The 67,412-nt window shown below is 46.1% G+C and overlaps 1 protein-coding gene and 1 pseudogene across 2 annotated transcripts; both read left to right on the forward strand.

Annotated features, from left to right (window-relative positions):
- Positions 1 to 4,184: 4,184 nt before the first annotated feature.
- On the forward strand, positions 4,185 to 4,963 carry LOC131478759 (large ribosomal subunit protein uL1-like; annotated as a pseudogene). Its single transcript, XR_009244611.1, has one exon. The product of XR_009244611.1 is annotated as a large ribosomal subunit protein uL1-like (transcript).
- Positions 4,964 to 5,126: 163 nt separating this feature from the next.
- Positions 5,127 to 40,814, forward strand: LOC131478760 (vesicle-associated membrane protein 7-like). The gene is made up of 5 exons (XM_058659322.1): positions 5,127 to 6,162; positions 8,623 to 8,713; positions 19,390 to 19,457; positions 35,404 to 35,496; positions 40,562 to 40,814. Exons 1-5 carry the CDS (start codon positions 6,124 to 6,126, stop codon positions 40,628 to 40,630), a joined length of 360 nt encoding a protein of 119 aa, XP_058515305.1. The 5' UTR covers positions 5,127 to 6,123; the 3' UTR covers positions 40,631 to 40,814.
- Positions 40,815 to 67,412: the final 26,598 nt, after the last annotated feature.

The following is a 67,412-nucleotide window of genomic DNA, read 5'->3' on the forward strand; positions in this document are numbered from 1 at the left end:
TAATGCCCACCATAGTCATAGCCCCAACTGTAACACCAGATTTAAACACAACACTATTTACACAACATCCAATCATGAACCTAGCCCTATTCCTAAAACAAACCTTCCGTAAGGCCAACTCTGTGTATAACTTTAAGCCAAGCTTTATGCTTTACCTAACAATACCCCTAGACTGAATGATGACCCTACTAAGAGCATCCCTAGCCCAAACACAAATCAAACTTCTAACGCTAACCCTAATTCTTGCAATAATCATAGCCATAGCCATATGTGTAGCGATATCCATAACCATAAGTATCACCATAGTTTTTCCTCTAGCCCTAATTCTTGCTGGAAACCAGCTGCAGCCAATTTCAGAGCTCAGGGAGGTTGCATGATTGGCAGGTAAAAAGATAAGGAGAGACACAGGCCACTACAGTGTGATGCTCATAATAGACAACTCAGAATAGTTGCCTTTTTTATTTTATAAGAAGCATCACACTTTTACACAACATCCAATTGTTTTATATCTACTCTATGATTGAAACAATAATTAACAAAATGATTATAGAAAATTATCACTTTGCGACTGTTGCCTGTTACCAGGACTCAATTTATATTAGGTACACCAAAGCAAATATAAGGAGAATGTGTTCTGGAGTAAGCAGAACTCCTCTGCTCTAGACAAGCTTATATCAAGTCCGGCGCCCATATGGGATCCCGGGACTTTCAAGGCGAGGACTTTAGCTGTTAGGCCACGCCGCCGGGCCCCAGTACTTCCTTTTTGTATTTCTATGTAGCATCTAATATGTGCCATATTATGGCACTTACCACACTGTGTTATAACTGCAGTCCTGATTCTTTGTCCCCTGGCCATAGGCCATGTGATAACAAGGGATCATACTGTTTTGTCTTTTGTGGCCTGCACACACCAAATGACTTCTGAGTCTGCTTAAAGAGAAACAAATTTTATGAAGAGAATGATTATTTCCATTTTGGATATTATGCTTAAGTTATGGTGTGTCTAGTTGGATGTATAGAGTAAACAGTGCAATATTTACGTTTGGAACTCAGGAGATACTAAATTTGGAAATCATCAGCCTATTGTGATGACTGAAACAGACATCAAAAACAAAATGTGAGTGTACATGCTACCCTCCAGGGAGAGCATGAGCAAAGCAGGGGAGGTGAGGATGCTAGAAGGCATAGAGGGAACACAACTACAGTCCAAACTAGATGTATTAGTCTGGTTGAACTACTATAATAATACCATAAACTGAGTAGATTAAACAGCATATACAATGTCTCACAGTTCTGGAAAGTGAGCGAGGTGCCAATTTATCTCCTGGAGAAGCCCTTTTTCCTTTCAATTGGCCACCTTCTTGATGTGTACTCACATGGTGGCGAAAGAATGATCTTTGTTTTTGATCATGAGGTCTGTATCCTAGTCAGCCGACTCTCATTTACCTTATAGAAGCCCTGTGTTCAAATATCGTCATCCTGGAGGTAAGGACTTCAACATAGGGAGTTTTAGAAGGGCACAGTTCTGTCCAGAGTACCAGGCAAACCTGATATCAAGAATTCTGGTACATAGAGAACACATTTTATTTTTCTTAAGGTTTACTTATTTTTATTAGAAAGGCAGATTTACAGAGAGAAGGAGAGACACAAAGACAAGGATCTTTCTTCTGCTGGTCCACTTCCCAAATCGTCACAACAGCTGGAACTTAGCCAATTCAAAGCCAGAGTCTTCTTCTGGATCTCCCAAGTGGGTGGTGGGTGCAGGGGTCAAAGGACCTGAGACATTCTCTGCTGCTTTCCCAGGCCACATGTGGAGAGCTAGATCAGAAGTGAAGCAGCTGAGACACAATCGAGTGCCCGTATGGGATGTCAGCACTTTAAGGTGGAGAATTAGTCTGTTGAGCCACAGCACCAGCCACAAGAAAGTATTTTCTAGAATAAGGAAGTGAACTTCACTGAGGACCACTGTATATGCCAGTAAATATGGTCATAGATGTGATTGGTATGGACATTTTCAGATTAGAGGAGAAAAGCATTTTGCCTGAGTTTCTATACTTCTGTATAGTTCTTATCAGGCTGTTTTGTGAGCATTAATAATATAATTCAGTATGTATTCATGTCTACTACCTTCTTGCCCAAGGTTGAAATCTGGGAGGCAAAATTTGGTTATCCTTCTGTCTTGTCCCATGTAGCCAGTCACCAAGTTCTGTAAATGTTTCCTCCTATCCCACTTCACTGTGCATTTTTATTCATTGCCCATACTATTTTCATATTCCTCCTCATTTCTTATGTAGTCTCCTGTTAGGTCCTCCTTTGAGTTGCTTCTTTACATTATAACAAAGCATCTTTTTTAAAGTACAAATTTAATCACTTTCTTCCCAGGCTAAAACCTTTTAATGCTTGTTCGTTGCTCTTATATGTTGTGCATAGACCTGCTTTTTGTTACTTGTCCAGCCTCATCTGCTCAGGTAGTTTGGTTTTTTTTTTTCTTCCTTACATTCTGTCCAGTTGTACTTTTCTATATCTAATATGTTGCCTTTTTGTCTTACACTTGCTGCTTCATACTGTAAAATACTGTGCTAACTTTGAATTTTCATCTCTTCATATTCTTCAGGTCTGAAATCAAGACAATACATCCCTTATTTCAGGAAGTCTTTCCTTTTACCCTTTGGCATGTCTCTGTTATGTCTTCCTCTTTGTCCCCAGAGTACCATGTACTCCTTTTAATTTCCTCATCATCCTGTTTGCCAGACTACAATATAATTCCCTCCACTATGATCTCCATGGAGGCAGGGACTTGATAGTTTTTATTTCAAATATTCTCAGCATCCAACACAATAACTGGCTCAGTGTAGATGTGGAAACAAATGTTAATGTTGAGATTTTGGCAGAAAATGTATTGGCTTTGAGGTTTTATGAAAAAGCAAGGAAGGCTACATGGATCCATTGGGAGTTAATCTTAGATATGTATTGTTCCTAAGATGCCATCTTTTATTCAGGCCTTAAGAGCCCAGTTAATGCTTTTGTAGCTATCATTATAATAGTTATCATCATAATATCATATACAGACCATTGTACTGTGTAGTCAGAGTAGAAATTTTCTTTGAATTTCTTATTTACTCCTCTTAGTTTGACTTGAGAGAAACATGTATGGAGGGAGGGGATGGGGAAAGGAAGAATAGGCTTACTTCTGAATAAGCTGGTGACATTGACAATACTAAACTTACATATAGATAGAAGGTAGAGATGAAATGGATGCTGTTTATAACTACAATAAGCCTTGTATCTTTTATTCTGCAGTTACTTGTTTCATTATATCTGCCAAGACAGGATTGTGTATCTTTGTATCACTGATGATGTAAGTAACTTGGAGACATTGCTTTTTATGTACACTGGTAATACAGTTTTTAATCATCTGTACCTTCGGTAAGTAAGGATGATGGAAACCTTCTTTTAGCAACTTTTTGCATTTGTCATATAGTTTAACACATGACAGGAAAACATGACACCTGATTGGTTTGGGTAGAGTAGTAACTTGTAGCCATTTCTGTATTTATCCTTGTGTAGTGAGAACTGATGTTCATAATTCTGATTCTTTGGTGTCACAGTCTCCCAAAAATCATTTAACTTGAACTAATGGATGACTTCATTCCTCCAAGAAATACATTATGAATTTTAGATGTATATAAGCTTTGGATAGACAAAATCATAGTACATTACAACCAGTTATGTAAACCTATACTTTATATCAGGTAAGTAAGTTTTGTTTTGTTTCTTAATGTTTGTAGGCTGTAGACCCAAATGTTAACCTAATGATGTCATCAACATCCTGTCCTCTGCTGTGCTCAGTGTTGGTTTCATCTGGACAGGCTTCTCTTACGTGGTTGCATGAAGCTTCATTCCTGTTTATTCATGCACAAAGAAGAGTGGCTGCCTTTTTGAGACTCTTACTGTATGAATGAATAAACTTTTACCAAAACACGTCTTCTCCCCACTCATTTTGAAAGTGATTAGCAGGCTAATGGCCCATAAATAATGTTATAAATATCCAAATGGCCTTTGACAGAAAAAAGGTTCCCAACTCCTGCTCTGTTTTTTCTAAATTGCTCCCTGACAAGAGGCATGGAATTGCATGAGGTCATAGATGAAGGTTTTTAGTTTATTGTGTCATAAACCTCTTTGTCACCCATGAATTCGGTATGTTTAAAATACAGTATAAAGTAGCTCTTCTGGTTGCCGCGGTGCGAGCGGCAATGAGCAGCAAAGTTTCTCGAGACACCCTGTAGGAGGAGGCGGTGCGGGAGGTCCTACACGGGAACCAGTGTGAGCGCCACAAGTTCCTGGAGATGGTGGAGCTGCAGATCAGCCTCAACAACTACGACCCCCAGAAGGACAAGCGTTTCTCGGGCACCGTCAGGCTCAAGTCCACCCTGCGCCCCAAGTTCTCAGTATGCGTCCTGGGCGACCAGGAGCACTGCGATGAGGCCAAGGCTGTGGACGTGCCCCACATGGACATCGAGGTGCTCAAGAAGCTCCACAAAAACAAGAAACTCGTCAAGAAGCTGGGCAAGAAGCACAACGCCTTTCTGGCCTCGGAGTCCCTGAGCAAACAGATCTCTCGGATGCCCAGGCCTCAACAAGGTGGGCAGGTTCCCCTCTTTGTGACACACAGTGAGAACATGGTGGCCAAAGCCGACGAGGTCAAGTCCACCATCAAGTTCCAGGTGAAGAAGGTGCTGTGTCTGACTGTGGCTGTTGTCCACGTGAAGATGACCGACCAAGAGGAGCTTGTGGACAACGTCCACCTGGCTGTCAACTTCCTGGTATCGCTGCTCAAGAAGAACTGGCAGAATGTGCAGGCCTTGTACATAAAGAGCACCATGGGCAAGCCTCAGCGCCTGTATTAGGCTGTCCAATAAACCTGTGTGTGTCTGAAAAAAAATAAAATAAAGTATAAAGTAAAGTGCACATGAATCTCAGCATAAGCAGTAACAAAATATATGTATAATATTTAAAAGTTTTAATTGATCTATTAAAAGTGTAGGCTTCCTTTTGAATTAATATCTAGTCATGGATCTAGTTACTAATAATTCTGAGCGTAAATTATATTTCAAGGTATATATAACTGATGGCATAGAAAAAATATATTAGTTACAGCATTACAGATATTATTTAATACTACTCTGGTTACCTGTATTTACAGTTGAGATTTAAAGTAAAGATTGGTAAAAAGCAATGTAATTTATTTTCTATTTGAGTGCAAGTATCTCTTGACTTTCTACCATCGATCCCATTTAAGAACCTTTGTGTTAGACCAAGCATCCTGAATGTGGACAGAAATGATGGTCACTTGAATTGATCATCACAATGATTTTTATCTTTGATTTCAGAATGCTTTCTGAAATTAGAAAAGGAGATCCAACTAGGTTACAAAGTGACTGATATGAAAGAACTTGGACTAGATGAAAGTTGTGAAACCTGAGATGGAGAATTGAACCTCATGTTTCTTGAGCTGTAATTGGAAACACGGGCACTTACACACATAAACATACATACATAGTTTTTGACTATCTACGACTAGACAAGAATATGTCACTTGATCTTTTCAAATGTGCCTCTGTGATTGATGTTATCAAACTATCAAAGTTTATGCCAGCATGATTTTTGTGTGAAAGACTATTATTTATTGGTCGTTTTTGTGTCTGGAACTTTTCATAGATCTATGAAAAAGTATGGAAGAAGTAAGACCCAATTCTTGATCTCAGGAAGCTGATAACGTACTATTCTTTGGCAGTAGCCAGACATATCTGGATTTAACAGTCACCTCTTTAATTTGCTACTCGCTTGATCTTTGATAAGTTATTTACCTTTTCAGGCTCTTTGTTTCTTTCTCTGTAAAATGGAAACATTGCTGGTTTTTTCTGATAAAGTCAGTGCTCAGTAAACATTAGCAGTTTTTATTATTATTGTTAGCCACCCATATCATATTTTTTAAACATGAGCTCAACCTTGATCTCTTTCTAGGATTTTGAACGTTCCAGAGCCTTTAATTTTCTGAATGAGGTAAAGAAGAGATTTCAAACTACTTATGGTTCAAGAGCCCAGACAGCGCTTCCATATGCCATGAATAGCGAGTTCTCAAGTGTCTTGGCTGCACAACTGGTAAGATTTTTCTTGGGATGAAGTGTGGTGAATCATACCTCCTTCTCTGTTGCCTTAGATCACCACACATATAGAAAGCCCTGGCCTACAATATGCTTTTTGGCTTGTTTTATTGTAAGTCAACATGACAAAACAGCCCTGATAAAAAAAGGATGGGGTGTTTGGGTATTTTAGAGTAGATAACTAATAATCAGTAGTTTAATAGTGGCCAAAGTGTCTCAGGACAGGGAACAATATTGGAGCTCATCTAATTAAACTACTCTTCTAAGGATTAAGTCCACTCCACATTCCAAATGACATTTTAACCCAACTCTACCTTTCTGTGAGGCAAATTCCATTTTTGAACAACTGAGACTAAATCATTTGAAAGTCTGTTCATCTGTGTGACTCTCTAATTGTTAACCTAATGAAATTTCACCTAACTTTTCACTGAAAAAGTTAACAGAAAGGGAGTATAGTTTTAAAAAATTTGGGATACCAATATAGGCATCTTTTAATTCTGTGTTCCACTAACTTTTAGAAGTCTTCTTCTATATCCCTTTAAAATAGCAGATTAGTCAAGACCAAAATCATTTATATTACTCTAAAATTTTTCTCACCTTCTTTGCCAGTTTCCTCTCCAATACTCTGCCCCAGGATACCAGTGTTCTTGTTTTCTGTCACTTTCAATTAATTTGATATTCTAAAATTGCCTGCAAATGAAATTATACGGTATATACTTTGCTGTATCTTGCTTGTTTTTCTCAGTGTAAAGCTTTTGGTGCTCATCTGTGCTGTGTAAATCAATAGTCTTGTTTCCTCTTTGCTTAGTAATACTGTATTTCTGTACCACAATTTGTTTATCCATTTCCCTGTTGCTAGCTATGTAGGTTACTTCCAGCATTCAGAAATCATGAATAAAGCTGCTATGAACATCCACATGCAAGTCTGTGTGGATATGTTTTTATTTCTCTTTGGTAAATACTTGGGAGTGGATTTGCTGAGTTGTATGATTCGTGATATGTAATTTTTTAAAAATCACTTTTTCCAAAGTGATTTATCATTTTATGGTCTTAGCACCACTTGTTTTTTTAATTTTAGCCTTTCTAGGGAATCTTGCACTTTTCTGAGAGTTATACTTCTAAATATATATGTATATATGTGTGCATTCCTCTGAGATGAAGTTCCTTCAAATTAGTTCCGTTTAAACTTTATGCAAACATTTCACTTCGTAATCCTTACTGGAAAATGTCATGTAATGTGAAAATGTACAAAATTTCACCAGTGAAAAAGTATGCCAATATCTAATTAAAAGTATTCGCAGTTACTTGGCAGCAAAATATTCAAATTTATTTGTTGTTAGTTCCAGAACTGTGTGTGACCCTGGACAAATTTCATCTGTAAATAGAAACAGTAATAGCACCTTTATCACAAAACTTTCAAGTAGATTAAATAATATCAGCTATTTTAAACATGTATCACACTGAAGTGACTGCAATATTGTGTAATAAGTGACTGCAATATTGTGTAATAAGCAACTGGAATAGTAGGACTCCGTAGTTGTTAGCTATGTATAATAATTTCAAAATAGGTATTACCATCAATGTCTTGGGTCCTAGATTCTGTAAGAAACCCATGAAAATAGCTGTCCATATTTTCCCTTATGTGTAGTCAATTTTTTTAAGATTCATTTATTTTTATTGGAAAGTCAGATATACAGAGAGGAGGAGAGACAGAGAGGAAGATATTCCATCCACTGGTTCACTCCCCAAGTGGCCGCAACAGCCAGAGCTGTGTCAATCTGAAGCCAGGAGCCAGCAGCCAGGAGCCTCTTTCAGGTCTCCCGTATGAGTGCAGGTTACCAAGGCCCTGAGCCATCCTTGACTGCTTTCCTGGACCCCAGGCAGGGAGCTGGATGGAAAGCGGGGCCGCAAGGATTACAACTGGTGCCCATATAGGATCCTGGCACGTGCAAAACGAGGACTTTAACCAGTAGGCTACCGCACAAGACTTATTTATTTATTTGAAAGAGTTTCAAAACGGAAAAAAAAAGAGGTGGTGGAGTGGGGGGAAGGAGAGGGAGAGAGAGAATATCTCATCTGCTGGTTAGATTCCCAAATGGCCTCAATAGCAAGGACTGGACCAGGCCAAAGCCAGGAGCCAGGAGCCATCCGAGTTCCTCACTTAGGTACAAGGACCCAAAGACCTGGGCCATGTTCCACTGCTTTCCCAGGTACATTAACAGAGAGCTGGTTTGGAAACGGAGAGGCTGGGACATGAACTAGCACCCACATGGAGTGCTAGCATCACAGACAGTGACTTAACCCACCATACTAGAATTCCAGCCCCTACAGCATTATATTTTATCAGTAGAGATATAATTTTGTAGTGTTTTCAGAGTAAATTTTCATTCCTCTTGTTCTTATTTTCATATTATAAATAATATGTAGGTGCTGTAAGTTTAAATTTATTTTCTTATAGAAGCACCACTCTGAAAATAAGGGTCTAGACAAAGTGATGGAGACTCAAGCCCAAGTGGATGAGCTGAAAGGAATCATGGTCAGAAACATAGGTAAGTTTCAGTGGCATAGTTTCAAGCATGTGGGCGAAAAATGGTATAAGACTACTCTCTTGGGTTCAAATTATTCTAGGGAATAGAGTCTGAAACAACACTTACTTAGTACTGGAAGTTAGTTATTATGAGAGAGATGATTACCTACCTATAATTCCATATGAATGGTTGCTTAATATTTGTGATTGTTCTTCACTCTGAATTTGTTTACTTTTAGCAAGACAATGTCCTGGGACCTTAGGATAGTTTGGCAATTTAGGGTAATTTGTTCAGTTTTCACTAGAAATACCCAGACAGCTAATGTTTCTGTAGATTATTAAAATGTAACTGGCCTCTTTAGAATGTCTGGTTTTTGAATGAGAGACTCAGAAAGATCTTGAGGATTCTTTCACAATAAAATAAAATAAAAGGGCAGGTATGGATTTTTCTTAGATGTTCTATATCAGGCTGAGAAAATTCCCTTGTATTTTCTGATTACTAAATATATTGACCATGAAAAGATATTTTATTTTGCTATGTTTTGAAATGATCATCTGATTTTTGTCCTTTATCAATGTGAAGTAATTTTTGGAAAGTAAACCATTCTTGGTTTTGAAATAAATCCCACCACATCATGGTGTGTAATCCTTTTTGTTTTCTGTTTAGTTTTTATTTTTCATGATATGATTTCTTAAGCCCCAGAGATTTCTCCTTCTACACTCCCCATTCTGCCTCCCCCCATACTATTTTCTCCTATATTATTACAATAGTATTCCCCTTCAACACTAGTCAAAAGTCCGTCATTCTTCTGTTTAAGTGTGTCATGTCATTGTAAGCATACACAATGGTAGAAGGTCCAGCATCCTATTGTCAAGATGTATTTAACAGTTTCATTGGGAGTCCATCTTTTTTTCAGTAGAGATGCATACGTCAGTGTATCTTCACTTCATAGTGTACTTGCCTACATTATACAGTTCCTCTAGATGAATATATGTATATACATGTTTGCATATGTATCGATGTATTTTGCATGAGGGTTGGCTTAGATCAGAGAGAATGTATGATATTTGTCTTTTTGGAATTGGCTTATTTCACTGATCATAATGGTCTCTAGTTGGGACCATTTGGTTGCAAAGTAGAACTTCATTCTTTTTAATGGCTGAGTAGTGTTCCATGGAGTACACATATCACATTTTCTTTATCCATTTTTCTTTCAACAGGTATCTGATTTGTTTCCATGTCTTCATTATTGTAGATGGTGCTGCTGTAAATACAGGATTACAAGTCACTTTCTCAAATGCAGATTTTATTTCCTTTGGATGTATTCCCAAAAGTGGCATAGCTGGGTCATATGGCATATCAATTTTCAGTTGTCTTAGCACTCTCCATGCTTACTTCCATAGTGACGGTACTAGCCTACACTTCTACCAGCAGTGAAGTACAGTATGTTTCTCCCCACGTCCACAGCAGCAGGTGTTGTGTTTAGAGTTCTGTCACTGGAGTTAGGTGGAACCTCACTGTGGTTTTCATTTGTTCTTTCCCTGACACTTAGGGAGCTTGAACATTTTTTCATTAGTCTATTAGCCATTTGAATTTGTTCTTTTGAAAAAAAATGTATGTTCATTTCCTTCACCCATTTCTTCACAGAGTTGTTTGTTTTGCTGTCCTTGAGTTTCTGAAGCTCTTTGTAAATCCTGGATATTGGTCCCCTATCGGTTGTGTAGTTTGCAAATATTTTCTCCCATTCTGTTGGTTGCTTCTTCAGTTTGTTAATCATTTCTTTTGCTGTACAGGAGCTTTTTAGTTTGATGTAGTTACATTTGTTTATTTTGGCTTTGACTGCCTGTACTTTTAGCGTCTTGTGTAAGAATACTTTCCCCATTCCTATTTCTTAGAGAATATTTCCTATGTTTTGCTTTAGTAGCGTGATGGTTTCTGAGTGCAGATTTTGGTCCTTGAACCATTTAGAGCTGATTTCACTTGCTTTAGAGTTTGGGTGAGTTCTGTTGTTTCTTTACTGAGCTTCTGGTTTTTTTTGTTTTTTTTTTATGTCTGTCCATTGATGTTAATGGGGCATTAAGGTCACCCACTATGATTGTATTGGAGTTTATTTCTCCCTTTAAATCCGTTAATGTTTGTTTCATGTAGCTACATGCCTTGGCATTTGGCACATATACATTTATTATGGTGATCTCTTCTTGTTGAATAGATCCTTTGGTCATGATATGGAGTCCTTCTTCATGTCTTTTAATGTTTTTTTGCATCAAAGTCTATATCATCTGATATAAGAATGGCCACACCACCTTGTTTTTCCTTACCATTTGCTTGGAATATCTTTTCCCATTATTTCACTTGCAGTTTTGTCTGATCTTTGTTCGTGAAATATCTCTCCTGTAAGCAGCAGATAAATGGGTTTTATTTTTTGATCCAGTCCTCTAATCTACGGCGTTTGATGAGTTTAAGCCATTTCCATTCAGTGTTAATGTGGATAGGTGGTAGTTTGATCCTGTAATTTTAGCAATGGGATTATTCTTTGATTGAGTCTTCTGTTAGCCTTTTAGTGGGATGTTCTCCACATTTGCCTTTGGTTTTGATAGTTGCTATTCCTTTTCTATTTCATGAGAACATCTTTGAGTATTATTTGTAGGGCAGGTTTAGAGAAGGTGAATTCCTGGAGTTTTTCTTTATTGTGGAAGAATTTTATTTCATTTTCAAAGACTAAAGAGAGCTTTGCAGGATACATTATTCTAGGCTAAAAATTTTTCCCTTTTAGAGTCTGGAATATGTCACTCCATTCTCTTCTGGCCTGTAGTGTTTCCTCTGAGAGGTCAGCCATGAATTTGATTGGCGTTCCTCTATAGGTTACTTGTATTTTTCTCACGTGCACATTTAAGGACTTTTTTTTCCCTTATGTTCAGCTGAAGAGAGCTTGATTATCATGTGTCGTGGTGAAGTTTGCTTTTGGTTAACTCTGTTGGGAGTTCTGTGACCCTTGTGTATAATTGTTTTCCAATGTTTTCTCCTGGTTAGAAAAGTTTTCATTTATTATTTCTTTCTTTTTTTTTTTTTTAGATTTATTTATTTTTATTGCAAAGTCAGATATACAGAGAGGAGGAGAGATAGAGAGGAAGATCTTCCATCCAATGACTCACTCCCCAAGTGACTGCAATGGCCAGAGCTGACCCGATCAAAAGCCAGGAACTTCTTCCAGGTCTCCCATGCGGGTGCAGGGTCCCAAAGCATTGGGCCGTCCTCGACTGCTTTCCCAGGCCATAAGCAGGGAGCTGAATGGGAAGTGGAGCTGCCGGGATTAGAACCAGCGCCCATATGGGATCCTGGCGTGTTTAAGATGAGAACTTTAGCCACTAGGCCACCACACCATGCCCTCATGTATTATTTCATTGAATAAACCTTTAATCCCAGTTTCTTTTTCTTCACCTTCCAGAACTCCCATAATTCTTATGTTGTGTCTTTTTTTTTTAAAGATTTATTTTATTTTTATTACAAAGTCAGATATACTGAGAGGAGGAGAGATAGAGAGGAAGTGGAGCTGCCGGGATTAGAACCAGCGGCCATATGGCATCAAGGCGAGGACCTTAGCCACTAGGCCACGCTGCCGAGCCCATGTTGTGTCTTTTAATCGTATCTTTTAATTCTTGGATACAAATTTTTAGCTTGGCCTAACTCTGCTTCCAGCTTTTTGTTTGTTTACCCCTGGTAACAGGGGATTTCTTCCAATTCTGAGATTCTTTCTTCTTCTTCCTTCATTCTATTTTTGAGACTCTCCACTATGCTTTTAGTTTGCTTCACTGTATTCTTAACTTCTGAAATGTCAGCTTTCATTCGATTCATTTCCTGTGTGACATATTCCTTAAATTCTTTGAACTCCTGTATTATGTGCTTCTCATTGTTGGTCAGAAGCTTTAGAATGAGTTTTCTGAATTCTGCATCCCCCATTTTCTCAATGACCTCAGACCTCAGTTAACTCTGAGGGTGGTAGAAGCTTTTGCTCCTTTACCAGGGAGTCTTTGATAATATCCATTGTGCCTCTGTCTCTGCTTTTAACTTTTTACATTGCTATCCTGTCTGACAGATTCTTCTCCTAAGATATATTAATTACAGGTCTACAAGTCAATTTTTATGTTCATTCAATGTCCTGGATTGGGAAAATGCCAACTGTCCCAGATAACTGGTTTGTTGGCATCACTGATCTTGTCTAGACATACAAGATGGCACCTAGAGGGGCACTGCCGGAGAGCCAGGGCTGTTGGCCTTCGGATCTGGGAACACAGATCCTACAGGACACAAAGCTGGCGCTGTCCTCCCCATGGGATCAGCCCAGCATGACTAGCCGGAAATGCGCCCACTCTGGCCTTCAATCCCTGTGCCATGAGCTCCAACCCGTAACAGTCTGCCTGGCAGAGTCTGCTGTTCCCTTTCCGTTTGTTGCTGAGCCGAAATATTTGGCAAGATTGACTGGTCCTAGCCTACCTTCGTCTTCTGAGCTCCCTGTGCAAATCCACACTCCCACCTGGCTGCTGCAGTTGCCAGTTTGTGGCCACCGCTAGATCCCTGGTTGTTGATGGAGTCTGAGTCGCTGTTCACCAGTGGCTGGTGGGTTTTCTGTTCCCTGTAAACCACTCTGCTGTCGCCACTTCTTCCCTGTGTTCAGGGGGTCTCCAGGTACCTCCCCCCCGTTGACTGCCTGACACCCTATCTTTTGCTGTAATCTGCTCCCTGTGCTGTACCCTGTCTAATGATTGATTATCCGTCCTCCTGAACTGTCTGTACCCTATGCTACCATCTTGATTCTATGCCATTTGTTTATTTTGGCTTTGGCTGCTTGTGCTTTTCGTGACTTTTCTAAGAAGTTTTTACCAATGCCTAAATCTTTTAGAGTGCTTACTGTGTCTTCCTCTAATGGTTTGATGGTTTCTGGGTACGAATTTAGGTTCTTGATCCATTTAGAGTTGATTTTTATATAAGATGAAAGGTGAGAGTCTTGATTCTTATCTCTTCAGGCTGCTATCCAATTGTGCTGATGGTATTTGTTAAAGAGACCAGGCTTTTCCCTTGGATTGTTGTCAGTTTTCTTGTCAAAGATTAGTTGGCTATACATGTGTGGTCTCCCTTCTGGTGTTTCTGTTCTGTTCCACTGATCTTCTGTTTTTGTATTGGTATTAGACTGTTTTGACAACCAATGCCTAGTGCATGTTGAGGTCTGGAAATGTGATTCCTCTAGCTTCTTTTTTATTCTTCGGGATAGCTTTGGCTGTCCGTGGTCTCTTGTGTTTCTAGAGGAATTTTCCTATCATCTTTTCTATTTCTAAGAAGAATGTTGTTGAGATTTTCATTGGGATTATATTTGAATCTGTATATTACTTCAGTAATATAAGCATTTTGATGATGTTGATCCTGCTGATCCAGGAACATGGTAATTGCTCTGTTTAAATGTATTATTCTAATTTTTAATGGTTTGTAATTTTCATCATAGAGGTCTTTCACCTCTTTGATTAGGTTTATTGCAAGGTATTTAAGATTTGTCTCTGTTATTTTAAAGGCTACTTACGAGTTCTTTCGCAGCTATGGAGTTATTTGTGAATACTAGGGCCATCTATTTATGTTCGTTAATTTTGTATTTGCTACCCTACCAAACTCTTTTATGAGTTCCAATAGCCCCTGCTCAAGTCTCTTGGTTCTCCACATATAGTATATAGTCTGCATGTAGGGATAATTTTATTTCCTCATTTCTGAATTGAATCCCTTTAATTTCTTTTTCTTGACTAATAGTTCTATCTGGGACTTCCAATACTATATCGAATAGCAGTGATGAAAGGGGCATCCTTGTCTAGTTCCAGATCAGTGGAAAAGCTTCCAGTCTTTCCCCATTTAGTATGATGTTGGCATTGAGTTTTTTTTTGTATATTGCTTTGATTGTGTTGCAGGATGTTCTTTTTATGCTTATCTTGCTTAAATGGTGTTAGATTTTATCAAATGCCTCCTGTGCACTCAATCAGATGATCATGCGGTTTTTTTAAAGATTTATTTATTTTTATTGGAAAGGCAGAGACACAGAGAGGAGGAGAGACAGAGAGGAAGATCTTCCATCCAATGGTTCACTCCCCAAGTGACCTCAGTGGCTGGAACTGAGCCAATTCGAAGCCAGGAGCCAGGGGCCTCTTCCAGGTCTCCCACACAGGTGTAGGGTCCCAAGGCCTTGGGCCGTCCTCAACTGCTTTCCTAGACCACAAGCAGGGAGCTGGATGAGAAGCAGGGCCACTGGGATTAGAACTGGTGCCCATATGGTATCCCAGGCATGCAAAGCGAGGAATTTAACCACTAGGTTATCATGCCGGGCCCAGTTTTTATTTTTCACTTTGTTTATGTGGTGTATCACATTTACGGATTTGCGTATGAGAAGCCATCCTGCATGCCAGCAACAAATCCCACCTGGTCTGGGGGAACACTCTGTCTAATATATTGTTGGTTTCTGTTGTATAGTATTTTGTTGAAGATTTTTGCTTCCGTGTTCATCAGGGATGTTGGTCTGCAGTTCTCTTTTTCTGTTGTGTCTCTGTCTGGCTTTGGTACTAATGTAATGTTCGCTTTGTACAAAGAGTTTGGAAGAATTACCTTGCTTTCTATTTTTTTAATAGCTTGTGGAGGATTGAAGCAAGTTCTTCATGAAACATTTTGTTGAATTTAGCAGTGAAGCCATCCAGTCCAGGGCTTTTCTTGGTTGGGAGGGATTTAATTACTGATTCAATTTCAGGTTTAGTTATAGGCCTATTTACATTATTCATTCATGATTCAGTTTTGGTAGATTGTATGTGTCCAAAAATCTATTCTTTTCTTCTGAGTCTTCAGATTTGTTGGTTTATATAATGTTGTCAGTATGGTTTTCCTGATAGGACTAGTGCAATGCATTGAGCCAGATGTGAGCTCTGTCCTGGCTTAGTGCATAAGCAGCTCAGTGTTGTCCTTCCTCCAGATCCTCCGTCCTGGTTTACAAATCGGTGCCCAGTGCTGCACTGGTGTAGTCTGGACCATGAAATTCACCCTATTCCTACACCCAATTGCGTGGGCTCTGTCACTCTGCTTCCGCCCACGTTAGAATTGAACAAGTCAGCAGAACTCGTGATTCTATGGCTTAGTTCACCTCCTGAGTTCCCAGTGAACTCCACTTTCCACCTGGCTGCCAGTGGAGCTGCTATCACCAATCACCATTGGGGTATCTGTTCACTGCAGCACTGCTCTGCTGTCTCTGCTGCTTCCCCACATCCACAGATGTCCAGGTATCCCTCTGCCATCAGCATGTCCTCTCCTATTTCTTGTGCCCTCTCTGCTTTACCTCAGCTAGTCCTTCTCTATTTAAACCTGTCCTCACCCTATTTTATATAATCCTTTTTGGTACATGCTACCAGTATTTTACTGAGACTTCATTAATATCTGTTCAAAAGAGATGATAATCTGTATTTTCTTGCATTATATGCCTTTTATTTTGATATTGTGGCTGTACCGGCCTCAGAAAATGAGTTGAAAAGTATTTCCATCTCTGATTTTTCAAGGAGTTTGTGAAAATTGGTTAAATATTGAAATGTTTGCTATAATTCACCAACTAGGCCTGGACTTTTCTTGGTGCAAAAGTTTTAAATTATCAATTCAGTTTCTTTATGTATTATATGTCTATATTTTTTTCCTAGAGTTTGTTCTGGCAGTTTGTTATCTTTCTAGGAATTTGTCTATTTCATGTAAGTTATATAAGATGTTGACACACTCTTATTCGTAGGATCCTTTTGATTTCTGTGAAGTGGGTGGTGATGACCCTTCTTTTATTTCTGATTTTAGTCATTTGAGTCCTCTCATTTTTTTGATCATTCTGCAAAAAGATTTGTTAGTTTAGTTACTTTTCAAACAGCTAACTCCTGCTTTCTTTGATTTTTTTCCCCTGTTTTTTTTTCTGTCCTCTAATTTTTCCACATTAATCCAGCTTTGGATTTAGTTTTCTCTTTTTTCCTATTTCATGAGATGGGAAGTTAGACTATTAATTTAAAATAATTTGTCTTAGGTAGCCAGGACAAAATGTCATTGACTGGGTTGTTTGAGCAACAAAGTTTATTTTTTTTTTTTGCAGGGCACCAGCATAGTCAAGTCATACGACTTTCTTGGTTTGTAGATGACATCCTCTCCCTATGTCTTCATATGTTCCATGAACATGAAGTGTCTTTCCATTTGTTGGTGTCCCTTCAGTTTCTTTTAAGAAAGCGTTTGCAGTTTTCATGACAGAGATCTTCCACCTCACTTAATTTATTGTTACATTCCTTTTGTAGCTGTGGAAAGTGAGGTTGCTTTCCAGAGTTTTCAGACAATTCACTACCAATATATAATAACAACTGATTTTGTACATTGACTTTGTATCCTGCCACTTTGGATTTTTTTTTTAACATTTATTCATTTTATTGTAAAGTCAAATATATAGAGAGGAGGAGAGACAGAGAGAAAGATCTTTCATCCACTGGTTCACTCCCAAGTGGTCACAATGGCTAGAGCTGGGCCAACCCGAAGCCAGGAGCCAAGAGCTTCCTCAGGTCTCCCTGCTTGGGCCATTCTCCACTGCTTTCCCAGTCCACAAGCAGGGAGTTGGATGGGAAGTGTAATAACCAGGATACGAACCAGTACCCATATGGGATCCTGGCACATGCAAGGCAAGGACTTTAGCCATTAGGCTACCACATTGGATCCACTACTTGGATTATTTTGGTTATTCTAACATTTTTGCTGCCTGTTTTTCCACATAAAGGTTTCTTGGAATGTAATCATTGCCCATACATTCAAACATTCGCTCTGTCTGATAGAATGAAGTACTTGCAATGCAGACTGTATAATTTGCAAAAACTAAATTTAGTGTCTGTCTCTTTACATGAAGAATGCTACTGTCTACTTCAGTTAATAAGGCTAAATGCAGAACCTTTTATTTTTACAAATGTAAGTTTTTCTGTCATAAATATGAGTTGCCAGGAATAATAACTGCCAGAGACCCACTCCAGCTGACTTGAGAGCTTGCAAAGGATGCATGGATCAGTGAGAAGATAAAAAGGGGAGAGATGGGATGTGGACCGTTACAGCATGATGCTCATAATGGACAACTCAGAAAAGCTGCCTTCTTTATTTATACACAAATCATCACAAGCTTTTGCACAACATCCTATTGTTTCATTTTTACTTCATTATAAAAGAATGATTACAAAATCAATCTTAAAAAACGTTATTGTTATTTTACTTCAGAGAAAATATTTTCAGCAAGCTATTACTCATTCAAACCTGCAGTGACCTGGCTGAAGCCAGGAACTCCACGGTTGGCAGCACATGCAGTTACATAGTGACAAGTGGTTTACTTACATCCAAAATCACTTTTCACTAAAACATAAGCTACCTAATATTATTTAAAATATCAAGAGTACAGATTAAAAGGGAAGCTCATAAATGAAAGGAATTTATAAAAGTATATATCATAGATTCTTTATTAAATCTTATAGTCAATCATGCATTAATTACCACCACCTTCACCTAGTGCTGATTCAGTTGTTTTTTGTTCTTTTGTTAAAGGGCAGTGAAAGTGATCAGGGCAGCTCAGCCAATCTGCAAACAGAGGGCCTTTACAAGAAGCTTCCTTTTATCTTTATGAACTGTTTTCTTTCTGCTTTCCATGGTGATAAACCAAAATGAATCATATCATGTGTTGTAACAGTTTGAGGCGCATGGTAAAAAAAAGCGAATCATAGGTTGTGGTTAGGACTTGCTTTTTTTTTAACATACTGGTTACTCAAAACCATGTCAATTCCATAATGTTGCAAATTGCTCTTGATGTTATATTGGGACTCTTAATTGACTGGGATGATATTCTACCAGCTCTAACTTCGGACCAGAAATGGTCTCCCCAAGAAACTGTTCAACCCATCTGGACAATATGTAGCTGGACTCTATGCTTGGTATATGTTTGCAAGGAAAGAATCTTGATTGAATTTGAACTGTAATATTGCATCAAGGTGGAGGAATCCACCGGGGGGAGGGGAGGGGAGGGATTCCCAGAGCCTATGAAACTGTCACATAATGCAAAATAATTAATAAAAAAAAAAAACTCTTTGTACCTCCATGATTGCCATCTGTTCCAAGATATTATCAAGCCATTTCTTAAGGAAAACATTACTTATATTAGGGCAAACTTCAGGACAAAGGTGGACACATAGCAGGATGCTTGAACACACTGTGGGCTCAATTGTACCATTGCATGCTTTTAGCTGTGTGTCATTGCCTTACGTTGCTAAAGATGATTTTATCATAACATGATTGATCAGTTTGAGGTGTTATAACAGTTACAGAAATCATTTCACATTTGCAGAAAAACAACAACACCCTCAGGAGAATTCTATGAAACATCAGAGAGGTGATCGAGTGTCCATACAATGGGGTGAGGCAACAATGAGGTGACCAGAGACATTCTTCCAGACCTTGCCATGCAGCCCCTTGTAGCCTTGCTAACTGAGGAGCAATGCTCATCACAGACCCATGCCATCTGACCCAACAGCATGGCTTCCTGCAAATAACTATGAAAATTTTGTTAAGATTTTATTTAACACAAAGATAAAAGCAGCAAGTTTGTAATATAAAACATAATCTTTTCTGTTTTTCCAACATAGATCTGGTAGCTCAACGAGGAGAAAGATTGGAATTATTAATAGACAAAACAGAAAATCTTGTGGACTCAGTAAGTACGGAATGTGATCTTTTTTTTTTAGAGTATGAAGCAAAGAAACTAAAAATGATGATTGACATAATAGTGAAATTCACAACTATGAGGTTCTTTTTTTTCCTTTCTTGTCACCAGTTTGTGATTATGTTACATTGTGATAATTGGGGCAACAGTGAAGCACAGGGAAGAAAATATTAACCAGGCTTTGGTTTGAAAAACATACTATACAGGGGTAATTTTCTAAAGCTTTTACTGATTCCTACATAATTTATTATCTCAGCTGAATATACCAGTCTTACCTGTAAAAACTTACAATGCATGAAACAAATGTACATACCAGTTGTGACCCAGGATGAGCCTTGGAAACTGAACAATTAATTTAATTTGCAGTAATAGCTTGAAATATCCTTGCATCATACAGGAGACAGGGATTGTAAAGACCCATAAGCTTTCAAGAGGATCTTGTATCTTTGTGAGCCAATTATGGTAGTTACATGTATCTGCATTTTCCCATGTGTTATGTTGAAGAAACATTACGCAGAGTGAAGCAGAGAGGGCACATTCCAGGAAATAGTAGAGGACAGCACAACAGCAGAGGGGGACCTGGAGACTGACAGACACAGGAAAGCAGTGGACACAACAGTGTGGTGTTACAGTGACTGACACCCCAGCAGCATTCAGCAAGTGGCGATCTGAACTCCATTGGGAACCAGAACTTCACCAGCAACAAGGTGGGAAGGGATGTTCACCAGGAGCTCAGGAGGTGAACCAAGACAAAGAACTGCTTGTTCTGCTGGTCTGTTAGATTTGACCAGGAGCAGGGGGTGAGAGGCAGGTCCCAGATGGGCAGTGCAGGAACAGGGTGAATTTCACAACCCAATCTATCCTCTAGAGCCAAATTGGGTGCCATTTTATACAGGTAGGAAAAGGTTATGGGACAGGACTGAGCATGCGCTGAGCTGGCAGTGAACTCATTTCTGGCTCAATGAACTGCAACAACATGGCATCCTAAAGGCTGCACCCAAGATAGGTCCAGGTAGCACTCAGACCTGATGGCCAGCAGATCAAAAACTGCACTAGTGGCACATCACGCACCATTTTGTACAGTGTGGCAAAGGCTTTAAGACTGCAGGGACAGCAGTGAGCTGCACATGCACTGAGCTCGGCTAAAACTGAGCTCAGGGCATTGCACTGGTCCCACAGGAAAATAACACCAAGTGAGCTGCACATGCACTGAGCTTGGCTAAAACTGAGCTCAGGGCATTGCACTGGTCCCACAGGAAAATAACACCAAGAATGGCATCGCATGGGCCAAAATACATCCATGAGGCCCTCAGACCTAACAGCCAACAGGTTCTTGCAAGATCAGCAACACCAACAACCTAGCTATATAGGACACCTGGTGTCTCCCTAATCCTGGGGCCTGCTCAAACCAGAAAGGTGGGAGAAAGGTTGCAGAGACAACAGTGCAGCCTCAGCACAGGATTACAGGAGGTGGAGAGTCGTGAGTCAGGAGCTGGGGGTGTGAAGACCATGGTGGAAATCTAACATAAGATCCCAGACCTGGAACTTGTTGGAGGGAATGGCACAAGTGACTGCAAACAAAGAGCCGTGTACCAACTGCAACAAGTAAAATCACACTGTAGACCTGTGGGTGACAGAGCTTGCAAACCTGCCCCAAGGAGAAGACTCTGATAACCAGAAGTACAATGACCAAGAGCAAAAGAAGAGACAAAGGCACAATGGATATTACTGAAGATTTCTCTGCAAAGGAGCAAAAGCCTTTGCCAACCTCAGAGTTTACTGAGGAAGACATCGAGAAAATGGGGGATACAGAATTCAAAACACTTGTTATAAAGCTTCTTATCAACAATGAGAAGCACGTACTACAGGAGTTCAAGGAATTTAAGGAATATGTCACACTGGAAATGAATCAAATGAAAGCTGATATATTAGAAATGAAGAATACAGTGGAGCAAACTTAAAGTACAGTGGAGAATCTCCAAAATAGAATGAAAGAGGCAGAAGAAAGAATCTCAGACTTGGAAGATATTTGGAAGAATATTGGAAGATATTTGAAGAACATCCCAGTAAAATAAATATCCCAAAATCAATGGAAACTGTATCTCATGTATTTTTTTTGTTTGTTTATTCTCTCAAAACTCATTCTCATTGAACTCTTCACTGACCCATAGATCATGTAGCAGCATCATTTTCTTGAAGAAGATTCTTGCTTTGCTTTTTCATTTCTTCAGTGAAACATTAGTCATTCATTTAATTTCTTCTTTTTTTTTCTTCCTATTGTTGATTTTGTTTTGTGGCTTTTCATTTAAAGAGATGTACAGTAACTGTATAATGGAGACTATGACATCCAGGTATGAGGATACAATGCAGTATGCATCTATACTTCCAGACAATGATGGAATCGCAATGAAACTGTTAACTATGTCTTGACAATAGGATGCTGGACTCTGTGCCATTGTCCATGCCCGCAATGATGGACATATGACTGTTTATGAAGAACTATACTATAGTAATAATACAGGGGAACTCAGGGGGTGGGAGTGAGGACTTGGGGAGGGGAGAAGGAAAATCCCAGGGCCTATGAAACTGTGTCATAAAATGATAATAATAATAAAAGAATTAAAAAAATAAATAAATAAAACCGAAAAAATATAGAGTAGAAATTTACACCTTGCAATAGTTCAGTTATCAATCATGTTCACAGACGCAGCAAAAATATAATGGCTAAGTTGTGACCTCTAGAAGCATGTTACCTAGATTTGAACCTCACTGCTACCATTTATTACTTCTGGGACCTTAAGCAAGTTGCTTATTAAACTAATCTCTCTGTGCTTCAGTTTTCATCATCAAAATGGAGATGTATTTACTTCATAGCATTTTAAGAATTAAATCAGATAATGCATACAGAGTACCTAACACAGAATCTGGCATCTACTAAGAAATATTTAAGTATCTATTGTTAGTTTTAGTTTTATAGGTGCATTTATTAACAGCAGGTTTTTTTCCCAAAACTTACTTCATTTATCTGAAAGGCAGGGGCAGGGGGTGGGAGGATTTGGGAGAGAAATAGAGATATCTATAGGTTCACTTTCTTTTTTTAATTGCATTTTTGATGATGTTTACATAGTTGATTCGAGTGGGAAGGGTTGAGGATTAGGGTGGGAAGGGTCGAGGATTATGGGAAAATGGGTGAGACCATTTGTTGGGAGCACTGACAATGCCCTGCCCTAAGATGAAGCCTGGATCCTACTTCCTCTTGGAGACAGGTTTCAGGAAGTGCTCTGTGATTGGCCCTTTACTGCTTGCCTCAGGCGTGTAAGCTGATTGGAGGATTGAGAGATAGCCAGGGGCCTTGGTGGAGGGGTGAGGAGGTTCTCTGTGTAATGGAAATAACGGAATTAACTGACTTCACTGAAGGCTTCTGGGTAACGGATTGAACGGATAGGAGGGATATATAATCCAGGGGCTTCTGCCCCAAAGAAGGAACTGAAGGTTGGAATAAAAGTGCCTCTGAAACGCTCTCCAGTATCGGGTGATTTCTTCCACAGGACGGGAGACAACGATAACCATTGTTTACACATTTTCTCTTCCTGTATCTGGGGGAGTGGGGAGAGAAGGGGAGAAGCCGCACCCAGCATCCTAACCGCCTCAGTACCCAGGGGTGGGGAACAGCCACGAGATGTCATCCTGTGGTCCCTGATATGAAGCATGTTCTGAGGGTTCTGTTCAAGTGATTTTGATAGTTTCGAAACGCTGTTATTCGTGCAGATCCAAGCATGAGGAAATGCTTCCAGAGTTCATTGGCTGAGGTAGTCCACCTCATAGTCTCCATTTCCCCAGAAATTTGCTGTCAAGCTTCCCTGGGATAGTTGACCAGTTTGTTCTGTCCTCCTTCCTCTACTTCCACTATGCAAACCAGTGGGTGCTGCAGCCTAGCCCAACCCTGCTCACCAAATGCTCAGCCTTCACATACAGCCGGGGGAGCTGCAGCCCAGTCAGAACAACCAATGACCCTCACTGTACCAGCCCCCAGCTCTGGTTCCTGCGCCTGCCAGCATGTGCAGTGGACTGGTTCAGTCTGTCCTTCATCTCATTGAGATCTCATAAACATCACTGGGCATTGAAGCCTAACTCAACCCAACCAGTTTCATCCTCCAGCCCACACTCATGCCAGTGAGTGCCAGCACCTATCTAGCCATGCCCACCCCCAGCCCTGGTTCTCATGTTCACCTTGGGGAGTTGCAGCCCATCAGAGGGTGCCCACTGTTTCCCTTCTGAACCCACTCTCTGCTCAGATCTTGCACTCTCCGGGTGGTTCTGCAGTCTAGCTCCATAGGACTTGTCCCGAATTCCAGCACTTGTCAGCTGTTGCTGATGCAAAGCTCAACCCACCTGCCCTTACACTGGCTCATGCCTACACTGGTAAATACAATCAGTTAGCCCAACCTGGCTTACCCCCTAACGAAGTTCACATGCAGACCAACAGGTTCTGTAACCCTGCCCGGCCTGGTCTCAGCTTTCATGCTCACCAACAGGAGCAGTGGACCAATAGGGGAATTCCCACTGCTCCCCTACCAGGCTTGTATGTGCTGGTGGGTGCTGCGGCCTAGTCTCACATGGCTTGTCTCACCTCAGCATTTTCCTGACCCAGCTATATACTGACCCAGCCTAGTCGGCCCCCTGTTCCAGTTTGCGCTTGTGGGTGCTGTTGCCCAAACCAGCCCAGCCTGCCCCCATTTCCAGCCCTAATGTGAATTGGCTGGTGCTGCGATCTGATCTGGCCTCTCTGTACCACATCTTGGTTCTCACATATGCCAGTGGGTGCTTTGGAACTAGCCCAGCCTGGCCTGCCCCCAGACACGACCCACATGCGTGCCAGTGGGTACTGTAACCTGTCCTGGCCTAGGCTGCTCCTTGCCTTGGTTCTTGCACTAGCCTGCACGAACTGCATCCTGACAAAGGACTTCCCCAAGCTCTTCTATTGGATCTACTTGCAGTGGCAGATCTCATGCTCATTGGTGAGTCCTTGGCCAAGGCTGACTTAGTCCACCTCTTGTATTGACAGGAACAGTGGCCTTCGACAGCAGGTCTTAAAAAGACTACAGACTACTGTTGAGTTTTATAGAAGTTTGTAAATAATTTTTTCATCAAAGCATAGGATAATTGGAAGAAGGGTGGTATCATACAGGAAGTCAAAACACCTGGGTTTAGATCTCACTTTGTGATGCATTCTTTACTAGAGAGAACAGGGCAAAGAAGTATACGATCTCAGATCTGCAGATCAGTTTCTTTGATACTGCCAGTCTGTAAGTATTCCTGAAGATTATCCCATTTATACTAGTCTGTACTTCCAAAATAAAATCTTAATTGTGTGACTGTATGCCCTGTGATAACAAAAGTACAAAAAGTACTAATGATACTTAACAGCAGAATAACATGCATGCAGTAGGATGTTTCAAATGTACTACTTTTAGATCTACAGCTCAATTATTATTGATATAATGAATACCCATATAGTCACCACCCAGATCAAAACGCAAAATATCTCCTACATTCCAGAAGACATGGCCCCTTGAGTTTATAGAATTAATCATGTTTCTGACTTTTAGCACCATAGGTAATATTTTCCCTATTAATTTATCTAGAAACAGATTCATATGTACTTGTTTGTGTCTGTCCTCTTTCACTATTGTGTGCCTATAAGCTTCACCCATTTCATTGATTATTGAAATTTATTTTTATTGCTTTCTATTGTTTCCCTGTATGAATCTACTTATTAGAATTTGTTTATACATTCTCTGCTGTGGAGCTTCATTTCTGGATTTTGTGTTGTATTCCATTTATTTGTTCACCTTTATGCTAATACCACTCTGTTGATTACTGTGATTTCATAGAATTCTTTTTTTATTTTACTTCTTTTTATTATTATCATTTTATGATACAGTCCCATAGGCCCTAGGATTTCCCCTATCCCTTCCCCAATTCCCTCCTTCCTCACTGAGTTCCCCCATATCATTACTATAGCACAGGTCTTCATACAGTCATATGTCCATCATTGCAGGCATGAACAATGGACAAAGTCCAGCATTCTATTGTCAAGATATATGTAAACAGTTTCATTGGAAGTCCATCTTTGTCCAGAAGCAGAGATACACACTGCACTGTATCCTCACATCTGCATATGATAGTCTCCATTACACAGCTGCTATACATCCTCTTAAACGAAAATCCAGAATACAAAATCAACAATAGGAAGAAACATAGAAATCCACAATGCCATGAAGATAAACAACATGCTGCTAGACATGACAGTCTCTACTACACAGTCACCACACATCCCCCCATACAAAAAGCCACAAAACAAAATCAGCAACAGGAAGGAAAAAAAAAAAGAAACGAACAACACCATGAAGTTAAATAACATGCCATCAAACGATCAATGTGTCGCTGAAGAAATGAAAAAGAAAATCAAGAACCTTATTGAAGAAAGCGATGTGACTATATGAACTATGAGTCATTGAAAGATTTAATCAGAAGAAAGATTTGAAGAGATGAAACTAACAAAAAAAATCAGAATCCAAGGGATATAATTTCCACTGATCTTTGTTAGTAAGATATATCTCCTGGGGCCCGGCAGCGTGGTCTAGCGGCTAAAGTCCTCGCCTTGAAAGCCCCGGGATCCCATATGGGCACCGGTTCTAATCCCGGCAGCTCCACTTCCCATCCAGCTCCCTGCTTGTGGCCTGGGAAAGCAGTTGAGGACGGTCCAATGCATTGGGACACTGCACCCGCGTGGGAGACCCGGAGGAGGTTCCGGGTTCCCGGCATCGGATCGGCGCGCACCGGCCCGTTGCGGCTCACTTGGGGAGTGAATCATCGGACGGAAGATCTTCCTCTCTGTCTCTCCTCCTCTGTGTATATCTGGCTGTAATAAAATGAATAAATCTTTAAAAAAAAAAAAAAAAAAAGATATATCTCCTGAAGGCAACAAATAGATGGGTTTTGTTTTTTAATCCAGTCTACTAATCTATGATGTTTGATTGATGAGCTTAAGTCATTTACATTCAGGGTTAATATGAATGGATGGTAATTTGGTCCTGTCATTTTAGCAATGGGTTGTTCATTGGTTTAGTCTTCTGTTGTCATTTTACTGGGATGTTCTTCACATTTGCCTTTGGTTTTGGTGGGTGCTATATCTTTTCTCTGTCAAGAGAATCTTATTTTTTGTAGGGCAGATTTGAAAGAGGCATATTCTTTTAACTTTTCTTTACTGTGAAAGGATTTTATTTCATTTTCAAAGACAAAGGAAAGCTTTCCTGGGTACCTTATCCTGGGCTGACAATTTTTTGCTTTTAGAATCCGGAATATGTCACTCCATTTTTGGCCTGTAGAGTTTCCTGTAAGAGATTTCCTGTGAGTTTAATTGGCATTCCTTTACATGTCAATTGATATTTTTCATGTATACATTTAAGGATATTTTCTTCATGTTTGATTGAAGAGAGCTTGATTATCATGTGTGGTGGTGAAGATTGCTTTTGGTCAAGCCTATCGGGAGTTCTGTGCCCCTCCTGGATGTTGTTTCCCAAATCTTTCTCTAGATTAGAGAAATTTTTCCTTATTATTTCATTAAATACATGTTTAAAATCCAGCTTCTCTCTCTGCACCTTCTGGGACTCCCATAACTCTTATGTTTAGCCTTTTAATAGTGTCTTTCAATTTTTGAGTACTTTTTTTGGCCTGACCGAGCTCTGCTTCCAGCTGTTTGTTTCACCCTGGTGACAGAAATACTCACTTACTAGTTATATTGCAGATTCCTACCTTTTATTTATTGTCCTTGGTTTATTGCACTAGCTGGAACCTCTACGTGATATTGTATACAAGTGGTAGCAGTGAACATGTTTGCATACTGACTGTCTTATAGGGAAAAATTCAATATTTTCATTGTTAAAATCTTGTTAGCTATAGATTTTTTTATAAGCACCTTTTGTCAGGTAGATGAGTTTCTTTCAATTTCTCATCTGAGATTTTATTCATTACTTTTTATCTAATACTTTTTTCTCCATCTGTTGAAAGCACTGCATGTTTTTCTCCTTTATTCAATTAATATTGTAAAATATATTCCTTTTTTAAGATTTATTTATTTTTATTGCAAAGTCAGATATACAGAGAGGAAGAGAGACAGAGAGGAAGATCTTCCATCCATTGATTCACTCCCCATGTGAGCGCAATGGCCGGGGATGCACGGATCTGAAGCCAGGAGCCAGGAGCTCTTCCGGGTTTCCCACATAGGTGCAGGATCCCAAGGCTTTGGGCCGCACTCGACTGCTTTCCCAGGCCACAAGCAGGGAGCTGGATGGGAAGTGGAGCTGGAGGGATTAGAACCGGCGCCCATGTGAGATCTTGCACATTCCAGGCGAGGACTTTAGTCACTAGTCCACAGTGCCAAGCCCTGTATATTCCTTTTTAAAAGACTTATTTTTTTAAACATAATTAAAGAGAAGAGAGAGATCTTCCCTCTACTGGTTCACTCTCCAAATGGCCTCAGTGACTGAGGTTGATCCAACCCAAAGTCAGCAGTCCAAAATTCCATCCAGGTCTCCCACATGGGTGGCAAGAACCTAAGTAATCAAGCCATCTGGCACTATTTGACGAGGCACATTGTCAAGCTGAATCAGAAGCAGAGCAGCTGGGACTGGGACCAGTGTTCATACAGGATGCCAGCATCACAAAAGCAGCTTCACATGCGTAGAATGCCGACCCCAAATTATAGCCATTTTTTTTATTTTTAATTCATTAAGTACATTGTATTATGTGACACAGTTTCATAAGTACTGGGATTCCCCTCACCCCATATATATATATATATTATTAAATAAATAAAATACATATATATATTTTATTTTTTTATTCATTAATTACATTGTATTACGTGACACAGTTTCATAGGTACTGGGATTCCCGTCACCCCATATATATATATATATTTTTTAATTTTTTATTCATTAATCACATTGTATTATGTGACACAGTTACATAGGTACTGGGATTCTCCCCACCCCTCTCCAAACCCTCCCACCATGGTGGATTCCTCCACCTTGTTGCATAACCACAGCTCAAGTTCAGTTGAGATTCCCCCATTGCAAGCATCTACCAAACATAGAGTCTAGCATCTTATTGTCCAGTCAAGTTCAACGGCTTCTTAGGTATACCCTCTCTGGTCTGAAGACAGAGCCTGCAGAGTATCATCCCAGTCAACTAAAAGCTCCAACATACCATCAGCAAAAATTTACATCATTATGGAATTAATTGACATAGTAATGAGCAACCAATATGTCAAAAGTAAATGCGAGTTCTTAACCACCTTCTGTGGTCTCCTCATTGACAATTCAATTTTAGTTTATACACAACATATACATAACATAAGATGTTATACATAACATCATATCATCTTAAATTAAGACAAACATGTGGTATTTAACCTTTTGGGATTGGCTCATTTTCTTAGCATTATGGTTTCCAGTTGGGCCCATTTGGCCACAAAGAACTGCATTTTGTTTTTTTTAATAGCTGAGTAGTATTCCATGGAGTAGATGAACCATAGCTTTCTTATCCAATCCTCTTTTGATGGGCATTTTGGCTGCTTCCATGTTTTTGCAATTACTGATTGTGCTTATAACCATTTTTTAATGTTCTCCTGTAATTTGTTTTTCTTTTAGCATTTCGGTATCAGAGGCATGCCAGGCTCATCAGACAGTTCGGAAGTATCGTCTTTGTGTTCTATGAAAGAATTAAATTACTACCAATATAACCTGTTCCTTAGATGTATTGAAAAACTTGCCAGTGAAGCAGTCTGAGCTTGGAGGTTTCTTTATGAGATTATGTTTTCTACTTTTGCCATCTGTTCTTCCCTTTTCCCTCTTTATCTGACTTCCATTGGATCGATCATTTTTTATTCCATGTTATTTCATTTTGCTAATTTATTAGGTATAATTGTTTTGTTGATTTCTGATTGCTTTAGTATAGCTCTTTAACATCATAATCTGCCATCAAGTGGTGTTATACCCCTTCATGAATTAATCTTACAAGTATACTTGCATTTTTTCTTCCTGCACTTTATGCTCTTATTTCCTATGTTTATTTATACATATTTTTAACCCCACAGTACATTATTGATGGTTTCGTTTAAATGGTTGGTTGTCTTTTAAGGAGATTTAGATAATATGAAGAAGTCTTTTCTGTTTGCTCATGTAACTACCGTTTTGATGTTTTTCATTCTTCTGTATAGATCTGAATTTCCAAGTAATATCATATTCTTTGTGTGTAGGACTTTCTTTGATATTTCCTGTAATGAAGGTCTGCTGGAAATATATTCTTTCATGCTTTGTGTGTCACAAAAGTCTATTTTAGTCCAGTTTTTGGGAGATATGTTTCTTGACTAGAGAATCCAAGTCAGTAGTTCTTACTTTGTTTTCCAAATCTTCAATAATTTTTTCCTTTAAATGTCAAGGGAAAAAATAGTTTATTTAACTTGAAAGTTGGAGTTGAGAGGGAGATCTTCCATCCACTGTTTCACTCCCCAAATGGTGACAATGGCCAGAGTAGAACTGAGCCAATTCGAACCCAGGAGCCAGGAGTCTCTTCTGGGTCTCCCACGTGGGTGCAGGGTCCCAAGGCTTTGGGCCGTCCTCGACTGCTTTCCCAGGCCACAGGATGGGAAGTGGAACAGCCAGGACATAAATTGTTGCCCGTAGGGGATGGCAACACTACAGGGTAGAGGATTAGTGTGTTTTGCCACCATTCTAGCTCCTTTCTGTGAGCTTTTCTTTTTTGTATTTTTATTTTGAATTTTTGAGTTTTGTGGTATGATTTCTTATAGACTGGGCTCCCCCCCCCTACAGATTTTCCCCATGTTGCTACAATAGTGTAATCCTTAAGGAGTCATAATTCTACCAGTCTCTTTATTTAAGTGTGCCCCGACATTGCTGGTACAATGTCAGACAGTCCAACATCCCATTGTCTACACATTTCCAACAGTATCCATGTATCTAATGTGTCTTTTCTTCTTTGGGATATTTCTCTTTATCTTTGATTTTAAGAAATTTGCTTCTGATGTACATTAGTGTAGTTTTCCTTGTGTTCTTTAGTTTTAGGTTTGTTGAGCTTTGGATTTAGTTTTCATAAAAATATTCAACTCTTTGTAGGATTCTAGCTACATGTTTATTAAGCCATTTGAACTCTTCACTTTTTTGACTGTTCAATTTAGAATAGTTTTATGTTACTGTGTTTTTCAATTTTACTTATATTTTCTTCTTTGATTTCTTTTTAATCTCACCTTGTGTATTTTTCATCTGTACAGGTTTGGTTTGGATATTTCTTTTAAAAATGTAGTTTTTATTGGAAAAGCAGATTTATGGAAAGAAGGAGAAACAGAAAGATCTTCTGTCTGCTGGTTTCACTCCCCAAGTGGCCACAGTGGCTAGAGCTGAGCCAATCTGAAGCCAGGGTCCAAGAGCTTCTTCTGGGTCTCCTCCCACATGGGTACAGGGTCCCAAGGCTTTTGAGCCATCCTTTACTGCTTTCCCAGGCCACAGCAGGGAGCTGAATGGGAAGTGGAATAACCAGGACACAAACTGGCCATATGGGATCCCAGCTTCTGTAAGGGGAGGATTAGCTAACTGAGCCATCACAACAGGCCCCTACAGCTGATATTTCAATACATATATATACAGTGCATTCTGATCCAATCAGAGTAATCAGCATTTCCCCCTCTTTATCATTACTTTACAATTAGAACCTTATAGTTCCTTTCTTATTTTCTTGGAAAATATATAGTAGGTTATTGTGAACTATAGTCTCCCACTGTGCTGTGTAGTGCTAAGAATTTATTCCTTCTATCTAACTGATTCGGTACCTGTTATCCAAACTCTATTTTGCCCTACCTCCCTCCAGCCTCTAGAAAGTATTAACCTGTGTTCAAATTGAGGAATTTTTCTTAACTTCCACATAGGATGAATAACATGTATCAGTCTTTCTGTATCTGACTTATTTCACTTAACATAATGTCTTGTAGTTCCTTCAATTTTGTGGCAAATGCTAGGATTTTTGTTTTTTGGCCAAATAATACTCTGTGGTGTATCTACACCACATTTTCTTTATCCAGTTATTAATTGTTGAATATTCAAATGATTCATTTACATTCCTGCTAGTAATGTTTGAAAATTCCCATCTTACTACATCTGCATCTGTTGCTCTCTTCTTGACAGTAACCATTTTGGCAGGGGTCATATCTCATTGTGGTTTTGATTTGCATTTCCTTGATGGCTTGTGATATTAGCATTTTTTCATATGTTTGTTGGCCATTTGTATCTTTTTAGAAATGTGTCTGTGTTCTTTTTTGCCCATTTCTTAACTGCATTGATTTTTGTTTTTGTTATTGGCATTTTTTAGTTTCTTATATATGCTAGATATTAATGTTTTGTTGGTTAAATAGCTTTGTAACTATTTCCTCTGATTCTTACATTTATTCACTGTGTTGATTGTTTACTTTGTTGTAAGAATTTCTTTGTTTAATATACTGCTGTATGTGGATCAACTCCTGGGTTCTCTATTGTGTTCTGTTGGCCTATAAGTCAATTTTTATGGCAGTACCATGCTGTTTTAGTTATTGTAGTCTTGTAGTATGCCTTGAAATAACTATTATGGGTCTTCTGTGGTTCCTTATGCATTTTTAGGATTGATTTCCTAGTCTGTAAAGAACATCATTGGGATATTGATGAAGATTGCATTGAATCCATAGATTGTTTTCAGTATCATGGAGATTTTAACAATATGAATTCATTCAATCAATGAAAATTGAATCTCTTTCCATTTTCATGTGTCCTTTATGATTTTACATTTGTGTCTTATAATCATAGAAACATTTCACTTCTTTGTTTTACTTTGTTTCACAGCCATTATGAATGGAATTACTTTCTTGATTTTCTTTCCCGTGAGATTATTACTGGTGCTTTAAAAAAAAATGGTACCTTTTTGTATTCTGCAACTTTGCTAAAGTTGTCAGTGCTGACAGCTTTTTGGTAGAGTGTTCTTTCTTCTGTGTACAATATCCTGTCATCTGGAAACATGGATCTTTTGACTTCCTTCTTTCCAGTTTGAATGTCTGTTATTTTTCTCTTTCTTAATTGCCTTGCTAATACCTCCAGTAGTGTGTTGCATATGAGTTGATAATAATAAACATCCTTGTCTTCTTCCATGTCTTAGCTTTTCCCCATTTAAACTGTTCTTGGTTTTGCCTTTGTTATACACCTAAATTTGTTGATCATTTTTTTTTATCATAAGTGGATGTTTACTTTTAACAAATATTTTTCTGCATCTACTGAGATGATAAGATCTTTATTCTTCATTCTGATTATATGATTCATTACATTCATTGATTTGTGAATGTTACACCATCCTTGCATCTTTGGAATAAATCCCACTTTATTATTAGATATGATCTCTTTGAAATTCAAGTTAGAGTTACAATGGGGTATTACCTCTTAAATGTTAGAATGGGTATTTTCAAAAGACAAAAGATAATAAGTGCTAGTGAGTATGTAGAAATAGTGGAAAATACCAGACACAGACAAATACTACAGAAACTCCTTTATATATGGAAGCTTGAAATAAAATCCCGGCAGCTCCACTTCCCATCCAGCTCCCTGCTTGTGGCCTGGGAAAGCAGTGGAGGACGGCCCAAAGCCTTGGGACCCTGCACCCATGTGGCAGACTTAGAGGAAGTTCCTGGCTCCTGGCTTCAGATCCGTGCATCCCCGGCCATTGCACTCACTTGGGGAGTGAATCATCGGACGGAAGATCTTCCTCTCTGTCTCTCCTCCTATATATATATCTGATTTTGCAATAAAAATAAATAAATCTTTTTTTAAAAATGTAAACGTACAAGTATAGAAACAAAAAGTGAAAAAAAAAGTTGTTGCCAAGGGTCAGGAAATTTGGGTAAAGAAGAGATTGATCAAAGTATACACACTTGCACTTAAAGTTCTGCAGACCTAACGTATAGCACAATGACTGTAGTTAATAATAATTATTCAGTAATTGAAATATGTTCTGAGAATTCACCACACAAATGAAAAATAACTTTGTGTGACAATGGATATGTTATTTAATGGTAATCATTTCACAATGTATACATATTTCAAAACATTACTTTGTATACCTTGAATGTATAGTTTTCATTTTCAGTTACACCTCAAAGTAGAAAGAAAATTAAGTGTAACAGGAACAAATAAAGATTTGGAGTTTTGGACTGTTACTGAGAAATGAGAAATATGTGCCACTTTTTGTTATTATTGCCATGTTTGGGACCGATCAATGTAAATATTCAAGTCATTTTTGGTTTGGGAGATGTGTTCTGCTTTTAATCCCTTGGTTATTTCTTCTTTTTTCTTTTTTTTTTTTTTTTTTTTTTTTTTTGCTGTATTCACTCCCTCTGTAACTGTTAATAGATGCTTAAATCAATATCAAGCACATATTTAAGTAGCATTGATTATATAAATGTGTCTTAGATTTGCCTGATAGTTTTCCCATGTATCTTACATTTTACATCTTACATTTACATTACATTTGCATTTACATTAATTTACATCTTACCCATATTTTGTTATGTATTCTGAGAAAATTTTTTATTCTCATAACTGTCTAGTAATTTATGTACTGCATTCTATAACTTTTAATTAGACCTCATTTTATTAACATATTGTCTCATTATCTAAATTTAGCTTTTTCATGTGCCATCACCTATGACTTTAACTCAGTGCAATGATGTCTTGCGTCTGAAGGAGTTTGTCAGAAATGTTATTACTATTCTCTCCATTAAGGGCTGTTTACTTCTATTTCTTAGCTTTCTATTTTCATTTAGCTCCTGTTTGTCACATGTCCTACTTAATATACATATTTTATTCAGTGCATGTGTTTCGGGCTAGATGTAATTAATTTTGTTATTTAGAGTCTAGACACTTGGATGTTGGGTTCCTGCCTGTGTTGAATATCTTATGTACTAAAGTGAAATCCAAGGGTTGCTGTGGAAAAGATGGGTGGAGTTGAATGTAGCATTAAAGGAGATATATATATATATATAACTTATATAGAGAAAATTCTATTGACCATTAAGAGTATGGCTTGTATTTTCACAAAGTGAACAAAGCTGTGGAACCAACACCTGTGTTAACGACTAGAGCACAACAAACATTGCAGAAACCCTTTTCTGCCCTTTTATATTTGCTATAACCCTCTGCAGGTAATCACAGTCCCAAATTCCCTGCATAGATAAATGTGGCATTTCTTTTATGTCAAAGGTGTTTTACTCAAAATTGTGTCTGTGGGATTGATCTCATTTAGATTGTTGTCATTGGTACATTACATTTTATCATGTGACTCTCACATAATCTATTTGTTGATAGGTCTTTGAGCAGTTTCCAGACTGAGGAATGCAGTTTTAAGTTTTGGCAGTCACACAAGTAAATGTTATCTTCCTGCAGAAAAAAAAATAGATTTTTATGTCTCAAAATCCTAGTATTATAATGAGAAAAACAGCTGAATGTGCTTGCAGCCATGTAAAAGGAGCCTTTCTTAATGGAACTGTAAAGAGAAAAATGTTTTCCGCTAATGAAAAGTACCACCTTAAGTGCTCAATATCATGCATTTTGCTATAGTGGAGAAAACAAAACAAACAAACAAACAAACAAACAAAACAAGGAAAGTGTTTACGGTGGGTAGGACTCTGTTTTGATGAGCTGATGATTATAAATGGCTAGTTTCTACTTACAAAGATGAGGGAAAGGAGTAAGAAGTATTGCTGCTTAAGCAGAGTTTATTTTCAAGGTATTACTACAAATTATTCATGCAATAACTGTCAGAAATTACTCATACTTTTTTCCAGTCTGTCACCTTCAAAACTACCAGCAGAAACCTTGCTCGAGCCATGTGTATGAAGAATCTCAAGCTTACTGTCATCATCATCGTTGTATCAATTGTAAGTTTTTGTGTTGTAGTGTGTGCTTCTATTTTTCAGTTTCTAAGAAGTTACAGACCTAGATTCTTTCTCAGCAATTAAGAGTCTTAAATGAGCTACGTATATCTTTCGCTGGTGAAACCTATGACCAAGCACTTCCCCTTGAAGTTACCATGAACTATTATCTCATGGTCAGCGTGTACCATAGAATGTTGAGTCATCACCTACAATGCCAGAATCCCTTATGGGCACTGGATCACATCCCAGCCAGTCCAGTTCTCATCCAGCTGCCAGTTAACGTGTATACTGGGAGGCAGCAGATGCTGGCTCAGGCGCTTGGGTTTCTGCCACCCATGTGAATGCCACCAGATAGAATTCCTGGCTCCTGGCGCCTGGCTCCTGGCGCCCGGCTCCCGGCGCCCGGCTCCCGGCTCCTGGCGCCCGGCTCCTGGCTCCTGGCGCCCGGCTCCTGGCTCCTGGCTCCTGGCGCCCGGCTCCTGGCTCCTGGCTCCTGACGCCCGGCTCCTGGCTCCTGGTGCCTGGCTCCTGGCTTTGGCCTAGCCAGCCCTTCCTGTTGCAGCCATTTGGGGAGTGAACTAACCAACTGAAAATCTCTTTCTCTCTCCCTCCCTCTCTCCTTCCTCATTTTTATGTATTTCGAAGCAGTAAGTACAATAATTAAAATATTTGTATATTACTATGTCCACTTAAACCTTTCTTCTGAGAATTTTTATATATAATAAAATATACAAAAGTCACCTCATAGAAAGATATTTTTCATAAAATCAATTTAGTTTGTAAAACATTTTGAATAAATGTTTTTTCTCTGTTCTGAAAAGGTGCATTCACACATAGATGGGGAGGGAGAGATCTTTCATCCTCTGGTTCATTCTCCAAAACCTATAGAAGCCAAAGCTGAATGAGGCCAAAGCCAAGATCCTGGAATTCATTCCATAGCTGCTGTGTGGGTGTCAGGGACCCAAGTATTCTTCCATTAGCTGCTGCCCCCCAGAGTACCCATTACTGGGGAACTGAATCAGAAACAGAACTCAAACTCAGATGCAGGGCTAACTTAACCACTGTTCACAATATCCACTACATCTATGTCTAAGTTTTAATTATTTTATTTATTTATTTATTTGTTTTTTAAAGACTTATTTATTTTTAGTACAAAATCAGATATACAGAAAGGAGGAGAGACAGAGAGGAAGATCTTCCGTCCGATGATTCACTCCCCAAGTGACCACAATGGCCGCAGGATCCCAAAGCTTTGGGCCGCACTCGACTGCCTTCCCAGGCTACAAGCAGGGAGCTGGATGGGAAGTGGAGCTGCCGGGATTAGAACCGGCACCCAAATGGGATCCCAGCGCGTTCAACGTGAGGACTTTAGCCACTAGGCCACGCCACCGGGTCCTAATTATTTTTATTTGTTAATGTGAGAGATTTTCAGAGAAAGATAGAAAGAGACAAAGAGATCTTCCATTGAATGGCCGCAACGGCTTCCACTGGGTCAAGCTGAAACAAGGAGCAGGTCTTTCAAGTGTATGGCAGGGGCCCAGACATTTGGGTCATCTTCCATTGCTTTTTCCAGACCATAAACAGGGAGTTGGATTGAAAGTGGAGCAACCAGGACTCAAACAAGCACATATATATGTAAGATGCTGGGATTACAGGCCACGGCTTTACCTGCTCTGTCCCATATTTTAATTTCAAAAATGACAAACACTGATGTTTATCATTCAACTAGGCAAGAGTTCTTTAGAGCACTCATTAATTTTATTTTTTTTTAAAGAGTTTATTATTATTGGAAAGTCAGATATACAGAGAGGAGGAGAGAGAGGAAGATCTTCCATCTGATGATTCACTCCCCAACCGAGCCGCAACGGCCGGTGGGCATCGATCCAAAGCCGGGAACCTGGAACCTCTTCCGGGTCTCCCACGAGGGTGCAGGGTCCCAAAGCTTCGGGCCGTCCTCGACTGCTTTCCCAGGCCACAAGCAGGGAGCTGGATGGGAAGTGGAGCTGCCGGGATTAGAACCGGCGCCCATAATGGATGCCGGGGCTTTCAAGATGAGGACTTTAGCCGCTAGGCTACAGCGCCGGGCCCAGCACTCATTAATTTTAAAGAGTATAATGAGGTTCTAAACTGAAAGTCTTAGAGCTATTGCTAAAAGTGGTGGAGTGCTTTATCCTGGTGTAGTTCATGGCTAGGTAAAGCTGCTTCCCTCTCTGTTCACCAGTCACTTGCAGAAGCCCAACATTACCTTCAAGGTCTGAACCACTTCTCTGCAATCTCTGGGTGAGGCTTGTCCACCTTCAACAGCTGCACCTATCTAACAAAAAAACAAGCAATCATAGCTGCATAAATTTTGTAATGAAAATAGCTGCCGTGAACTTGAGTGTTTTCTTGCTCAGGATCATCAGGTGGCAAAGTCTAGACTGCTTAGCCTAACTTCTTGTTCTTTGGTTTGGGAATTTAGATTAACAGCTGAACTGTGGTTAAGTTGAAATATATTTACAGATTACCTATCACATGCAGAGTACTGCTCTAAATGACATATTGACCTTTGTAAAAAGATGTTGTCATCAAACATGTGATACTTAAGCTTAGCAAGTTTCCTGTTTTAAGGCTATAACAAAGTCAGCTTTCTATCATTGGCAAACTTTCATTTGGAGCATATAGGTATGTGTGAGTGTCTCTGTGTGATATGACATGAGTGCTTTAGCCTATTTATGAACAATCAGGATTTTCTGTAACACCTTACCCATCCCCCTGCAATATTTTTGAGGAAGACAAAATACTTGCTAATTTAGGAGAGTTGGGGACATGTAACTCATGAATGCATTTTTTCCAAGCATATGAATAAGTAAATAGATCACTTTGATATCTCAAAGTTGTTATTTAAAGCAAAATGAAAGACTAATTTAATGTAGTAAACTTAATGTTTAAATATATTTTTAAATATCATGACCAACTGCATAGAGTTTTTTAAAAATACAATGTAATTAATGAATTAAAAAAAATTAAAAATAGTGCCCTGTGGTGTGGCCTAGCGGCTAAAGTCCTCGCCTTGAAAGCCCCGGGATCCCATATGGGCGCCGGTTCTAATCCCGGAGGCTCCACTTCCCATCCAGCTCCCTGCTTGTGGCCTGGGAAAGCAGTCGAGGACGACCCAATGCATTGGGACACTGCACCCGCGTGAGAGACCTGGAAGAGGTTCCTGGTCCCGGCATCGGATTGGCGCGCACCGGCCCATTGCGGTCACTTGGGGAGTGAAACATCGGATGGAAGATCTTCTTCTCTGTCTCTCCTCCTCTCTGTATATCTGGCTTTCCAATAATAATAAAATCTTTTAAAAAAAATTAAAAATAATAAATAAATTTAAGAAAAAAAAAGCCTATTGGAAAAATATTTAAAAATAAGAGCAAATTGCTTGGAAAAAATGGAAGCTGTAGTGCCAGGTGAAAATAAACAAATTATACATGCAAAAAAAAAAAAGTCTTAAAATTCTTACTATGGGATTGGCATTATGGCGTAATGGGTTAAGTTGCTACCTGCAATGTTGGCATCTCATAGGGTACCAACTCAAGTTCAGGCTGCTTCATTTACTATCCTGCTTCCTGTTGATCCACCTGGAAAAGCAGCAGAAGATGGCCCAAGTGGTTAGGCCCACAACAGAAACCAGGATCAACTTGCTTATTTTGGCCTGCCTCAGCCCTGACCGTTGTGGCACTTTGGGGAGTAAACGAGCAAATGAAAGAGCTGTTTGTCTCTCCCTCTTTCTGTATTTCTGCCCTTCAAATAATTAATATCTTTAAAAGAAAAAAATTAAATTGCAATACTAGAATTAAAAATATAACACATCTGTAATAGAAGAAGCATTTTTTCAACTTTACATCATCATCTTTTTCTTGATTTGATAATCATAATTTTATGCCATCTTAAGTTTGTAACAACATTGTTGCTCAAAGTTTATATAATTTTTGTATATTCTCATCCTAGTGAAAACCAAAATATATATTTAAAATCCAAAAATATAGTTAATTATGGAATCAGATTTCAAAAATTATGATTGTTACCAATGCATTAGTAAGAGCTGCTTTTAGCCTTGAATCTACCTAGTTAGTGGTGAGAATTGAGAACTCCACTGCTTTCTGTCCCATGAAATAAAACATAGTGGAATTCAAGTAAGCACAAGTTATATCAGAAAGGAAATTTTTAATTTCATTTATTCCTTTGAATACAATAATGTGATGAGTTAGTACAGAAGTGCTATTCTAGGGCGTGGTGCAATGACTCAACTGGTTAATCCTCCCCTTCCAAGCACCAGAATCCCATAAGGGCACTGTTCCACTTCCCATCCAGCTTCCTGGTTGTAGCCTGGGAAGGCAGTCCCAAAAAGGATGACCCAAAGCCTTGGGACCCTGCACCCGTGTGAGAGACCTTGAAGAAGCTCCTGGCTTAAGATCAGCTCGGCTCCGGCCATTGCAGCCACTTGAGGAGTGTACCAACAGATGGAACTCTTTGTCTCTCCTTCTCTCTGCAAATCTGCCGTTCCAATAAAAATAAATCTTTTTTAAAATGCTACTCTAGGGCCCAGCGCTGTGGCCTAGTGGCTAAAGTCCTTGCCTTGCATGCACCGGGATCCCATTTGGGCACCGGTTCTAATCCCGGCAGCTCCACTTCCCATCCAGCTCCCTGCTTGTGGCCTGGGAAAGCAGTCGAGTGCGGCCCAAAGCCTTGGGATCCTGCACCTATGTGGGAGACCCAGAAGAGCTCCTGGCTCCTGGCTTCGGATCCGTGCAGCCCGGGCCGTTGCGCTCACAGGGGGAGTGAATCAATGGATGGAAGATCTTCCTCTCTGTCTCTCCTCCTCTCTGTATATCTGACTTTGCAATAAAAATAAATAAATCTTTTTTTTCAAAAGTGCTACTCTAGTGGAGTCAGCAATGCTTCTTAATACAGTATATATATATATATATATATATATATATATATATATATATATATATATATATATATATATATATAATTTAGCAGTAGGTAATACATAAAAGAAAATAAACTTACCTTTTTCCTCTTCCAGGTGTTCATCTATATCATTGTGTCAATGCTCTGTGGTGGATTTACATGGCCAAACTGTGTGAAGAAATAAGAAAGAGTAAGTTACCACCAACCAAGGATGTGTGAGGACAAGAAGTTAAAAGCAATCCATGTGACTCAAGCCTTTCACTGCTGACAGATGGTGTCTGCCAGTCTCTTCACTCTTTTCACTTAAAAAAAAAATTCTTGTTCTATGCCTCCAGATCTGTATTTGGTCTAACAGCTGATTTATTCCAGTGAACTTCAGATTGAATCATTCATTGCAGCAGTAGACTTAAAAAGGGCTTTTGTGCATTGCTTTTGTGAACTAGTGCCATCTACTTAAAGAAACATTTCTGTTTGTAATCATGCAAAACTGTCACCAAGGCGGAAACCACCAGTCTTAGAGCTAATACAATTGTGGAGGAACATCATATGTGTACTCAGAAACAGTTAAGACACAGATAGTATTGCTAATAGCTGTATTGTGATATTGAGGAATTTTAGGTGCTTCAAAACAATATAAATGGAGAACAGCTGTTATTTGATAATTCATAATCAAATTATTGGTGCTGCTTATTTCTAGGAGCCCAGACAGGTAAAATTAACATATTTTTATTTCGGTCAGATAAGGACTATTTTATTAGTCCATTAGAGGCACAGAGAATTCTCCTTGTCCTTCTAGATTCTGTATTCACTTTCAGGAATAAAGTTCATTGTGCTGATCACTCACAATACAGTAGATAGCTTGATAGTCTCTACTTCTCTATTGCAACTGATTTGAGAGAATTATTGCTTAAGCATTGTTGACAGTTGTGCTATGTGTGTACATATATACACATACATATATGTGTGTGTGTGTGTGTGTAAACTGCTGATGTTTAGGGTAATTGTGGTGTTAATTAAAGGGATGTTAGAGTGCAGAAGAAAATTTCTCTGATTCACCAAAGAAAAAGAAGGGAACCACAGTTGATATGCTAGCATTTGAGCAGTGAAAAACAGATAGTGTGGGAAAATTTGTTCATTCTGAAAAAGCCCTAACTAAATATAGTCAGCAGTCAGCTCCAGAGTTAGGGTTTGATTCCTGTTGCATAGTTTGAGCATCCTTCATTGCTTAATAATGTTTTCAACCTGCCTAACCTTTGGAGTTATTTTGGGAAATCTGCAAGAAACAGTTTGATGTATATAAACAATATAAACAATATAGACAGTTTTAACATCCATTCTACTGCATTGTGAGAAAATTTGATCTTGATCACGCTGCTTAGCTTCTCTAGCATCTGTTTTCTGGAATTTGGTGTGTAACTGAAAGGAAAACATATTTTATCAATAAGTGCCAGTAAGTGGAAATTTTATTACAAGTTACTCTTCCCAATGAAAGAACCAGTAAATCTATGTAACTTAGTCACCTGTTTAGCCTAGCCATGTGCTTTGAGTGTGTCCCATGAACTTGCTTGTGGTTCCTGTTCTTTTGGCCTTTAAATTCATGCTTTCATAAGCATTTGTTTCATATATTGCTTTACATCCACTACAAACTACTTTTCTTCTGGATCTTGCATACTGCAAATATTATGTCCCATCTTTATCAACACTAATGCCTTGTAACTCTTAATCAGCATTTTCCTTTTGTAAAGTATATTTGTCTAGAAAAACATTTGGCATTCCTAAGTAATAATTTTCAAATATGTCTAATCCAAGGAAAAAGACTTAAAGTTTGTTTCCCTTTCTTATACACACCTGAACAAAATTGATGTGCATGTTTTAAGGGTCAGCTACTTAACTGTTCCTTGGTCTATTTATGTATAATAATGCTTTTTAAAGCACATGTCTTATTGTAAATTATGCACAAAAACATTAATAAAACTGAAGAGTAATACAGTGAGTTTCTTGTTCTACAAGTTCTTCTGACATTTTTATCACAGTATATAGAACAAAAACATTTTACTTATGTTGGAAACATATTAAGAAATGTTGTCTGAATCCTTGCAGTAAAGATTTATAACATAGTTGGGCTTAGCCACAGCATCAGCTGGCAGAAGCTGGCACTGGGGTCTAATTCTGTCAAGTCAAACCACAGAACTACCTGGAGAGTGCATAATCCGGGAGTGGGAGAGACCCGGAAGGGAAATGGTGGGCTCCTCCCTCTTGGGTTACCACTTCCACGGGATGGCACGAAAACTAGGACAGGGGCTGGGGTGGCTAGACAGACACTCAACAGCATCTGTGTGGCCTGGATAGTCGGGCTGGTTGGCTTGAACTAGGCTTTAATACTCATTGACATGTATGAGAGCCGAATGGGATGTGGGACAGACTGGACTAGTCTGCTACACATACTGGCAAACCAGGGTAGGGGACGGGCCTGGTGGGGGTTATTGTGGGTCGCTCCAACTGGGCTGCGGCTCCCATTGGTTGATGTGAGTGCCAAGTGTGTGCTGGGCAGAACCGGGCTGGACTGCAACACCCACTGGTTCCAGTGGAAGTCCGGGCTGAAAACAGAACCAACCCAGCAATTGCAACCACCAGCTGATTGGGACGACGGACTGTGCTGGGCCCTGTCCTTGCTAGTGCACACAAGAATCTGGTCTTGGAACACCTCAGACAAAGTTTCTTTGGAGATCTCCCCAATCAAAATGCTGAACTCAGAACCCTAACCAAGAAAAGACAGAAGACAGAACAGGAGTTTAATTGCTATGCTATTGCACTGGGCCCCGGTCAGTCATTTGCTATTGGATTTCACACAGGGGATGGTAGCAGCCCAGTTCCTCATCATAGGGTCTGGTGACTACACTAGGAGTCCTGGCTGGTTCTCAGAGATAAAAGGGTTGTAAATTTCTTTCTGGACTCAGGAGAGGTGCTTTCTCTGGTCCTTACTTAGTTCCAGCTTTGGCTCCCAGACCTTTCTTACACCAACTGTCAGGGTTGTTCGCCCCAAAATTAGTTCAGATACACAGAGACTAATAAAGGTCAGCTAGCTGATAATCACTCAACCTGTGCCTTACTGATCAGGCTTCCTATTTGGCTTTTCAGACAGAGAAAGATATTGATATAGAAAGTTTGGGACAGCCAGGAAAAGGGCCAGCTACCCTAGAATCGCTCAGTCTGTACTTCCTACTCAGGCTCCCTATTTGCTTTTTCTGGACTTTTCTAGGTAGGATGTAGAGTTAATTTCTTCCTCACTAAGTGGTTGGAGATTTCCCTGCAAGCCTGCCAAAGATTTTTCTACTTTTTAATTGTTAACATATGACTTGTTAGAATTATAAAACTGTTTTGGGTCCGGCGCTGTGGCCTAGCGGCTAAAGTCCTCGCCTTGAACGCTCCGGCATCCCATATGGGTGCTGGTTCTAATCCCGGCAGCTCCACTTCCCATCCAGCTCCCTGTCTGTGGCCTGGGAAAGCAATCAAGGATGGCCCAAAGCCTTGGGACCCTGCACCCACGTGGGAGACCCAGAGGAGGTTCCTACTCCTGGATTTGGATCAGCACAGCACAGGCCATTGCAGTCACTTGGGGAGTGAATCATCGGACGGAAGATCTTCCTCTCTGTCTCTTCTCCTCTCTGTATATCTGACTTTGTAATGAAAATAAATAAATCTTCCAAAAAATTATAAAACTCTTTTGATTATCCCCAAATGTATGCAGTTCTGTTATGGGGTGCAGCCAGTAATAGCACCCATTGACAGTGGGTCAATGAAATGTGGCTGTGTCCCCTGCCCTCTGTCCTGAAGATGGGTCCTAACAGTAATGGAATGTTAATTCCATCCTCAGCCACTCCCCACCCACCACTTAGGTATTCACTCCTGCCCACCTGTGACTCACCTATCAACTGAGAAATGACCTTATTGCATTGTGTAACCACTCCTCTCACAAGCCCCTTTAAAAGGCCTGTGAAACCAGGGCTCCCTCTCTTTCTGATCGGGTGTTTCCAGTTCTCTGGCACCTAGACTCTTGGCTGACCCAGGACCGGTAATCCCCTGAGCATGGTCCCTGTGTACTGCTTAGATGGGACAATGGATATAGTAATGTTATTTCTGGTTTGTGTGCCGTCAGGAGTTCCAGGAGGGGTGAGGCCTGGCAGTGATGAAATGTGGGCAGAGAAGCCAGGGAAAGGTGAGTGTCTGTAGCTTTGTTAAGTGTGTCCAGGTTACTCACTGCATGTCTCTTAGGACAATTTATTTTGTTGGGGAAGCTGGGACATAGGTCTTCAGCTTAATGGATGGACCTAAGGGTAATGACCATTTGTTCCTTTGGGGATTATGTTTGGTTGGATTATGATCGGTTGGACGTTAAGTTTGTATTCAGCTGTTTTAAATATATATAGTTGAACCTTTCACTGTTCTTGTGCCACTCTGATTGAAGTCAAACTCAAAAACTTATTACCTCAGGAGAAATTGCAGCTGTTATTTTTCTATCTTCTACCAAGGACCCATAGATGCATTCTCGGGAGAACAGCTGACTGCTGTGGCCATCTCTCCTTGCCACTTTCTCAGCTTGAAGTAGCCAGAGCCACCACTGGCCAATTATCCCTGAGAGGCAGCCAGGGTCCATTCTGTGGGGAAAAAGGATGTTGAGGATTTAGATGAGATAATAGGCAGCTATAGTAAATGGTCCCTGGTGAATTTATTTTTGTATAACATATAGTATTGCCTCACCACATTTTCAGCTCTTCAAAGGACATGTTATCCATGGCTACATCTTTCAGGCCTAATTTTAAAAAAACACGTAAGTGGGATTTTTGGAAGGACATTCAGAATCTTTGCTCTTGTGGGAGACAATAGCCAGTTGAATCTGCCCTGAAGGAGCAGGAGCAATTGATAGGGAGATGAATGAGCAGGATACTTCCGGGCTCACAGGTTTAGATAAAGAACCTGCTAAAGGAACTAGCTGTGTTTGAGAACAGTACCTAGCTGTTGAGATATAAAGGGCGCAAGCCCCACCTCCATGGAGACAGGCCTGACAACATTCCTAAAAGTATGCTGCTGTAAATAAATTTCAGATATTGAACCACAGTCAGTGGTCCACGCTTGTTATTCTATCCTTGTGCACCAATTCATGTGAGCGGGATAGCAAAAGCCTCCAAGCCATCTCTGGGCATGGCCTCACGAGTACCACGATTCTTTCTTCAGGGCTCCTAGGAAACATTTTAGGGGTCAGCCATCCTTGTCATGTGCATTTGAGGCAGGAATTTGGCCTCACAGCCTCCAGCCAGATGCTGCTGCCCTCTTGTTCACCAGAGAGTGCTTCACCCTCCTCCAGGGATCCTTCTGGATTCAAGACTCTTTCTCCTGCTGGTCAGCTGTGGACCGTCAGCCGCCGCTGATGTGCCACCTTCCACAAGACATCCCAACAGCTGACGTCTGTTCTTCACGGAGGTCCTTCTCCCCAGGACAGGTAGAGTCGCAACATGCCTGGATCCCTCGTCTGTACCGGCCACTCTCACAGCACGCAACGGCATAAGTTGTGCAAGCCCGGGGGACAGACACCTTCAGCAGCCTGGTGAAGGAGCTGCTGAAGGGTCCAGCGAGGGTTGGTGTGGTGTGGTGTGGTGTGGTGTGGTGTGGTGTGGTGTGGTGTGGTGTGTTGGTGTGGGGTATTGTCCGAGTGGGTCAAGCCTCAGCCTGCCAGGCGGATGGCCTCTATGGGTGCTGCTTGAAATCCTGGGTGCTTCCCCTGCAGTCCAGCTGCCTGCCGATCGTCCCGGGAGAGCAGAGGAGGATGCTGCCAGGGCTTGTGCCCCTGTACCCCTGTGGCCCTGTGGCCCTGTGGGAGATCTGGAGGAAGCTCCTGGTTCCTGGGCTTGTCCTGACCCAGCCACAGCTGTCTCTGGTGGTGGTCCTTGGGGAAGTGAGCCAGCAGATGCCAGAAAGCTTGCTGTCTCTCCCTCTCTGTTCCTGTGCGCTTCCAAGCAAAGGGGGCAGAGGGAGGCCGGAGGGAGGAAGGAAAAGACAGAAAGCTGCCGGCCTCCTGCGAGGGAGCATGCTGTGTGCTGTGTGCTGTGCTGTGGCTCTAGACTGCTTTTGTCTGTCAATGCAGACCGCCAGGGCGTGCGTAGGGCTTCCGGTCATGGGTCTCGTGTGCAAGCTCTAAAAAGAGTGTCCTTGAGAGCGAATGCCTCTCTGAGCTGGAGCTGGGCTGCTTCCCTTGATTTGGCAGGAGAGCCTGGGATGAGCGTCCTGCAGTGAGTGCTGGTGGCCACGAGAGGGCGCGCAAAGCTGCCCTTTTTTTTTTTTTAACAGATTTATTTATTTCATTACAAAGTCAGATATACAGAGAGGAGAAGAGACAGAGAGGAAGATCTTCCATCTGATGATTCACTCCCCAACGGAGCCGCAACGGCCGGTGCGTGCCGATCCAAAGCCGGGAACCTGGAACTTCTTCTGGGTCTGCCACGAGGGTGCAGGGTCCCAAAGCTTTGGGCCGTCCTCGACTGCTTTCCCAGGCCACAAGCAGGGAGCTGGATGGGAAGTGGAGCCGCCGGGATTAGAACCGGTGCCCATATGGGATCCAGGTGCGTTCAAGGTGAGGACTTTAGCCGCTAGGCTACGGCGCCGGGCCCCAAGCTGCCCTTTCTACCCCTGGTCGGCTCAGGCCCTCTGAGCTCTAGACAGCCCAACCCGAGCCATCCTAGCGTCGTGTGGGGGTCCCGAACAGTATTCCGGGGCACGTGTTGTTGGAAGATCAGGGCTCCAATGCTGAACAGCCCACATACCAAGGCCTGGGAGGGGAGGAGGTAGATTGGGGCCTAGCATCAGCGTGGGCCTGTGAGATAGGAAGTGTCAGGGTGCCTTTAATAGCAGGGTACTTAAAGAAGCCTGGGAGGTGGAATACCACGTCAGCGTGCCCACAGGCCCTCTGGGAGCTGGAGTCCTAAGTCAGCGTGCCCACAGGCCCTCTGGGCTCTGGCTTCCTACGTCAGCGTGCCCCAGAGGCCCTCTGGGAGTTGGAGTCCTACGTCAGCGTCCCCAGAGGCCCTCTGGGAGTTGGAGTCCCACGCCTGCGTCCCCAGAGGCCCTCTGGGAGCTGGTGTTACACAAGCCGAATGGGGTTGTACTTTGCCAGATCAGGTCCCGGGAAACCTTACCACCACTCCCATTCCTCGAAGAGCACCCTGAGATGCAGGCTCCGGGAGTTCTTTGGCAAGTGGAGCAGCTCCCCGATGGGCTGCCAAGAGGGCTTCATGGATTTTTTTTTTTTATTTCAAAGTCAGATATACAGAGAGGAGGAGAGACAGAGAGGAAGATCTTCTATCTGATGATTCACTCCCCAACGGAGCCGCAACGGCCGCTGCGTGCCGAATCAAAGCCGGGAACCCGGAACCTCTTCTGGGTCTCCCACGAGGGTGCAGGATCCCAAAGCTTTGGGCCATCCTCGACTGCTTTCCCAGGCCACAAGCAGGGAGCTGGATGGGAAGTGGAGCCGCCGCCGGGATTAGAACCCGGTGCCCATAAGGGATCTCAGTGCGTTCAAGGTGAGGACTTTAGCCGCTAGGCTACGGCGCCGGGCCCCAAGCTGCCCTTTCTACCCCTGGTCGGCTCAGGCCTTCTGAGCTCTAGACAGCCCAACCCGAGCCATCCTAGCATCGTGTGGGGGTCCCGAACAGTATTCAGGGGCACGTGTTGTTGGAAGATCAGGGCTCCAATGCTGAACAGCCCACATACCAAGGCCTGAGATGGGAGGGGATGGGAGGGGAGGAGGTAGATTGGGGCCTAGCATCAGCGCGGGCCTGTGAGATAGGAAGTGTCAGGGTGCCTTTAATAGCAGGGTACTTAAAGACGCCTGGGAGGTTGAATACCACGTCAGCGTGCCCACAGGCCCTCTGGGAGCTGGAGTCCTAAGTCAGCGTGCCCACAGGCCCTCTGGGCTCTGGCTTCCTACGTCAGCGTGCCCCAGAGGCCCTCTGGGAGTTGGAGTCCTACGTCAGCGTCCCCAGAGGCCCTCTGGGAGTTGGAGTCCTACGTCAACGTACCCAGAAGCCTTCTGGGAGTTGGAGTCCCACGCCTGCGTCCCCAGAGGCCCTCTGGGAGCTGGTGTTACACAAGCCGAATGGGGTTATACTTTGCCAGATCAGGTCCCGGGAAACCTTACCACCACTCCCATTCCTCGAAGTGCACCCTGAGATGCAGGCTCCGGGAGTTCTTTGGCAAGTGGAGCAGCTCCCCGATGGACTGCCAAGAGGGCTTCATGGATTTTTTTTTTTATTTCAAAGTCAGATATACAGAGAGGAGGAGAGACAGAGAGGAAGATCTTCCATCTGATGATTCACTCCCCAACGGAGCCGCAACGGCCGGTGCGTGCCGAATCAAAGCCGGGAACCCGGAACCTCTTCTGGGTCTCCCACGAGGGTGCAGGATCCCAAAGCTTTGGGCCATCCTCGAGTGCTTTCCCAGGCCACAAGCAGGGAGCTGGATGGGAAGTGGAGCCGCCGCCAGGATTAGAACCGGTGCCCATAAGGGATCTCAGTGCGTTCAAGGTGAGGACTTTAGCCGCTAGGCTACGGCGCCGGGCCCCAAGCTGCCCTTTCTACCCCTGGTCGGCTCAGGCCTTCTGAGCTCTAGACAGCCCAACCCGAGCCATCCTAGCGTCGTGTGGGGGTCCCGGACAGTATTCCGGGGCACGTGTTGTTGGAAGATCAGGACTCCAAGGCTGAACAGCCCACATACCAAGGCCTGGGAGGGGAGGAGGTAGATTGGGGCCTAGCATCAGCGCAGGCCTGTGAGATAGGAAGTGTCAGGGTGCCTTTAATAGCAGGGTACTTAAAGAAGCCTGGGAGGTGGAATACCACGACAGCGTGCCCACAGGCCTTCTGGGCTGTGGAGTCCTATGTCAGCGTGCCCACAGGCCCTCTGGGCTCTGGCTTCCTACGTCAGCGTGCCCCAGAGGCCTTCTAGGAGTTGGAGTCCTACGTCAGCATCCCCAGAGGCCCTCTGGGAGTTGGAGTCCTACGTCAACGTCCCCAGAGGCCCTCTGGGAGCTGGAGTCCCATGCCTGCGTCCCCAGAGGCCCTCTGGGAGCTGGTGTTACACACCAGCCGACTGGGGTTATACTTTGCCAGATCAGGTCCCGGGAAACCTTACCGCCACCCCCATTCCTCGAAGAGCACCCTGAGATGCAGGCTCCGGGAGTTCTTTGGCAAGTGGAGCAGCTCCCCGATGGGCTGCCAAGAGGGCTTCATGGATTTTTTTTTTATTTCAAAGTCAGATATACAGAGAGGAGGAATGACAGAGAGGAAGATCTTCCATCTGATGATTCACTCCCCAACCGAGCTGCAACGGCCGGTGCGTGCCGATCCATAGCCGGGAACCTGGAACCTCTTCTGGGTCTCCCAGGAGGGTGCAGGGTCCCAAAGCTTTGGGCCGTCCTCGACTGCTTTCCCAGGCCACAAGCAGGGAGCTGGATGGGAAGTGGAGCCCCCGCCGGGATTAGAACTGGTGCCCATATGGGATCCAGGTGCGTTCAAGGTGAGGACTTTAGCCGCTAGGCTATGGCGCCGGGCCCCAAGCTGCCCTTTCTACCCCTGGTCGGCTCAGGCCTTCTGAGCTCTAGACAGCCCAACCCGAGCCATCCTAGCATCGTGTGGGGGTCCCGGACAGTATTCCGGGGCACGTGTTGTTGGAAGATCAGGGCTCCAAGGCCGGACAGCCGCTAGGCCACGCTGATGGGCCCCGGCTCCATGTATTTTTGCATGTGTGGGGTGGCGGTTAGGGTGATGTGATACACTACTCGGCCTTCCTCGGCCTAGCTGGGTGGTGTCTGGGCATGTGGGCTCCTAAGCCAGGAGCAGGTGGATGGAGAAGTAGGCACCAGAGGTCACCAGCCATCTGCAATAGGAAGTCCCAGGCCCCAGCTGCTCCGGGGAGCACCCTGCACCATGCAGCCCTGCTGCCCAGCACATCTGACGATGGCCAGGGAGCCACCAAGGCCCGCACAAGGGAGGGCTTTCAGGGCCTGTGCTGCCTGCACACGACAGGGTGCACGAAGCTGCCCTTTCTACCTCTAGCTAGCACTTGAGGGGTCAGCCATCCCTGTCATGTGCTTTGGAGGCAGGAATTTGGCCTCACAGCCTCCAGCCAGATGCTGCTGCCCTCTTGTTCGCCAGGGAGTGCTTCACCCTCCTCCAGGGATCCTTCTGGATTCAAGACTCTTTCTCCTGCTGGTCAGCTGTGGACCGTCGGCCACCGCTGATGTGCCACCTTCCACAAGACATCCCAACAGCTGACATCTGTTCTTCACAGAGGTCCTTCTCCCCAGGACAGGTAGAGTAGCAACATGCCTGGATCCCTCGTCTGTAGCGGCCGCTCTCACAGCACGCAATGGCATAAGTTGTGCAAGCCAGGGGGACAGGCACCTTCAGCAGTCTGGTGAAGGAGCTGCTGAAGGGTCCAGCAAGGGTTCGTGTGGTGTGGTGTGGTGTGGTGTGTTGGTGCGGGGTATTGTCCGAGTGGGTCAAGCCTCAGCCTGCCAGGCGGATGGCCTCTATGGGTGCTGCTTGAAATCCTGGCTGCTTCCCCTGTAGTCCAGCTCCCTGCCGATCCTCCTGGGAGAGCAGTGGAGGATGCTGCCAGGGCTTGTGCCCCTGTGCCCCTGTGGGAGATCCGGCGGAGGCTCCTGGTTCCTGGGTTTGTCCTGACCCAGCCACAGCTGGCTCTGGTGGTGGTCCTTGGGGAAGTGAGCCAGCAGATGCAAGAAAGCTTGCTGTCTCTCCCTCTCTGTTCCTGTGTGCTTCCAAGAAAGGAGGCAGAGGGAGGCAGGAGGGAGGAAGGAAAAGACAGAAGCTGCCGGGCTCCTGCGAGGGAGCGTGCTGTGTGCTGTGTGCTGTGCTGTGGCTCTAGACTGCTTTTGTCTGTCAATGCAGAGCCCCAGGGCGTGTGTAGGGCTTCCGTCCTGGGTCTCGTGTGCAAGCTCTAAAAAGAGTGTCCTTGAGAGAGAATGCCTCTCTGAGCTGGGCTGCTTCCCTTGATTTGGCAGGAGAGCCTGGGATGAGCGTCCTGCAGTGAGTGCTGGCGGCCACGAGAGGGCGCGCAAAGCTGCCTTTTTTTTTTTTTTTTTTTTTTTTCTTTTTTAGCAGATTTATTTCTTTTATTACAAAGTCAGATATACAGAGAGGAGAAGAGACAGAGAGGAAGATCTTCCTTCCGATGATTCACTCCCCAACGGAGCCGCAACGGCCGGTGCGTGCCGATCCAAAGCCGGGAACCTGGAACCTCTTCTGGGTCTCCCACGAGGGTGCAGGGTCCCAAAGCTTTGGGCCGTCCTCGACTGCTTCCCCAGGCCACAAGCAGGGAGCTGGATGGGAAGTGGAGCCGCCGGGATTAGGACCGGTGCCCATATGGGATCCCGGCGCGTTCAAGGTGAGGACTTTAGCCGCTAGGCTACGGCGCCGGGCCCCAAGCTGCCCTTTCTACCCCTGGTGGGCTCAGGCCTTCTGAGCTCTAGACAGCCCAACCCGAGCCACCTTAGCGTCGTGTGGGGGTCCCGGACAGTATTCCGGGGCACGTGTTGTTGGAAGATCAGGGCTCCAAGGCCGGACAGCCGCTAGGCCACGCTGATGGGCCCCGGCTCCATGTATTTTTGCATGTGTGGGGTGGCGGTTAGGGTGATGTGATACACTACTCGGCCTTCCTCGGCCTAGCTGGGTGGTGTCTGGGCATGTGGGCTCCTAAGCCAGGAGCAGGTGGATGGAGAAGTAGGCACCAGAGGTCACCAGCCATCTGCAATAGGAAGTCCCAGGCCCCAGCTGCTCCGGGGAGCACCCTGCACCATGCAGCCCTGCTGCCCAGCACATCTGACGATGGCCAGGGAGCCACCAAGGCCCGCACAAGGGAGGGCTTTCAGGGCCTGTGCTGCCTGCACACGACAGGGTGCACGAAGCTGCCCTTTCTACCTCTAGCTAGCACTTGAGGGGTCAGCCATCCCTGTCATGTGCTTTGGAGGCAGGAATTTGGCCTCACAGCCTCCAGCCAGATGCTGCTGCCCTCTTGTTCGCCAGGGAGTGCTTCACCCTCCTCCAGGGATCCTTCTGGATTCAAGACTCTCTCTCCTGCTGGTCAGCTGTGGGCCGTCGGCCGCCGCTGATGTGCCACCTTCCACAAGACATCCCAACAGCTGACATCTGTTCTTCACAGAGGTCCTTCTCCCCAGGACAGGTAGAGTAGCAACATGCCTGGATCCCTCGTCTGTAGCGGCTGCTCTCACAGCACGCAATGGCATAAGTTGTGCAAGCCAGGTGGACAGGCACCTTCAGCAGTCTGGTGAAGGAGCTGCTGAAGGGTCCAGCAAGGGTTGGTGTGGTGTGGTGTGGTGTGGTGTGGTGTTGTGTGGTGTGTTGGTGCGGGGTATTGTCCGAATGGGTCAAGCCTCAGCCTGAGAGGCGGATGGCCTGTATGGGTACTGCTTCGAATCCTGGGTGCTTCCCCTGCAGTCCAGCTGCTTGCTGATCCTCCTGGGAGAGCAGCGGAGGATGCTGCCAGGGCTTGTGCCCCTTTGCCGCTGTACCCCTGTGGCCCTGTGCCCCTGTGGGAGATCTGGAGGAAGCTCCTGGTTCCTGGGCTTGTCCTGACCCAGCCACCACTGTCTCTGGTGGTGGTCCTTGGGGAAGTGAGCCAGCAGATGCCAGAAAGCTTGCTGTCTCTCCCTCTCTGTTCCTGTGTGCTTCCAAGAAAAGGGGGCAGAGAGAGGCCGGAGGGAGGAAGGAAAAGACAGAAAGCTGCCGGCCTCCTGTGAGAGAGCATGCTGTGTGCTGTGTGCTGTGCTGTGGCTCTAGACTGCTTTTGTCTGTCAATGCAGACCGCCAGGGCGTGCGTAGGGCTTCCGGTCATGGGTCTTGTGTGCAAGCTCTAAAAAGAGTGTCCTCGAGAGAGAATGCCTCTCTGAGCTGGAGCTGGGCTGCTTCCCTTGATTTGGCAGGAGAGCCTGGGATGAGCGTCCTGCAGTGAGTGCTGGTGGCCACGAGAGGGTGCGCAAAGCTGCCCTTTTTTTTTTTTAACAGATTTATTTATTTCATTACAAAGTCAGATATACAGAGAGGAGAAGAGACAGAGAGGAAGATCTTCCATCTGATGATTCACTCCCCAACGGAGCCACAACGGCCGGTGCGTGCCGATCCAAAGCCGGGAACCTGGAACTTCTTCTGGGTCTCCCACGAGGGTGCAGGATCCCAAAGCTTTGGGCCGTCCTCGACTGCTTTCCCAGGCCACAAGCAGGGAGCTGGATGGGAAGTGGAGCCGCTGCCGGGATTAGAACCGGTTCCCATAAGGGATCCAAGTGCGTTCAAGTTGAGGACTTTAGCCGCTAGGCTACGGCGCCGGGCCCCAAGCTGCCCTTTCTACCCCTGGTCGGCTCAGGCCCTCTGAGCTCTAGACAGCCCAACCCGAGCCATCCTAGCGTCGTGTGGGGGTCCCGGACAGTATTCAGGGGCACGTGTTGTTGGAAGATCAGGCTCCAATGCTGAACAGCCCACATACCAAGGCCTGGGAGGGGAGGAGGTAGATTGGGGCCTAGCATCAGCGCGGGCCTGTGAGATAGCAAGTGTCAGGGTGCCTTTAATAGCAGGGTACTTAAAGAAGCCTGGGGGGTGGAATACCACGTCAGCGTGCCCACAGGCCCTCTGGGAGCTGGAGTAATAAGTCAGCATGCTCACAGGCCCTCTGGGCTCTGGCTTCCTACGTCAGCGTCCCCAGAGGCCCTCTGGGAGTTGGAGTCCTACGTCAACATCCCCAGAGGCCCTCTGGGAGTTGGAGTCCTACATCAACGTCCCCAGAGGCCTTCTTGGAGTTGGAGTCCTACGTCAGCATCCCCACAGGCCCTCTGGGAGTTGGAGTCCTACGTCAACGTCCCCAGAGGCCCTCTGGGAGCTGGAGTCCCATGCCTGCGTCCCCAGAGGCCCTCTGGGAGCTGGTGTTACACACCAGCCGACTGGGGTTGTACTTTGCCAGATCAGGTCCCGGGAAACCTTACCGCCACCCCCATTCCTCGAAGAACACCCTGAGATGCAGGCTCCGGGAGTTCACTGGCAAGTGGAGCAGCTCCCCGATGGGCTGCAAAGAGGGCTTCATGGATTTTTTTTTCTTTCAAAGTCAGATATACAGAGAGGAGGAGAGACAGAGAGGAAGATCTTCCATCTGAAGATTCACTCCCCAACCTAGCCGCAACGGCCGGTGCGTGCCGATCCATAGCCGGCAACCTGGAACCTCTTCTGGGTCTCCCAGGAGGGTGCAGGGTCCCAAAGCTTTGGGCCGTCCTCGACTGCTTTCCCAGGCCACAAGCAGGGAGCTGGATGGGAAGTGGAGCCGCCGCCGGGATTAGAACTGGTGCCCATATGGAATCGAGGTGCGTTCAAGGTGAGGACTTTAGCCGCTAGGCTACGGCGCCGGGCCCCAAGCTGCCCTTTCTACCCCTGGTCGGCTCAGGCCCTCTGAGCTCTAGACAGCCCAACCCGAGCCATCCTAGCGTCGTGTGGGGGTCCCGGACAGTATTCAGGGGCACGTGTTGTTGGAAGATCAGGCTCCAATGCTGAACAGCCCACATACCAAGGCCTGGGAGGGGAGGAGGTAGATTGGGGCCTAGCATCAGCGCGGGCCTGTGAGATAGCAAGTGTCAGGGTGCCTTTAATAGCAGGGTACTTAAAGAAGCCTGGGGGGTGGAATACCACGTCAGCGTGCCCACAGGCCCTCTGGGAGCTGGAGTAATAAGTCAGCATGCTCACAGGCCCTCTGGGCTCTGGCTTCCTACGTCAACATCCCCAGAGGCCCTCTGGGAGTTGGAGTCCTACATCAACGTCCCCAGAGGCCTTCTTGGAGTTGGAGTCCTACGTCAGCATCCCCACAGGCCCTCTGGGAGTTGGAGTCCTACGTCAACGTCCCCAGAGGCCCTCTGGGAGCTGGAGTCCCATGCCTGCGTCCCCAGAGGCCCTCTGGGAGCTGGTGTTACACACCAGCCGACTGGGGTTGTACTTTGCCAGATCAGGTCCCGGGAAACCTTACCGCCACCCCCATTCCTCGAAGTGCACCCTGAGATGCAGGCTCCGGGAGTTCACTGGCAAGTGGAGCAGCTCCCCGATGGGCTGCAAAGAGGGCTTCATGGATTTTTTTTTCTTTCAAAGTCAGATATACAGAGAGGAGGAGAGACAGAGAGGAAGATCTTCCATCTGAAGATTCACTCCCCAACCTAGCCGCAACGGCCGGTGCGTGCCGATCCATAGCCGGCAACCTGGAACCTCTTCTGGGTCTCCCAGGAGGGTGCAGGGTCCCAAAGCTTTGGGCCGTCCTCGACTGCTTTCCCAGGCCACAAGCAGGGAGCTGGATGGGAAGTGGAGCCGCCGCCGGGATTAGAACTGGTGCCCATATGGAATCGAGGTGCGTTCAAGGTGAGGACTTTAGCCGCTAGGCTATGGCGCCGGGCCCCAAGCTGCCCTTTCTACCCCTGGTCAGCTCAGGCCTTCTGAGCTCTAGACAGCCCAACCCGAGCCATCCTAGCATCGTGTGGGGGTCCCGGACAGTATTCCGGGGCACGTGTTGTTGGAAGATCAGGGCTCCAAGGCCGAACAGCCGCTAGGCCACGCTGATGGGCCCTGGCTTCATGTATTTTTGCATGTGTGGGGTTGCGGTTAGGGTGATGTGATACACTACTCGGCCTTCCTCGGCCTAGCTGGGTGGTGTCTGGGCATGTGGGCTCCTAAGCCAGGAGCAGGTGGATGGAGAAGTAGGCAGCAGAGGTCAGCAGCCCTCTGCAATAGGAAGTCCCAGGCCCCAGCTGCTGCGGAGAGCACCCTGCACCATGCAGCCCTGCTGCCCAGCACATCTGATGATGGCCAGGGAGCCACCAAGGCCCGCACAAGGGAGGGTTTTCAGGGCCTGTGCTGCCTGCACACGACAGGGTGCACGAAGCTGCCCTCTCTACCTCTAGCTAGCACTTGAGGGGTCAGCCATCCCTGTCATGTGCTTTGGAGGCAGGAATTTGGCCTCACAGCCTCCAGCCAGATGCTGCTGCCCTCTTGTTCACCAGGGAGTGCTTCACCCTCCTCCAGGGATCCTTCTGGATTCAAGACTCTTTCTCCTGCTGGTCAGCTGTGGACTGTCGGCTGCCGCTGATGTGCCACCTTCCACAAGACATCCCAATAGCTGACATCTGTTCTTCACGGAGGTCCTTCTCCCCAGGACAGGTAGAGTCGCAACATGCCTGGATCCCTCGTCTGTACCGGCCACTCTCACAGCACGCAACGGCATAAGTTGTGCAAGCCAGGGAGACAGGCACCTTCAGCAGCCTGGTGAAGGAGCTGCTGAAGGGTCCAGCGAGGGTTGGTGTGGTGTGGTGTTGTGTTGTGTGGTGTGGTGTGGTGTTGTGTGGTGTGTTGGTGCGGGGTATTGTCCGAGTGGGTCAAGCCTCAGCCTGCCAGGCGGATGGCCTGTCTGGGTGCTGCTTCGAATCCTGGGTGCTTCCCCTGCAGTCCAGCTGCCTGCCGGTCGTCCTGGGAGAGCAGCGGAGGATGCTGCCAGGGCTTGTGCCCCTTTGCCGCTGTACCCCTGTGGCCCTGTGCCCCTGTGGGAGATCTGGAGGAAGCTCCTGGTTCCTGGGCTTGTCCTGACCCAGCCACAGCTGTCTCTGGTGGTGGTCCTTGGGGAAGTGAGCCAGCAGATGCCAGAAAGCTTGCTGTCTCTCCCTCTCTGTTCCTGTGTGCTTCCAAGCAAAGGGGGCAGAGGGAGGCCGGAGGGAGGAAGGAAAAGACAGAAAGCTGCCGGCCTCCTGCGAGGGAGCATGCTGTGTGCTGTGTGCTGTGCTGTGGCTCTAGACTGCTTTTGTCTGTCAATGCAGACCCCCAGGGCGTGGGTAAGGCTTCCGATCATGGGTCTTGTGTGCAAGCTCTAAAAAGAGTGTCCTTGAGAGAGAATGCCTCTCTGAGCTGGAGCTGGGCTGCTTCCCTTGATTTGGCAGGAGAGTCTTGGATGAGCGTCCTGCAGTGAGTGCTGGTGGCCACGAGAGGGCGCGCAAAGCTGCCTTTTTTTTTTTCTTTTTTAGCAGATTTATTTATTTCATTACAAAGTCAGATATACAGAGAGGAGAAGAGACAGAGAGGAAGATCTTCCATCTGATGATTCACTCCCCAACCGAGCCGCAACGGCCAGTGGGCGCCGATCCAAAGCCGGGAGCCCGGAACCTCTTCTGGGTCTCCCACGAGGGTGCAGGGTCCCAAAGCTTTGGGCCGTCCTCGACTGCTTTCCCAGGCCACAAGCAGGGAGCTGGATGGGAAGTGGAGCCCCCGCCGGGATTAGGACCCGGTGCCTATATGGGATCCCGGCGCGTTCAAGGTGAGGACTTTAGCCGCTAGGCTATGGCGCTGGGCCCCAAGCTGCCCTTTCTACCCCTGGTCGGCTCAGGCCTTCTGAGCTCTAGACAGCCCAACCCGAGCCATCCTAGCGTCGTGTGGGGGTCCCGGACAGTATTCCGGGGCACGTGTTGTTGGATGATCAGGGCTTCAATGCTGAACAGCCCACATACCAAGGCCTGGGAGGGGAGGAGGTAGATTGGGACCTAGCATCAGCGCGGGCCTGTGAGATAGCAAGTGTCAGGGTGCCTTTAATAGTAGGGTACTTAAAGAAGCCTGGGAGGTGGAATACCACGACAGCGTGCCCACAGGCCTTCTGGGCTCTGGAGTCCTATGTCAGCGTGCCCACAGGCCCTCTGGGCTCTGGCTTCCTACGTCAGCGTGCCCCAGAGGCCTTCTAGGAGTTGGAGTCCTACGTCAGCATCCCCACAGGCCCTCTGGGAGTTGGAGTCCTACGTCAACGTCCCCAGAGGCCCTCTGGGAGCTGGAGTCCCATGCCTGCGTCCCCAGAGGCCCTCTGGGAGCTGGTGTTACACACCAGCCGACTGGGGTTGTACTTTGCCAGATCAGGTCCCGGGAAACCTTACCACCACCCCCATTCCTCGAAGAGCACCCTGAGATGCAGGCTCCGGGAGTTCTTTGGCAAGTGGAGCAGCTCCCCGATGGGCTGCCAAGAGGGCTTCATGGATTTTTTTTTTTTTTATTTCAAAGTCAGATATACAGAGAGGAGGAATGACAGAGAGGAAGATCTTCCATCTGAAGATTCACTCCCCAACCGAGCTGCAACGGCCGGTGTGTGCCGATCCATAGCCGGCAACCCGGAACCTCTTCTGGGTCTCCCAGGAGGGTGCAGGATCCCAAAGCTTTGGGCCGTCCTCGACTGCTTTCCCAGGCCACAAGCAGGGAGCTGGATGGGAAGTGGAGCCCCCGCCGGGATTAGAACTGGTGCCCATATCGAATCCAGGTGCGTTCAAGGTGAGGACTTTAGCCGCTAGGCTATGGCGCCGGGCCCCAAGCTGCCCTTTCTACCCCTGGTCGGCTCAGGCCTTCTGAGCTCTAGACAGCCCAACCCGAGCCATCCTAGCATCGTGTGGGGGTCCCGGACAGTATTCCGGGGCACGTGTTGTTGGAAGATCAGGGCTCCAAGGCCGAACAGCCGCTAGGCCACGCTGATGGGCCCCGGCTCCATGTATTTTTGCATGTGTGGGTTGGCGGTTAGGGTGATGTGATACACTACTCGGCCTTCCTCGGCCTAGCTGGGTGGTGTCTGGGCATGTGGGCTCCTAAGCCAGGAGCAGGTGGATGGAGAAGTAGGCACCAGAGGTCAGCAGCCATCTGCAATAGGAAGTCCCAGGCCCCAGCTGCTGCGGAGAGCACCCTGCACCATGCAGCCCTGCTGCCCAGCACATCTGATGATGGCCGGCGAGCCACCAAGGCCCGCACAAGGGAGGGCTTTCAGGGCCTGTGCTGCCTGCACACGACAGGGTGCACAAAGCTGCCCTTTCTACCTCCAGCTAGCACTTGAGGGGTCAGCCATCCCTGTCATGTGCTTTGGAGGCAGGAATTTGGCCTCACAGCCTCGAGCCAGATGCTGCTGCCCTCTTGTTCACCAGAGAGTGCTTCACCCTCCTCCAGGGATCCTTCTGGATTCAAGACTCTTTCTCCTGCTGGTCAGCTGTGGACCGTCGGCTGCCGCTGATGTGCCACCTTCCACAAGACATCCCAACAGCTGACGTCTGTTTTTCACAGAGGTCCTTCTCCCCAGGACAGGTAGAGTAGCAACATGCCTGGATCCCTCGTCTGTAGTGGCCGCTCTCACAGCACGCAACGGCATAAGTTGTGCAAGCCAGGTGGACAGGCACCTTCAGCAGCCTGGTGAAGGAGCTGCTGAAGGGTCCAGCGAGGGTTGGTGTGGTGTGGTGTGGTGTGGTGTGGTGTTGTGTGGTTTGTTGGTGCGGGGTATTGTCCGAATGGGTCAAGCCTCAGCCTGAGAGGCGGATGGCCTGTATGGGTACTGCTTCGAATCCTGGGTGCTTCCCCTGCAGTCCAGCTGCTTGCTGATCCTCCTGGGAGAGCAGCGGAGGATGCTGCCAGGGCTTGTGCCCCTTTGCCGCTGTACCCCTGTGGCCCTGTGGCCCTGTGGGAGATCTGGAGGAAGCTCCTGGTTCCTGGGCTTGTCCTGACCCAGCCACAGCTGTCTCTGGTGGTGTTCCTTGGGGAAGTGAGCCAGCAGATGCCAGAAAGCTTGCTGTCTCTCCCTCTCTGTTGCTGTGTGCTTCCAAGCAAAGGGGGCAGAGGGAGGCCGGAGGGAGGAAGGAAAAGACAGAAAGCTGCCGGCCTCCTGCGAGGGAGCATGCTGTGTGCTGTGCTGTGCTGTGGCTCTAGACTGCTTTTGTCTGTCAATGCAGACCCCCAGGGCGTGCGTAGGGCTTCCGGTCATGGGTCTTGTGTGCAAGCTCTAAAAAGAGTGTCCTTGAGAGAGAATGCCTCTCTGAGCTGGAGCTGGGCTGCTTCCCTTGATTTGGCAGGAGAGCCTGGGATGAGCGTCCTGCAGTGAGTGCTGGTGGCCACGAGAGGGCACGCAAAGCTGCCCTTTTTTTTTTTTTTAACAGATTTATTTATTTCATTACAAAGTCAGATATACAGAGAGGAGAAGAGACAGAGAGGAAGATCTTCCATCTGATGATTCACTCCCCAACGGAGCCGCAACGGCCGGTGCATGCCGATCCAAAGCCGGGAACCTGGAACTTCTTCTGGGTCTCCCACGAGGGTGCAGGATCCCAAAGCTTTGGGCCGTCCTCGACTGCTTTCCCAGGCCACAAGCAGGGAGCTGGATGGGAAGTGGAGCCGCCGCCGGGATTAGAACCGGTTCCCATAAGGGATCCAAGTGCGTTCAAGGTGAGGACTTTAGCCGCTAGGCTACGGCGCCGGGCCCCAAGCTGCCCTTTCTACCCCTGGTCGGCTCAGGCCTTCTGAGCTCTAGACAGCCCAACCCGAGCCATCCTAGCGTCGTGTGGGGGTCCCGGACAGTATTCAGGGGCACGTGTTGTTGGAAGATCAGGGCTCCAATGCTGAACAGCCCACATACCAAGGCCTGGGAGGGGAGGAGGTAGATTGGGGCCTAGCATCAGCGCGGGCCTGTGAGATAGCAAGTGTCAGGGTGCCTTTAATAGCAGGGTACTTAAAGAAGCCTGGGAGGTGGAATACCACGTCAGCGTGCCCACAGGCCCTCTGGGAGCTGGAGTCCTAAGTCAGCGTGCCCACAGGCCCTCTGGGCTCTGGCTTCCTACGTCAGCGTGCCCCAGAGGCCCTCTGGGAGTTGGAGTCCTACGTCAACGTCCCCAGAGGCCCTCTGGGAGTTGGAGTCCCACGCCTGCGTCCCCAGAGGCCCTCTGGGAGCTGGTGTTACACAAGCCGACTGGGGTTGTACTTTGCCAGATCAGGTCCCAGGAAACCTTACCACCACTCCCATTCCTCGAAGTGCACCCTGAGATGCAGGCTCCGGGAGTTCTTTGGCAAGTGGAGCCGCTCCCCGATGGGCTGCCAAGAGGGCTTCATGGATTTTTTTTTTTTTTATTTCAAAGTCAGATATACAGAGAGGAGGAGAGACAGAGAGGGAGATCTTCCATCTGATGATTCACTCCCCAACGGAGCCGCAACGGCCGGTGCGTGCCGATCCAAACCCGGGAACCTGGAACCTCTTCTAGGTCTCCCACGAGGGTGCAGGGTCCCAAAGCTTTGGGCCGTCCTCGACTGCTTTCCCAGGCCACAAGCAGGGAGCTGGATGGGAAGTCGAACCCCCGCCGGGATTAGAACCGGTGCCCATAATGGATCCTGGCACGTTCAAGGTGAGGACTTTAGCCGCTAGGCTACGGCGCCGGGCCCCAAGCTGCCCTTTCTACTTCTGGTCGGCTCAGGCCTTCTGAGCTCTAGACAGCCCAACCCGAGCCATCCTAGCGTCGTGCGGGGGTCCCGAACAGTATTCTGGGGCACGTGTTGTTGGAAGATCAGGGCTCCAAGGCCGAACAGCCACTAGGCCACGCTGATGGGCCCCGGCTCCATGTATTTTTGCATGTGTGGGGTGGCGGTTAGGGTGATGTGATACACTACTCGGCCTTCCTCGGCCTAGCTGGGTGGTGTCTGGGCATGTGGGCTCCTAAGCCAGGAGCAGGTGGATGGAGAAGTAGGCAGCAGAGGTCAGCAGCCCTCTGCAATAGGAAGTCCCAGGCCCCAGCTGCTGCGGAGAGCACCCTGCACCATGCAGCCCTGCTGCCCAGCACATCTGATGATGGCCGGCGAGCCACCAAGGCCCGCACAAGGGAGGGCTTTCAGGGCCTGTGCTGCCTGCACACGACAGGGTGCACAAAGCTGCCCTTTCTACCTCCAGCTAGCACTTGAGGGGTCAGCCATCCCTGTCATGTGCTTTGGAGGCAGGAATTTGGCCTCACAGCCTCGAGCCAGATGCTGCTGCCCTCTTGTTCACCAGGGAGTGCTTCACCCTCCTCCAGGGATCCTTCTGGATTCAAGACTCTTTCTCCTGCTGGTCAGCTGTGGACCGTCGGCTGCCGCTGATGTGCCACCTTCCACAAGACATCCCAACAGCTGACGTCTGTTTTTCACAGAGGTCCTTCTCCCCAGGACAGGTAGAGTCGCAACATGCCTGGATCTCTCGTCTGTAGCGGCTGCTCTCACAGCACGCAACGGCATAAGTTGTGCAAGCCCGGGGGAAAGGCACCTTCAGCAGCCTGGTGAAGGAGCTGCTGAAGGGTCCAGCGAGGGTTGGTGTGGTGTGGTGTGGTGTGGTGTTGTGTGGTGTGGTTTGTACGGGGTATTGTCCGAGTGTGTCAAGCCTCAGCCTGCCAGGCGGATGGCCTTTATGGGTACTGCTTCGAATCCTGGGTGCTTCCCCTGCAGTCCAGCTCCCTGCCGATCCTCCTGGGAGAGCAGCGGAGGATGCTGCCAGGGCTTGTGCCCCTTTGCCGCTGTACCCCTGTGGCCCTGTGCCCCTGTGGGAGATCTGGAGGAAGCTCCTGGTTCCTGGGCTTGTCCTGACCCAGCCACAGCTGTCTCTGGTGGTGGTCCTTGGGGAAGTGAGCCAGCAGATGCCAGAAAGCTTGCTGTCTCTCCCTCTCTGTTCCTGTGTGCTTCCAAGAAGAGGGGACAGAGGGAGGCAGGAGAGAGGTAGGAAAAGACAGAAAGCTGCCGGCCTCCTGCGAGGGAGCATGCTGTGTGCTGTGCTGTGCTGTGGCTCTAGACTGCTTTTGTCTGTCAATGCAGACCGCCAGGGCGTGCGTAGGGCTTCCGGTCATGGGTCTTGTGTGCAAGCTCTAAAAAGAGTGTCCTTGAGAGAGAATGCCTCTCTGAGCTGGAGCTGGGCTGCTTCCCTTGATTTGGCAGGAGAGCCTGGGATGAGCGTCCTGCAGTGAGTGCTGGTGGCCACGAGAGGGCGCGCAAAGCTGCTTTTTTTTTTTTTTTTAACAGATTTATTTATTTCATTACAAAGTCAGATATACAGAGAGGAGAAGAGACAGAGAGAAAGATCTTCCATCTGATGATTCACTCCCCAACAGAGCCGCAACAGCCGGTGCGTGCCGATCCAAACCCGGGAACCTGGAACTTCTTCTGGGTCTCCCACGAGGGTGCAGGGTCCCAAAGCTTTGGGCCGTCCTCGACTGCTTTCCCAGGCCACAAGCAGGGAGCTGGATGGGAAGTGGAGCCGCCGCCAGGATTAGAACCCGGTGCCCATAAGGGATCCAAGTGCGTTCAAGTTGAGGACTTTAGCCGCTAGGCTACGGCGCCGGGCCCCAAGCTGCCCTTTCTACCCCTGGTCGGCTCAGGCCTTCTGAGCTCTAGACAGCCCAACCCGAGCCATCCTAGCGTCGTGTGGGGGTCCCGGACAGTATTCCGGGGCACGTGTTGTTGGAAGATCAGGGCTCCAAGGCCGAACAGCCGCTAGGCCACGCTGATGGGCCCCTGCTTCATGTATTTTTGCATGTGTAGGGTGGCGGTTAGGGTGATGTGATACACTACTCGGCCTTCCTCGGCCTAGCTGGGTGGTGTCTGGGCATGTGGGCTCCTAAGCCAGGAGCAGGTGGATGGAGAAGTAGGCAGCAGAGGTCAGCAGCCATCCGCAATAGGAAGTCCCAGGCCCTAGCTGCTGCGGAGAGCACCCTGCACCATGCAGCCCTGCTGCCCAGCACATCTGATGATGGCCGGCGAGCCACCAAGGCCCGCACAAGGGAGGGCTTTCAGGGCCTGTGCTGCCTGCACACGACAGGGTGCACAAAGCTGCCCTTTCTACCTCCAGCTAGCACTTGAGGGGTCAGCCATCCCTGTCATGTGCTTTGGAGGCAGGAATTTGGCCTCACAGCCTCGAGCCAGATGCTGCTGCCCTCTTGTTCACCAGGGAGTACTTCACCCTCCTCCAGGGATCCTTCTGGATTCAAGACTCTTTCTCCTGCTGGTCAGCTGTGGACTGTCGGCCGCCGCTGATGTGCCACCTTCCACAAGACATCCCAACAGCTGACGTCTGTTTTTCACAGAGGTCCTTCTCCCCAGGACAGGTAGAGTAGCAACATGCCTGGATCCCTCGTCTGTAGCGGCTGCTCTCACAGCACGCAACGGCATAAGTTGTGCAAGCCAGGGGGACAGACACCTTCAGCAGCCTGGTGAAGGAGCTGCTGAAGGGTCCAGCGAGGGTTGGTGTGGTGTGGTGTGGTGTGGTGTGGTGTTGTGTGGTGTGTTGGTGCGGGGTATTGTCCGAGTGGGTCAAGCCTCAGCCTGCCAGGCGGATGGCCTGTCTGGGTACTGCTTCGAATCCTGGGTGCTTCCCCTGCAGTCCAGCTCCCTGCCGATCGTCCTGGGAGAGCAGCGGAGGATACTGCCAGGGCTTGTGCCCCTGTGGCCCTGTGGCCCTGTGGGAGATCTGGAGGAAGCTCCTGGTTCCTGGGCTTGTCCTGACCCAGCCACAGCTGTCTCTGGTGGTGGTCCTTGGGGAAGTGAGCCAGCAGATGCCAGAAAAATTGCTGTCTCTCTCTCTCTGTTCCTCTGTGCTTCCAAGCAAATAGGACAGAGAGAGACAGGCAGGCAGGTAGGAAGAGAAAGAAAGAAAGAGAAAGCTGCCGGCCTGCTGCGAGGTAGCGTGCTGTGTGCTGTGTGCTGTGCTGTGCTGTGGCCTTGGACTGCTTTGTCTGCCCATGCAGACCCCCAGGGCTTGGGTAGGGTTTCCGTAATGGGACTCGTGTGCAAGCTCTAAATAGTGTGTCCTTGAGAGAGAATGCTTCTCTGGGCCTGGCTGCTTCCCTTGATTTTGAGAGTCTGGTTGAGCGTCCTGCAGTGAGTGCTGGTGGCCACAAGAGGGCTCCACCTTTGATGGCTCAAGCCTTTGAGCTAGAGGCAGCCCAGCCCAAGCCGTCCTAAGCTCAGGTGGGGTTCCCGGACAGTGATCCTGGACACGTGTGGTTGGAAGATCAGGGCTCCAAGGCCGGATGGCCGCATACTAAGGCCCGGGAGGGAAGGAGGGCCCTTGGGACCGAGCATCGGCCTGGGCTTCTGTGATAGGAATTGTCAGGGTGCCTTTAAGAGCAGGGCACAATGTCAGGGAACCGAAAGAACCCTGGGAGTTTAAGTCCCAAGTCAACAGGCCCTCTGGGAGCTGGAGTTACACACCGGATGACTAGCACTGATATTCTGCAGTTGAGGTCCCTGGAAACCTTTCCACTACCCCCGTTCCTCACAGAGCACCTAAGGGGCAGGCCTGGGCTTTGTTTACCCAGTGGAGCAGCTCACGGTGGGCTGTGGAGAGGCCTTAGCGTGTTTGTGCTTGTGTGGGGTGGCAGTTAGGGTGATACAGCACTCGGCCTTCCTCTGCCGTCCTGGGAGGCGTCTGGGCAGGTACGCACAGCCGGGCACAGCCGAGCAGAGACGAGCAGAGACGAGCAGAGACGAGCAGGGCCGAGCAGGGCCGAGCAGAGACGAGCAGAGACGAGTACAGCCGAGCAGAGCCGAGCAGAGACGAGCAGAGACGAGTACAGCCGAGCAGAGCCGAGCAGAGACGAGCAGGGCCGAGCAGAGACGAGTACAGCCGAGCAGAGCCGAGCAGAGACGAGCAGGGCCGAGCAGAGACGAGCAGAGACGAGCAGAGCCGAGCAGAGACGAGTACAGCCGAGCAGAGCCGAGCAGGGCCGAGCAGAGCCGAGCAGAGACGAGCACAGCCGAGCAGAGACGAGCAGGGCCGAGCAGAGCCGAGCAGAGACGAGCAGAGACGAGCAGAGACGAGCAGAGCCGAGCAGAGACGAGTACAGCCGAGCAGAGACGAGTACAGCCGAGCAGAGACGAGTACAGCCGAGCACAGTCGAGCAGAGACGAGCAGAGCCGAGCAGAGATAAGCAGGCACAGCTGAGCCGGCTGGCAGTGCTATGTCCGTGTTGCAGTACGAGGAGATGGTCCGGCTTTTGGAGCACACTTGGGAACTTGGGACATTGTACTGCAGGAGGCAGAAGTCATGAGCAGGTAAGACAGAGGCCGGGGAGCCTCTGAGGTGTGTGACGGGGGCTGGAGAGCCTCTGAGGCCCGTGACGGGGGCCGGGGAGCCTCTGAGGCCCGTGACGGGGGTTGGGGAGCTTCTGAGGCCCGTGACGGGGGCCGGGGAGCCTCTGAGGTCCGTGACGGGGGCCGGGGAGCCTCTGAGGCCCGTGACGGGGGTCGGGGAGCCTCTGAGGCCCGTGACGGGGGTCGGGGAGCCTCTGAGGCCCGTGACGGGGGCCGGGGAGCCTCTGAGGCCCGTGACGGGGGCCGGGGAGCCTCTGAGGCCCGTGACGGGGGCCGGGGAGCCTCTGAGGCCCGTGACGGGGGCCGGGGAGCCTCTGAGGCCCGTGACGGGGGCCGGGGAGCCTCTGAGGCCCGTGACGGGGGTTGGGGAGCCTCTGAGGCCCGTGACGGGGGTTGGGGAGCCTCTGAGGCCCGTGACGGGGGTTGGGGAGCCTCTGAGGCCCGTGACGGGGGCCGGGGAGCTTCTGAGGTCCGTGACGGGGGCCGGGAGCCTCTGAGGCCCGTGACGGGGGTTGGGGAGCCTCTGAGGCCCGTGACGGGGGTTGGGGAGCCTCTGAGGCCCGTGACGGGGGTTGGGGAGCCTCTGAGGCCCGTGACGGGGGCCGGGGAGCTTCTGAGGTCCGTGACGGGGGCCGGGAGCCTCTGAGGCCCGTGACGGGGGTTGGGGAGCCTCTGAGGCCCGTGACGGGGGCCGGGGAGCCTCTGAGGCCCGTGACGGGGGCGCTGGGGAGCCTCTGAGGTCTGTGACGGGGTCCAGGGAGCCTCTGAGGTCCGTGACGGGGGCCGGGGAGCCTCTGAGGCCCGTGACGGGGGCCGGGGAGCCTCTGAGGCCTGTGACGGGGGCCGGGGAGCCTCTGAGGCCCGTGACGGGGGTTGGGGAGCCTCTGAGGCCCGTGACGGGGGTTGGGGAGCCTCTGAGGCCCGTGACGGGGGTTGGGGAGCCTCTGAGGCCCGTGACGGGGGCCGGGGAGCCTCTGAGGCCCGTGACGGGGG

Source organism: Ochotona princeps, chromosome Y, assembly GCF_030435755.1.
Source record: "Ochotona princeps isolate mOchPri1 chromosome Y, mOchPri1.hap1, whole genome shotgun sequence".
In the NCBI taxonomy this organism is placed as follows: domain Eukaryota; kingdom Metazoa; phylum Chordata; class Mammalia; order Lagomorpha; family Ochotonidae; genus Ochotona; species Ochotona princeps.

Coding starts and splice junctions, on each gene's coding strand:
- LOC131478760 (XM_058659322.1), top strand. CDS start 6,124: ATGAATAGCGAGTTCTCAAGTGTCTTGGCTGCACAACTG. Junction 6,163..8,622: donor GTGTCTTGGCTGCACAACTG/GTAAGATTTTTC, acceptor ATTTTCTTATAG/AAGCACCACTCTGAAAATAA. Junction 19,458..35,403: donor CAGAAAATCTTGTGGACTCA/GTAAGTACGGAA, acceptor ACTTTTTTCCAG/TCTGTCACCTTCAAAACTAC.